Raw genomic sequence first — 72,089 nt, 5'->3', positions numbered from 1 at the left:
TTTGGAGCGCAAAAGCGTGGCTATTGCGGGGACTTTACGGTGATCTTCATTCCATGTTACGATTCGCAGCATACAGAGTCTTCATCGGAGTTATTTACATTCTCCTGTCTAATTTGTATTCCAGACAGGTGTTATATTTTATTATATTTCCTAGTAGATACCCATGCACTTGTGACACTAGATTTTAGGGGTTCCTACTGGATATTCATTATTGTAGTTCACGTAATCATTATCATTTTACCTTGTAATTTATATTTAATACGGAAATTACAAATAAAATCGTGGGTGTTTTATGAGTACTAGATTTCACTCTATTTATGTAATGAGATTTATGATTTTAAAAATAATGAAATGAGTAACTAAGTTGATTAATCACCGTTGACTTGCCTGACGGTGGCGTTAGGCGCCATCACGACCTATAGTGGATTTTGGGTCGTGACAACAACACCTTTGGAGGCAAAAATAAACTAGGAGCAATGAGGAAGATTCAACCACGAGTTTTTCCTTTTTTTTTTCCTATTTTCTATTATTGGTTATGAATTTTAGTGTAGTTTTTTCACAAATTACTATGAGTAGCTAAAATATTATTTAAGGTTTTGATGAACCTTTTACAAGATGAATTCTTGTTAAGTTTGAATATGATTTAGCCTTTGAATTTCATTGCTTGTTCAGCTACGTGCTTATTTTGTTGATTGAATGGCCATCAATTGATTGTGCCTATTTATTATGTATTGCTTGGAAAAGTGTACATATTTAGGTAGTTGTTGAACAACGTCACTCCTAGCGTATATGAGGAATCAATACGGCAGGTTTAAAGGTGAGTTTAGGAATAACAACGCCTTGACTGGTCATAGTAAGCGGTAAGATAGTGCCAACTAGCGTAGTTCGGGAGAATATGTCTAGTAAATTATTGTAGTTGCTCGGGAGAGAATTACGACACAGTGCTCACGATCAATAGAGAATAACTAGGCGAAATTATAGAAGACGTAGCGGGAAGGATTCCGACAATTGAGAAAACCATAACTCTAGACCTCCTTAATCTTGTCTCCAACCCTTAGTATCTTTAGTTGTTAATTCACTCCTTTAATTTGTTAGTTAATTAGTTAGACATAAGAATCTTTATATTTATAACTTAGAAATTGTTTGAACTTGTCTTTTTGGTGATAGTGAACAGTTGTAGCTAAATCTCAGTTCTCTGTGGGATTCGACTCTGGCCTTTTAGATCGAATTATATTTGCAGCGATCGCTTATCCTTTTTAGGACTAGAGTTGGCCGTGACCAACCATGCTCTTTCTTTATTCGCCATTTCAAACTTTATCGGAATCAATTCAAAACCCCACGTCTTAATTAACAGTAGCATATAAATTCTTGAAAAGCTTTCAACTTCGGATTATGGGGTGATGGAACTCAGTCATCCTATTCGCATGCAAATAAGGGTAGTATTTTTGTTCTATCCTAGATGAGCTTGTTTTATTGTTAGGTACGCCATAACTTTGAGTTAGTTACTAGAGTATTAAGTTTCTATTAGTATATGTTTTTCTCTATTTTATTATCACTAAAGTGTCCCGCTTTAAATAGATTATTTATGGTCAATAACGTATATCAAGGACCAAAATACATCTAACCTTATAAATAAGGGCCTATTTGGTTATTTTTTTCTCGCGAAACAACTTCCAACTATATTATTCCTTCAAAAACAACATAGATTTTCTACTATACTATGAACAAAACCAAAAAGAAAAATTCTTCAAAAAATAAAAGAGAAAAAAAAAGACACACAATCGGTTCTAACAAGAAAATTGAAAATGTTATATTCCCTTGCTAAAATTGAAATGGTGGAAATCCTTGTTTGATTTTTTTGAATATTCTCCTTGATATTCAGGTGCTCGTTTGGAAGGCAAAAAAATTGCTACAAAATAGGAGTGGAGTAACATCTACTACCTTAGAGTTGGAGGCGGAGGAGAGGAAAGGAGAACAGGAGGGATGGAAATGTATGTGGAGAAGAAAAGGCGAAAGCGAAGAATGGTAGTGATATTACACATTGATGTTATATTAATATGATGGAGAAGAAATTCCAACGACTCCACCAACATGTTCAACCTCCGAAGTGATGGTACATAGATCATAAGCGGCGATGCTAAGTATGCCGCTGTAATTAATTGCAGCATTTTTTCTCGAGAAAGTAGAAACGATATGACTTATGATAATGGATCCGGACAAAATGGGAATATACACTTCTAGATAACTGTACTAACATTACATGGAGGTGTGAAAGATTGTGAAAGTTTGGCTCTCTGCTTGGTTTTTATACAGAAAATGAACTGTGAAAGGTCATGGGGAAAAGGCTATTGCCTAAGGGGCGAAGATGGGGTCATCAGATTAGTTCATGTATATTTTAGAAAATGTTGGACGGCTTTTTCAGAATATTCACCTAAACAGTTTAGGTATTAAAGATAAACCTAAAGAAAATCATACAAGGACAGCCTATCGAACTAGAAAATTTAAAGGGGCAAAAAATGAAATAATAAAACCATAAGATTTTCGTAATCATAAACAAATTAGTGAAATAAACAAAATGATAAAATTCGTACTCATAAACAAAATAGTACTACATAAAATTCTAAATGATCGGGAAAAAAAATCGATCTTCTTTATTGATTTTAAAATATAATCCAGAATAATATTCACCAATCACATACATATATTTAGCGGTTTATATAGGTCATTTGGTTCGAATTTTTCAATTACCAAACCAAACCACTTGTGTCGGGTTGTTAGATCTATCAACCAAACCGACAAACATTGGATTTTTCAGTTTCGGTTCGGTTTTTCTCGAATTTTTTGCCCGGTAAAATCTTCATAGCACGAGATATATAACTTGTACTTCAAATATTTCTTTGGTCCTAATAGGATACAATTATACAAGGTGTTACTCAAGAAAAAAACACACAAAAAAAATGTGAGATGAGATGAGCCATGACATTGTACTAAAATATTTAACAATAAAGATAATAAAATTGCATAAAATAAATTTTGTCAATTAATAAGCCATAATGAAAATAAAGATAATCTAAAAGCATTAAGTTATGCTAAAATAAGTACGACTAATAAGTACTATATATTAATTATATGATTAAAAAAAAAGTAAGTTATGCATTTTCACTGTCTAATTAAACCAATGCAAAACTAAAAAAATAGATGTCCAATACTATTATTATTCCTTGTATTGAATGAAATTTCTTTTGTTATTATTAGTATTGATTCCATTTTGCTTGAAGATCTATTTGAGTTACTATTGTTTGGATGGTTATTATCCATTGTATCGTATTGTTACTTTAAATACAATGTTTGTTTTGATTGTTACTTAAATTTTATTGTATCGTATCGTTAAATCCGTCGTTACATAACGACGAAATGTGCCACTTTATGTAACGACCGATTTGGTGTGGTCGCGTCATTACCTTGTCTTTTTCTCTCAATCTCACCTTTTATTATTATTAAATTATTTTATTTTATCATTTACCCTACTTTTTTATATAGTAATTTTACCTTATATCATATTTTTTCTTTATAATATTGCAAGTTTATTTTTCATATTGCTGGTGCGTGATATCATGAAATGATGGCAAACAACACAATCTATCCAAACATTGTATTTATCAAACGATACAGTACAATACAATACAGTACGATACGATACATTATGAAACGATGCATAACAACCATCCAAACAAGCTGTAATGGGTTATAAGACAAATTAGACCATTCAAAAATTCGAATTCCAAACTTGAAATAATACGTTAAAAGAGAGAACTATATAAAAGTTTAAAAAATATTTATAAATTACATTAAAATAGATATTTTTATGTATAAAATATTTTAAAATTTATATACATATAATGTCGGGTTGGTTTAGTTTTGGTTTGACTTTTTTTTAGTTAAAACCAAACCAAGCCAATTATGGTCGGATTTTATTTTTCAATACCAAACCAAATCAAACCAAATCATAATCGGGGTTTTTTTTCCCGTTTGACTCGGACTATCGATTTGGTACGATTTATCGGTTTCTTCTGTACACCCCTGCGTATATTTGTACATTTGAGCTCGTAAAATGTTCGTAACTCCAATCTTCTAATTCCAATAAGCACGAAACTAATTGTAATTTGTTGTCATTATATTAAGTAAAACACAAAATAAAAACTTGATCATATTTCATGTTTTCTGTCCATAATGGAACAAAAGAAGAAAAGAAAAAATATTTTTTTTTTCTGTGAGTTTGGAATTGAGACGAAGCAATTATATCTTCTTCATTTTATCATCATAAGGTCATAATTCCTCTAATTAAAATTTCAAAATTCGCGTATCTATTGATAACTTTTAGCTCTTATTATATCATCCGTCATGTAAACAATCCGAGAAAAACCTCATATTGTCTTTGTACAATTCCAGAAAGATCATGTCGAGTGAAATACTAGTACAATGGAACTTTAAGTAAAATTTTCAAGGTATATATGCTATTAGATGGATGCATATCCGATATAAGAAAGTATATCCATTATTAGAAAGTAGAATAATTGGCACATAATCGAGTGACTTTCTCTCACGTTTAGCTTTCCATTTTCTAATATCACAGAGGAAATGTCGAGGAAATTATACAAACTAGAGAAATAGCCAAGTCAAATAAGTCATTACTTCGAATATAGGGATACTTCTTGGAAAATGCTTCTATACCTGAAAATAATTTTTGCAGTGGTCTTTTTTTTGGGTATATAGCTTGAGATGGTCATAGATGACTTTAAGATTTAGCAAAAGCTGTAGTACTCAATTCCATGAAATTTCTGACAAATATTTAACTATAAGAAACTCAAAAGAGAGCTATATTTTGAGTTGAAAGAGTTTATAATAATATCCAAACAACAGCCTAACATTTCCTTATGAAATTAAACAAATGCCAACAGAGAAGGCATAAAACAAGCATTCGGGCATCCAAAAGGAGGATCTATAGACCATATATTCTGAAGCAAGTATAAAATACCACTACAACAATTACGTTTTCGTGACAGTATATAGGTGTAGAGTTAGTTTAAACATATATTTCTTTAAGAGAATCAACTCTATATATAATTCAGATCAAGAAAATTGATACTAGCAGCTAGGGGTGTACAAAGGAAACCGACAAACTGCATCAACTCGATAATCCGAGTCAAATCGAGAAAAAAAAACTCGACTGTAGTTTGGTTTGATTTGGATTGGTGTTGAAAAAAAAACAACCATAATTGGTTTGGTTTGGTTTTAACTAAAGAAATTCAAACCGAAACCAAACCAACCTGACATTACATATATAGAAATTTTAGATATATTTAATATATAAATATACTAATTGTGATGTAATTTATAGATATTTCTTAAACTTTTTCATAATTTTATCTTTTAAGGTATTATTTCAAGGTTGGACTTAGAACTTTTGAATATTCCAATAAGTTTTATAGCCATTAATATTAGTAACTTAAATAATGCTAACAAAAGCTCAAACCAAAATCAAATTAATACTAATGCTAACAAAAGACATTCAATTCAATACTACGAACGACATGTAATGAATATCTATTTTTTGTTTTGCAATAATTTATATAGAAATGTATAACCTATTTTTATTTTTTCTTTAGCGTTTAGTCATGTAATTAATACTCTATTATTAGTCTATTTATTTTAGCATGACTTAGTACTTTTAGATTGTGTTTATTTTTATTCTGACTTTTTAATTAGCTATATTTATATTACATAATTTTATTGTCTTTATTGTTGAATATTTTATGATAATGACATCACACATCTCATATTTTGTATTATTTTCTTGAAAAATACCTTATATAGTTGTATCTTACTAGGATTAAAGAAATATTTTGAGCACAAGTTTTATGTTTTGTGCTACGAAGATTTTAACAGGAAAACACCCCGGAAAAAACCCGAATAACCCGAGAAAAATCGAGATTGAAAAATCGAGTTTTATTGGTTTGGTTTGGTCTTTAGATTTAATAACCCGACATAATTGGTTTGGTTTGGTAATTGCAAAATTCGAACCAACCCGACCTATGTACACCCCTACTAGCAGCATATTCCTTATGAGGATTTCATCACTCGTTTGACAAGAAAATAAACTTTGTGCTTAATAGCCTGTTTGGCCAAGTTTCTAAAATCAACTTATTTTGATAAGTACTTTTTTCTCAAAAGTGCTTTTGGTGAGAAGCAGTTTGTATTTGTTAATTAATTTGAAAAATACTTTTGAACAATAATTTTTGACCAAGCTTTTAGAAACTGCTTCGTGTATTTTTCTCAAAAGTGTTTTTGGGGAGAAGCCACTTTTCCTGCTTCTCCAAAATTGCTTCTACACTTCTACTCAAAAGTGGGCTTTTAACCTAGGAGAAATTTGGCCAGATGATCATGCCCAACTATGTCTCCTAAGAGGTCTAGCGGTCATTGCAAATATAATTAATTTACAAGTCCGGAGTTGAATCCCACAGAGAACTAAGGTTTAACTACAACTGTTTATTATCACTAAGAAGACAAGCTCGAACAATTTCTATGTTATAAATATTAACATTCTTATGTCTAACTAATTAACTAAGAAATTAAAGTAGTAGATTAATAACTAGAGATATTAAGGATTGGAGAAAAGATTAAGGAGGTCTAGAGTTTGATTTCCCTAATTGTCGGAATCCTTCCCGCTATGTATTTTATTATTTTGTGATGACCCAAAAGGTCATCTCGTATTTTAGAACCCAATTCAGGGTTTTGAGGCCTTCAAAACCTCATCTTACTTCTCCTCAATTTGCGTGCATAGTCCGGGCGCATTTTCAGAAAGCCTTTATGTGAAAATTTGAGAAAAATAATATTTTTTGACTTTAAAATTAATTTTAGTTGACTTCGGTCAATATTTTTTAGTGAACGGACCCGGACCCGTAGTTTCACGGTCTCAAAAGGTCCGTAGTAAAATATGGGACTTGGGCATATGCTCGGAATCGAATTCCGAGGTCCCTAGCTCGAGAAATAAATTTTTGATAAAAATTGTTAAACTGAAATTATAATGGTTTTGTGAAAATGGTTAATAGTTGATCTTGTTGGTATCGGACCCGTATTTTAGTTCCAGAGCCCGGTACAGGTTTAATATGGTATTTATGCCTTATCTGTGAAATTTGGTGAGAAACGGGACTGGTTTGACGTAATTCGGACCTTTGGTTGAGAAAATAGAACTTTTGAACTTTCTTAAAAATTTCATGTAATTTGATGCTAAATTCGTAGTTCTAGGTGTTATTTTGATAATTTGATCACACAAGCAAATCCGTATGATATTTTAATACATGTGTGCATGTTTGGTTTGGAGTCCCGAGGGCTCGGGTGAGTTTCGGATTGGATACAGGATGTTTTGGACATACAAAATCTGTTGTGTTTGCTGCTTCTGGTATGCTGATACTTTGTGCTTCGCATTCGCGTAGCAGCTCTCGCAAAGGCGAAGTGCAACCTGGGCTTGGGAGGGGAATGTTCATCGCGAACACGAAGTTGTGGTCACGAACGCAGAGCACTGGGGGCTACTCTTCGCGAACACGACCGGCATCACGCGAACGCGTAGAGTAAAATAGAGGTGGGCTGGGAATCTTCGAGTTGTTCTTCGCAAACGTGGTCCAAGGTCCGCGAACGCGATGGTAGGGGGAAGACCATCGCGAATGCGAACAACTCTTTGCGAACGTGAAGCCATTCTGGTCGCAGTGCATCGCGAACGAGACACGTCTCTCGCTAACGCAAAGAAGACCTGTCTAGTCTTTTAAAAAGAGAACCAGAATCGGGATTTTATAAAAAACTCACAACTCTTCCATAAAATCTCGACCTATGAATGATTTTGAAGAGGGATTTCAACACCAATTCATAGGTTTGTGTTCTTCAACTCTTTTCCTTCAATTTTCATCAACACTCATTAGATTTTTAGCCTTAAATCTTGTTCTTTCACGGTAGAATTAGGGATTTTAGGAAGAATTGGAGATTTTGCAAATTTGGGAATTTAGACCTCGATTTGGGGTCGAATTTCGAAACTAATTACATATTTGGGCTCATGGGTGAACGTGTTTTGGTCCGAACCTCGAGTTTTGACCATGCGGGCACGGGGTCAATTTTTGATTTTTTGGAAAAAATGTTAGGAAACCTATAATTGTGTATTGGAATTGATTTATTTAGCAAAAATTGATATTATTAAGTTAAGTATGATTAGATACGGGTGGCTCGGAGGTGGAAACTAAGGAAAAAACGGTGTTTGAGACTTGAGTTCGTATGTGGAATCGAGGTAAGTGTTGTGACTAACCTTAGCTTGAAGGAATAGGTGTTGTTGCCTTATTTTCTGTGTTTGGTTGTTGAGTACGACGTATAGGTGAGGTAACGAGTACCTATACTTTGTCGTCGAGTCATAACATGCGAGTGATTCTTATACTTGTGACTGTTATATTCTTTATTCGTACTGTTCATGCTTAAACTGGTTATTCTTTATGTTAAACAAATCTTATCATGTTTTCCTGGAATTAGATAATGGTTGAGTATTGACTCAAAGTTGAGATTATATTGTGAAATTTAATATTGAAACAAGGTTGGTTATTGATGATTTCCCTTGCTGGGGTGTTATTGTTCAGTTGTTTGGGTGAGGAAGAGTGTAAAGCACAAAGGGTGATGCCGTGTAATGTTTTGCAAGTGAATGATAATGCACGAAGGGTGATGTCGTGCCATATTCTGTGAGTGTTAATGCACGAAGGGTGATGCCATGCCATATTCTGTGAAAGTTAATGCACGAAGCATGATGTCATGCCGTTTCTATTATTTCTTATGGTAAGGACGAGAGTAAAAGCATGAAGGGTGATGGCGTGCACATGTTTTACTATGTTATTACTTCTGTTGGTTCAAAGCATGATATTTACTGCATTTCTTTATTATACTATTTTCAGGATTTGATATTTCCCCCTCAGCATGCTTTCCCCCTTCCAGTTACTATATGCTAAATTTCCATTGTTGTTATTTTCTCGTATATGATTTAACTGCACAGGTTCATGTTATTATCGTGTCCTAGCTTCGTCACTACTTCATCGAGGTTAGGCTCGACACTTACCAGTACATGGGGTCGGTTGTACTAATACTGCACTGTGCACTTTCTGTGCAAATTTTGGTATCGGACCTCATTGATCAGAGTTGGGTTGCTGCCTTCAGTCCATCAGGAGACGCGAGGTAGATATGTCAGCGTTCGCATACCCTAGAGTCTCCTTCCCTTCATCTTAGTTTACTTGTTTTCTTCATTTCGGGAACATATGTATTTTCTTTAAACCGGTATTTGTAGAAACTCTTAGACGTTTGTGGATATTGATATGAGATTTTGGGTAGTCGTGTAATAGTGCTTAGTCTATTATAAATTTCCGCACTTCTTATTTCGTTTGGTTTAAAGTATGTCTATTTACTAAGTTGAATAGTGATTAGCATGTTAGATCTTTTATCCGTTGGCTTTCCTAGCATTTTAAGAGTTAGGCGCCATCACGATCTCGATGGTGGGAAATCTGGGTAGTGACAAGTTGGTATCAAAGCACTAGGTTGCCTAGGTCTCATAATTCATGAACATGTTAGGTAGAGTTCGAGGGATCGGTATGGAGACGTCTGTGCTTATCCCCCAGAGGTTACAGAGTTTAGGAATAAAATTCACTTTTATTCTTCTTTGTCGTGCGATTTGACCTCTCAATACTAATTGAACACTCTACTCTTGTTCTTTCGCAGATGGCGAAAACACGTACCGCTTCATTAGTTGATCAGCAGCTTGAGCCCCTAGTGGCAGCTCTTACGAAGGGTAGAGGCCAAGGCAGGGGCAGGGCTCAGCCTAGAGCTCGAGCAGCAACACTAGTGGTGGAGCCTCAGGTAGAGTTTGATGAGGAGGCTCCAGCCCAGACAGTTCCAGTAGGACCAGCTCAGGTCCCGGAGGGGTTCATAGCCCCCCAGTGCTTCAGGATTCTTTGGTCCGTGTAGTGGACCTGATGGAGAGTGTAGCTCAGAACGTCACATTCCCTATAGCACCAATCATCTCTCAAGCTGGGGGAGGAGCACAGACTCCCGCTACTCACACGTCGGAGCAGATGGCTCCTCAGTTTCAGACTCCAGCAGCTCAGCCAGTGGGAGTAGTTTAGCCAGCTATTGCGGCACAGGCCGCTGGTGGATCAGTCATGTCTTCTAAGGCGTTGTTAAGGTTGGACAAGTTCACCAAGCTTTTCCTGATTCATTACAGTGGGGCAGCTTCTGAGGACCCACAAGATTATCCTGACCACTGCCATGAGGTGTTGCGAAACATGGGGATAGTAGAGACTAATGAGGTCGACTTTGTTGTATTCCAAATGATAGGGTCCACCAAGAGATGGTGGAATGATTTTGTGTTGACAAGACCAGCTGGGTCGCCTGCCTTGACTTGGGACCAGTTCTCTAAGCTATTTCTTGAGAAGTTCCTTCCTATTACTCAGAAAGAGGACTACTGTAGGCGGTTCGAGCATCTTCAGCAGGGTTCTATGACTGGTACTCAGTACAAGACTAGGTTTGTTGATTTAGCCCATCATGTTTTTCTTATACTCCCTACCTAGAGAGAGAGAGAGAGAGGCTGAGGAGGAGGTTTATTGGGGAACTCGCTCAGCCTATCAGATTGCAGATGGCTAAGGAGATAGGGAACGAGATTTCTTTTCAAGATGCGGTCAATGTGGCCAGGCGCGTTGAGATGGTTTTGGTTCAGGGGAGTGGTTAGGGGTCTGACAAGAAGCCTCGTCATTTTGGTAGGTTCAGTGGTGCCTCATCTGGAGGTAGGGATTCTTTTGGTAGAGGTCATCCTCCTAGGCCATTTCATTTAGCACTTCAGGCTTCTCACGGTGCTTCAGGTTGTTGTGTCTCTCATATGCAGTATTCTGATCAGCTACCCTACAGTGCACCACCAGCTCCTATCAGTGCACCTCCACTCTAGAGTTTTCAGAGTGGTTAACCAGGCTGTCAGTGTCAGTTTCAAGGTCAGCAGTCTCAACAGCTGAGGTCTTATTATACTTGTGGTGATCCGAGGCACATTACCAGGTATTGCCCTCGAGCATCAAGAAGTTCTCAACATCAAGGTTCTCGTGCCATGGTTCCGGCACCGGGTGTTCCACCTCCCACTCAGCCAGGTAGAGGTTCATAAAGCTAGAGGTGGAGGTCAGGCCGCTAGAGGTGGAGGCCAGCCAGCAGGAGGCCGTCCTAAGGATGTAGTTCAGAGTGGTGGGGCGCAGCCCTGATGTTATGCTTTTCCAGCCAGGCCTGAGGTTGAGGCATCCGATGCCGTTATCACAGGTACAGTTTCAGTTTGTGGTAGGGATGCCTCAGTATTGTTTTACCCGGGATCTACTTATTCGTATGTATCATCTTACTTTGCTTCATATTTAGTTGTTCCTCGTGATTCTTTGAATGCTCCCATGTATGTTTCCATACCGGTAGGTGATTCTATTATTTTAGATCATGTCTATTGCTCATGTGTGATTATTATTGGGGGTCTTGAGACTATCCCGGATCTCCTACCTCTCGATATGGTTTATTTTGATATCATTTTGGGGATGGATTGGTTGTCACCTTATCATGCTATATTGAACTATCACGCTAAGACCGTGACCTTAGCCTTGCCGGGGTTGCTTCGACTGGAGTAGAGAATGACTCCTGGTCATTCTACCGGTAGTGTTATTTCTTATATGAAGGCTTGGCGTATGGTCGAGAAGGGGTGTTTGGATTATTTGGCCTATGTTCGTGATTCCAGTGCGGAGGTTCCTTCCATGGATTCTGTACTAGTTGTTCATGAGTTTCAGAGGTATTTCCTCCAGACCACCCAATAGGGATATTGACTTTTGCATTAATTTGGCCCCAGGCACTCAGCCCATTTCTGTTCCGTCATACCGAATGGCCCCGCCAGAGTTGAAAGAATTGAAGGAGCAGTTGCAAGACTTGCTTGATAAGGGCTTCATTAGGCCCAGTGTCTCACCTTGGGGTGTGCCAGTGTTGTTTGTAAAGAAAAATGATGGATCGATGAGGATGTGCATAGATTATCGGTATTTGAACAAAGTCACCATTAAGAACAAGTATCCATTGTCGAGGATTGATGACATTTGATCATCTTCAGGGTGCCAAGGTGTTTTTGAAGTTTGATTTGAGGTCTGGCTACCATCAGTTGAGGATTAGGGCATCCGGTGTCCCTAAGACGGCCTTTCGCACTCGGTATGGGCATTATGAGTTTCTAGTGATGTTATTTGGGTTAACAAATGCCCCAACAGCATTTATGGATTTGATGAACCGAGTGTTCAAGCCCTATTTGAATTCCTTCGTGATTGTTCTTATTGATGATATCTTGATCTACTCCCGCAACCGAGAGGGGCATGAGCAACATCTTCGGATCGTTCTTCAGACTTTGAGAGACAGCCAATATGCTAAGTTTTTTAAATGTGAGTTTTGGTTGAGTTCAGTTGCATTTTTGGGTCACCTTGTATCAACAGAGGGTATTCAGGTGGATCCTAAGAAGATTGAGGCAGTCAAGGACTGGCCTAGACCCACACCAGCTACAGAGATCTGGAGTTTCTTAGGTTTGGCAGGTTATTATCGTCGGTTTATGGAGGGGTTTTCATCTATAGCAGCCCCAATGACCATGTTGACCTAGAAGGGTGCCCAATTCAGGTGGTCAGACGAGTATGAGGAGAGCTTTCAGAAGCTCAAGACAGCTTTAACTACGGTACCGGTGTTGGTGTTGCCCACAGGTTCAGGACCATATACTGTATATTGTGATGCATCTTGTATTGGACTTGGTACGGTATTGATGCAAGGTGGCAAGGTTATTGCATATGCCTCGCGACAGTTGAATATTCACGAGAAGAATTATTCAGTTCATGACTTGGAGCTAGCAGCCATTGTTCACGCGCTGAAGATTTGGAGGCATTATCTATATGGCGTGTCATGTAGGTGTTCACGGATAATAAGAGTTTTCAGTACTTGTTCAAGCAAAAGGAGCTCAATTTGAGGTAGAGAAGGTGGTTGGAGCTATTGAAAGACTATGATATCATCATCTTGTATCATCCCGGAAAGGCCAATGTGGTGGCCGATGCTTTGAGTAGGACGTCAGCTAGTATGGGCAGTCTTGCATATATTCCAGTCGGTGAGAGGCCGCTTTCTTGGGATGTTCAGGCTTTGGCAAATCAGTTTGTGAGGTTGAATGTTTCTGATCCCAGCCGTGTTCTAGCATGTATAGTCGCTCGGTCTTCCTTATTTGAGCATATCAGGGAGCAGTAGTATGATGATCCTTATTTACTAGTCCTCACGGACATAGTGCGGCATGGTGATGCCAAGCAAGTTACAGTTGGAGATGATGGAGTTTTGAGTATGCAGGGTTGTATTTGTGTGCATAATGTGGATGTGCTTCGTGAGTTGATTCTGGAGAAGGCTCACATTTCCCAGTATTCTATTCATCCGGGTACCGCAAAGATGTACCAGGACTTACGGCAGCATTATTAGTGGAGAATGATAAAGAGGATATTGTTGCATATGTAGCTCGGTGTTTGAATTGTCAGCAGGTAAAGTATGAGCATCAGAGACCTGGTGGTTTACTTCAGAAGATAGAGATTCCTGAGTGGAAGTGGGAGCGTATCACTATAGACTTTGTTGTTGGACTTCCATGGCTCAAAGGAAGTTCAATACGGTATGGGTTATTGTGGATAGGCTAACCAAGTCAGCGCATTTCATTCCTATGGCAGTTTCTTATTCTTTAGAGCGGTGGGCAAAGATTTACATCCGTGAGATCATTCGTCTCCATGGTGTGATCGTGTCTATAATTTATGATCGAGGTACACAGTTTACCTTGCATTTCTGGAGGGCAGTACAACATGAGTTAGGTATGCGGGTCGAGTTGAGCACAGCATTTTATCCTCAGATGGGCGGATAGTCCGAGCGTACTATTCAGATTTTGGAGGATATGCTTCGCACCTGTGTTATTGACTTTGGATGTTCTTGGGATCAGTTCTTGTCATTAGCGAAGTTTGCCTACAACAATAGTTATCGGTCGAGCATCTAGATGGCTCCCTATGAGGCATTGTATGGTAGACAGTGTCGATCGTCGGTTGGATGGTTTGAGCCGGGGGAGGCTCGGTTATTGGGTAAAAATTTAGTGCATGATGCCTTGGATAAGGATAAGATCATTCAGGATAGACTTCGTACAGCTCAGTCCAGGCAAAAGAGTTATGCTGACCGTAAGGTTCGTGATGTGGCATTCATGGTCGGAGAGAGGGTGTTGCTTCGGGTGTCACCCATGAAGGGTGTGATGCGGTTTGGAAAGAAGGGCAAGTTAATCCCTAGGTTTATTGGGCCTTTTGAGATTCCTCGGAAAGTGGGTGAGGTGGCTTACGAGCTTACGTTGCCAGCCGGTTTATCAACAGTGCATCCGGTATCTCATGTGTTCATGCTTTGGAAGTATCATGGCGATCCATCCCACGTGTTAGACTTCAGCACTGTCCAGTTGGACAAGGATTTGACCTACGAGGAGGAACTGATAGACATTTAAGACAGGCAGGTTCGTCACTTGAGATCGAAGAGTTATCCTTCGGTTTGTGTGTAGTGGAGAGGTCATCCTATTGAGGCAGCTATCTGGGAGTCCGAGTCCGATATGCAGAGCAGATATCCCCATCTTTTCTCTAGCTCAAGTACTTTTCTATGTCCGTTCGAGGACGAATGATTATTTTAAAGGTTGAGAATATGATAACCCAAAAGATCATATCATGTTTTAGATCACAATTCAAGGTTCCGAGGCCTTCAAAACCTCATCTTACTTCTCCTTGACTTGCATGCGCAGTTCGGGCGCGTTTCCGGAAAGCCTTTATGTGAAAATTTGAGAAAAATAATAAGTTTTACCTTTAAAAGTGATTTTAGTTGACTTCGGTCAATATGTTTTAGTGAACGGACCCAGATCCATATTTTGACGGTCCCTGAGGGTCCGTAGTAAAATATGGGACTTGGGTGTATGCCCGAAATCGAATTCCGAGGTCCCTAGCCCGAGAAATAAATTTTTGATGAAAATTGGTAAACTGAAATTATAATGGTTTTGTGAAAATAGTTAATAGTTGATCTTATTGGTATCGGTCTCGTATTTTGGTTCTGGAGCCCGGTACAGGTTTAATATGGTACTTATGCCTTATCTGTGAAATTTGGTGAGAAACGGGACTGGTTTGACGTAATTCGGACCTTTGGTTGAGAAAATAGAACTTTTGAACTTTCTTAAAAATTTCATGCAATTTGATGCTAAATTCGTAGTTCTAGGTGTTATTTTGGCAATTTGATCACGTGATCAAGTCCGTATGATGTTTTAAGACTTGTCTGCATGTTTGGTTTGGAGCCCCGAGGTCTCGGGTGAGTTTCGGATAGGCTACGGGATGTTTTGGACTTGGAAAATCTATTGTGTTTGTTGCTTCTGTGTGCTGATACTTTGTGCTTCGCGCTCGCAAAAGGGAAGTGCAACCTGGGCTGGGGAGGGTATTGTTCATCGCGAACGTGAAACCATGGTAGCGAACGCATAGCACTGGGGGGATGCTCTTCGTGAACGCGACCGGCATCACGTGAATGCGTCGAGTAAAATGGAGGTGGGGTGGGGAATCTTCGAGTTGTTCTTCGCGAACGCGGTCCAAGGCCCGCGAACATGATGGTTAGCGGGGAAAGACCATTGCAAACGCGAACAACTCTTCGCGAACGCGTAGGCCATTCTAGCCGCAGTGCTTCACAAATGCGACAGGTCTCTCCCGAACGCGAAAAAGACCTGTCTAGTCTTTTAAAAACAGAACCAGAATCGGGATTTTATCAAAAACTCACAACTCTTATATAAAAACTCGACCTAGGAGCGATTTGAAGAGGAATTTCAACACCAATTCATAGGTTTGTTTTCTTCAACTCTTTTCCTTCAATTTCCATCAACACCCATTAGATTTTTAGCCCTAAATCTTGTTCTCTTCATAGTAGAATTAGGGATTTTAGGAAGAATTGGGGATTTTGCAAATTTGGGAATTTAGACCTCGATTTGGGGTCGGATTCCGAAACTAATTATATATTTGGGCTCGTAGGTGAATTTGTGAATAGGTTTTGGTCCGAACCTCGAGTTTTGATCACGCGGGCCCGGGGTCGATTTTTGACTTTTTGGGGAAAATGTTAGGAAACCTATAATTGTGTATTGGAATTGATTTATAGAGCAAAAATTGATATTATTAAGTTAATTATGTTTAGATACGGGTGGTTCGGAGGTGGAAACTAAGGGGAAAAAAGTGTTTGAGGCTTGAGTTCGACCGTGGAATCGAGGTAAGTGTTGTGGCTAACCTTAGCTTGAGGGATTAAGTGTTGTTGCCTTATTTGCTATGTGTTTGGTTGTTGAGTACGACGTATAGGTAAGGTGACGAGTACCTATACGTTGTCGTCGAGTCATAGCACGCGAGTAAGTCTTATACTTGTGATTGTTGTATTCTTTATTCGTACTGTTCATGCTTAAACTGGTTATTGTTCATGTTAAGCAAATCTTATCATGTTTTACTGGAATTAGATATTGGTTGAGTATTGACTCAAAGTTGAGATTATATTGTGAAATTTAACACTGAAACAAGGTTGGTTATTGATGATTTCCCTTGTCGGGTTATTATTGTTCTGTTGTTTGGGTGAGGAAGAATGTAAAGCACGAAGGGTGATGCCGTGCAATATTTTGTGAGTGAGTGATAATACACGAAGGGTGATGTCGTGCAATATTCTATGAGTGTTAATGCACGAAGGGTGATGTCGTTCCATATTCTGTGAGAGTTAGTGCACGAAGGGTGATGCCGTGTCGTTTCTATTGTTTCATATAGTAAGGACATGAGTAAAAGCACGAAAGGTGATGCCGTGCACATGTTTTATTATGTTATTACTTCTATTAGTGGAAAGCATGATATTTATTGCATTTCTTTACTGTACTATTTTCAGGATTTGATATTCCTCCCTAAGCATGTTTTCCCCCCCTTCCAGTTATTATCTGCTAAATTTCCGTTGTTGTTATTTTCTCATATGTGATTTAACTACACAGGTTCATGTTATTGTCATGTCCTAGCCTCATCACTACTTTGCCGAGGTTAGGCTCAGCACTTACCAGTACATGGGATCGATTGTACTGATACTGCACTCTGCATTTTTTGTGCAGATTTTGGTACCGGACCTTGCTGATCAGAGTTGGGTTGCTGCCTTCAGTCCATCAGGAGACCCGGGGTAGATCTGCCAGCATTCACAGACCCTAGAGTCCCCTTCCCTTCATCTTAGTTTCCTTGTTTTCTTTCATTTCGAGAAGAGATGTATTTTCTTTAAACTAGTATTTGTAGAAACTCTTAGACGTTTGTGGATTGTGATATCAGATTTTAGGTAGTCGTGTAATAGTGCTTAGTTTATTATAAATTTCCGCACTTCTTATTTCGTTTGGTTTAAAGTATGGTTATTTACTGTGTTGAATAGTGATTAGCATGTTAGATCTTTTATCCGTTGGCTTGCCTAGCATTTTAAGAGTTAGGCACCATCACGATCCCGATGGTGAAAAATCCGAGTCGTGACAAATTTTGCCTAATTACTCTCTACCGATCGTGAGTACTTCGACTGTCGTAGTTCTCTCTTGAGCAACTACCACAATTTACTAGAAATATTCTCTCAAATTGTGGTAGCTGGCACTAATTCACCGCTTACTACGATCGCACCAAGATTTCGTTATCTCTAATCCCGCCTTTAAACTCTCCTTATTGATCTCTCACATACGTTAGGAGTGATGTTGCTCAACAACTACCTAGATGTGTATCCTCTCTCAAGTAATACACACTAAATAGGCACAGTCAATTGATGGCCGTTCAATCAACAGCAACAAACACGTAGTTGAACAAGTCGAGAAATCTAACAGCTCAAATATATAAAAACATAATAAGAATTTATCCTAACAAAAGGTCCCATCAAAACTCTAGTTAACAAATTATCTATCCATAGTCATGCTAACAATCATGTTAATAATCGAAAGCAATAAAATACATATTAAGGAAGAACGGAGAGAAAACTCTTGCGATTCCTTGCTTCAAGTGTTCTCGTAGTCTTTTTGCCTCTCCAATAATCTGCCCCCCTTAAGAAATAAGTTTAAAACCCCTTGTATAAATGTTGGGGGCGTGTAGGGCCGAAACTACCAAGTCCTAGCCGAATTGGGATGAAATCCGTCCTTGGGCGTCTCACTTGGCGCTTGGTACCTGGCGCCAACTTGGACACCAAACTTTTTCCACTTTTGTGCTCTGCTACCCTTGGCGTTTTGGTTGGTGCCTGGCGCGAACATGGGCACCAAAGTCATACTCCCTCCAAATTCTTCCTTTTTTATTTCAATTTACATCCAAGCTTGCCAATATCACTTCCAATTAAATCTTACACATATAAATACTATTATTAAGCTCGAGTCACAAATATTCACACCAAAGTTAACTATATCGAGACATAATGCAAGGCAATTACTTGCAAAAATATAGATTGTTAGCCTAACATCACCAAACATGCTATAATTCAATTACAAGAGCTAGCTTATGGGACTTCAAACATGATATTCTTAAAGATTTCATGATGGACATTAAAAGCTTGAAGTGCTTCAACAGGACGTGAAAACCAAGTTTCAAGCCTTTTTTTTACCTAATTATATTTTAAATTTCCTATTAGGGGTATTTTAGGTAATATTAGGCACCCTTTAGCCTAGTATAAGTATTCTTCTTTCTTATTTGGTAGATTAGCTAAACTTTGGATGATAGAAGAACTATACTCCCTGTGTGAGTGTTTTAGGGAATGTTCCCTTGTATCTTTCTTTGATCCTCTCTTTGATTAATTCATGTGTGGATATCCAATGTATGAGTTTATGTCTCTTTGATACGTATTTTAATTCGTATCAAAACCGGTAGCATACTTTCTTCTTTCATAAAGGAGAAGTGTGGTATGTAGCATAGAGCATTCAAAGTGAAACATGTGCCAATTAAAAGACGTCCATATTTATTATTTTAATTATGAAGGGCCAATAATGGGGATTTATAAATGCTTTTACGAAGAGTTACAGATAAAATAACCTTTTTCCCCAATAAGGTCATAGAAAGATAAGACTAAACAACTAAAATCTTATCCTAAATAATTATACTAAATCGTGAATGTGTGACTTGGATAAAGAGGGAAGATACTTATCGAGTCAATTTTGTCTATCTTCACGGGTTTGGGCTGGTTTCAGTGGCCCAAATTCACCTTCTTTCGAGGACGGATTAATTCGGGTTATGCTCAAAGTAGCTCATCACACTTTCAAATCGTTAAACAGCGACAATAACAATATATTCGGCAAAATCTCACAAGTGAGGTCTAGGGAAGGTACTGTATACACAGATCTTATCCCTAACTTGTGAATGTAAAAAGGTTGTTTCCGATAAATTATTAGCTCAAGAAATACATAATCCCAGTAGACATGGAAAAGAAATATGGTTGTGGAACTTTCAAGTCGTTAAAGTTTGGACGAATTGAACGGATTATATTTTTATTAATTAAAATTAACACCCCCTAAAATTTTAGACCATTGAAGACCATAATAATATGTTTCCTATTTTGCTTCCTTATACTGAATGTGGCAGAAAGCAAAAATCAGTGTCTCATAATTATCCCAAAGTATTTTTGGAGATTTAATGATTTAGGTACATAATAAAACTATTAATCTTGATGTTATACTTGCTTTTGTATTTACAAATATGTAATATTTATGATGTTTAAACAATTCCATTAAAGTTAGTGTAGAAAATATTAGCAGCTATTACATTTGTACTTGATGGATATAGAGTAGTACTTAATTAGTAGCATAATTAGTTAACAAAGGACTATGTTAGAAGACAGTTAAGTTAGCTAGTTAGGAAGTTGTATAAATAGGCATGTACATACACATTATAATTAAGATTGAAGAAATGCAACTGAGACTCTCTCTCTGTAACCGACACAAGCTCTTACTCTCTAACCCAACTCCATTTTTCCTTTTAACATGGTATCAAATCCATCGATCGGTGGAATTTTGAGCTGAAGAATGAGCAATTGAGAACAATCGATGAGCGGAGAATGATATTCGAAGCATAGCAAGCCCTAATTTCTGCCATTGTTGTGTTGTCCGAAACTTCTTCTTTCTTCACAAGTTTTTTGTGTTTTCCTTTTTTGATCCAAGAGTTAGTTCAATTTCTAGAACCATAAGCTCCTTGTAGCTGCAATTGCAAATCACTCCAAGTCATTTCTGGTAATTTTGTGCAAATGTCGATTGACACTGAAAATTCGGCACCTACAACTGGAGATCCGGTCGAACGATTCACCGACATTCACCCAAGGAGTCCTCTGTATCTACATCCATCTAATATTCCAGTTTGTATCCTAATTCCTCAACAGTTAACTGGCATAGAAAATTATACTGCATGGAGTAATTCTATGAAGGTTGCATTGTTAGCAAAAAATTAATTAGGGTTTATTGATGGTAGTTGTCTAAAGGAACATTACAGAGGAGACCTGGTACATGAATGAGATAGGTACAATGCCTTTGTTCTGTCATGGATCACCAATTCAGTATCAAGGGAACTAGGAAATGGATTGGTGTATTCATCTAATGCTCATAAGGTTTGGATGGACTTGAAAGAGCGTTTTGATAAAAGAAATCTTACACAAGTTTATCAGTTACATACGGAAATCTACACAATGACACAGGGGACTTCTACTATATTTGACTACTTCTCTAAGTTGCGTAATGTTTGGGATGAATACCTTTCATTAGTTCCACTGCCTGGGAGTGACAAGGCTTATGCAGATCATATGGAACAACAGAAGTTGATGCAATTTTTAATGGGCTTAAATGAGACATATGCACAGTCATGCAATCAGATTTTGATGACAGTTCCAAGTCCATCACTGAACCAAGCCTACAATATGCTCATGCAAGATGAAATCCAACGAATGTAGACCAATATGATAACACAGTGTGTTCAGACATTATAAAATTTGGACTTGAATGACCCTCTTGCTGCTATGCAGAACAACAGGTTTAAGAAACCAAATAGATTATACTGTGATTATTGTAATATGAAAGGACACAAAAGGGAGAATTGCTAAAAGTTGGTTGGGTATCCACCCAATTTTAAGGCTAACAGGAAGAAAGATTTCGAGAGGCCACAACAGTTTGGAACCAATAACAAAGGACCTTCAGTCAACGGTGTCAATTACATGAGGCACTCAGATGCATCAAGCTCCAATATCTCTGCTCAGCCACCTACTTAAGATATGCCAATGCCTACTTTCACTCCTGAACAGTATCAACAGATTCTACAGCTGATTAACAAGCCAGTACCCTCACATGAAGCAGTTGCAAATATGGCAAGTATATTTAATTACTCTAATGTTAGTTTATTTGGAGGCACTGAATCCATTCCATGGGTGGTTGACACATGGGCAACAAATCATATGATTTCTAGCTTGAATATGTTGCTAAATCCTGAACTAATTACACCTAATGCCAGCAAAGTTCACTTATCAAATGGTCATGTGACCTCTATTACACATGTCAGTTCAGTTTCACTATTTAATGATGAACTAACAAATATCCACTATGTTCCCCTTTTCAAATATAATCTTTTGTCTATCTCAAAACTAACCAAACACTGCAGTGTTGTATGGGTTTTTATCCTGATTTTTGCATCTTCTAGGACCTTTACACTGGCAAGGTAAAGGGGATTAGTAAGGAGAAGGATGGTCTATACTTACTTCAACCTACCAAGAAGCTATCACCTGTCAAAGCATTTGTTTCCAATACTTCAGTTTCCCTGTGGCTTCTCAACATTGTTTCTCTTCTGCCCAATCTAATCAATTCTCAGTGTGGCACCAGAGATTTGGTCATGCACCAGCTGCTGTTCTTCAGAAACTTTTTTTTTTACAAAGTCACTTGTCCAAAAAAGAGTCTTTGTCTTGTACAATTTTTCCTTTGGCAAGACAAACTAGGTTTTCATTTCTTACTAGTAAGTCTAAAATTATCTCTCTTTTTGAGCTTGTATATATGGATGTGTGGGGTCCATATAGACAATGTACTTACAATGGTTATAGATATTTCCTTACTATTGTTGATGACTATTCTAGAATGACTTGGGTTCAGTTGATGAGAATGAAAAGTGATGTCATTGTTTTACTCAGAAATATCTTTACCTTGATTAAAACTCAATTTTTTGCTTCTATCAAGACCATAAGATCAGACAATGGACTTGAATTTTTTAATTCTCAATATACCGCACTTTTTACATCTTTTGGAGTGGTACATCAAAGTTCATGTGTTCATACCCCTCAACAGAATGGGGTAGATGAGAGAAAACACAAGCACTTGCTTGAGATGGCAAGGGCACTCATGTTTCAAGCTTATGCACCTTTAAAATTTTGGGGTGAATGTATTCTCATTGTTGTATTCCTAATAAACAAACTGCTTTCTTAGTTCTTTCTGGCAAGTCTCCTTATGAGGCTTTTCATGGTACACCTCCTTCAGTTCAACATCTCAAAGTGTTTGGTTGTTTATGTTATGCAACCAAATCCAACTTTACTGACAAATTCTCTTCTAAAGTGATCCCAGATGTGTTTATGGGATATTCAGACACTCAAAAAGGATACAAATTGTACAATATTGTCATTGGCTCCTTCTTTATTAGTAGAGATGTATCTTTTAGAGAGTCAGTCTTCCCTTTAGATTTCCCAGGTCCACCTTCCTTGAACCATCTACCTCCATTTTCACTTCTCCACCATTCACAGATGATTCTTTTTCAAACTTCCCAGTTCCTCAACCTCCTGAGGAAAGCATCACTGATTTCTTACCATCTCTTGACTCACCTGTTCTTCATTCACCTATCTCTCAACCTGCATCTCCTGACCTATCATCTACCTCTAGTTCTCACTCATCTCCTGTACCACTACCACCTTTGAGAAAGTCCACTAGGACAACCAAACCTCTCATATGACTCACAGATTATGTCCACTCTTCTGTTACCCCTTATCCAATCTTTGCCTCTTTATCTTATTCTTCCCTTTCTTCTTACTATCAAGCGTATCTGACAACTATTTTCTCTATTACTGAACCTACTTCGTTTGAGCAAGCTTCCAAGGATAGCAACTGGATTTAGGCTGTGAAGCTAGAAATTGAGGCCCTCACTAACAATCATACATGGGAAGTGGTGGATTTGAATGTAGGTAAAATACCCACTGGATGTAAGTGGGTGTACAAGATGAAGTATAAGGCAGATGGTAGTGCGGAGAGGTATAAGACCTGATTGGTGGCCAAAGGTATTACCCAACAGGAGGGTCTGGATTACCATGATACCTTCTCTCCTGTAGTGAAGATGGTAATTGTCAGATGTGTTGTGTCTTTAGTTGCTTAGCATAGTTGGCCACTCTACCGGATGGATGTCTACAATGCCTTCCTTCAGGGAGACTTGTTTGAGGAAGTTTACATGTCCTTGCCACATGCATTTGGTAGCCATGGGGAGAATAAGGTTTGCAGGCTCCTCTAATCACTATGGCCTCAAACAAGCAAGTAGGCATTGGAACTTGAAGCTTACCACTGCTCTTATCAACTCAAGTTTTACTCAAAGCAAGGTGGATTATTCCCTGTTTACTAAAAGGCAAGATACACACATTGTTATAATATTAGTGTATGTTGATGATTTGCTTATTACTGGTAGTGACATCAAGCTGATACAAGAGGCCAAGCACATCCTTAATAACAACTTCAAAGTGAAAGACTTGGATGAGTTAAAGTATTTCTTAGGGATAGAATTTTTCACATCATCCAAAGGCATACACATGAACTAGAGAAGATATATTCTAAAGTTGATCAGAATGTATCTTTGGGGGGGGGGGGGAGGGGGAAGCCAGCTATAACCCCTTTGGAGCAGAATCAGAAGCTCACTAGTTTAGAGTATGACAAGTTATTTGAACTTGACAATGATAAAGAGCTAGAAGACAGAAGACCCTATTAGAGATTGATGGGAAGAGTGCTTTACCTTGCAATCACACGACCAGATATAACCTTTGTAGTCCAAATATTGAGCCAGTTTATGCATGCTCCAAAAGAGTCACACTATGAAGCTGCATTAAGGGACGTTAAATATGTGAAAAGTCAGCCAGGCCTATGACTTCTGACGAGCAGCAACAAGTCTAGGAAGATCACTGCCTTTTGTGATGTTGATTGGGCATCTTGTATGGTGTCTAGAAAGTCTGTTACTGATTTTTGTATAAAGCTGGGAGACTAACTAATCTCCTGGAGGTCCAAGAAGCAGAGTACAGTATCAAGATGCTCAGCTGAGGCTGAGTATAGGAGTATGGAAACCACAGTAGCAAAGCTGGTTTGGTTGCATGAGTTGTTAGAGGAAATGGAATGGAGGTTGATCTACCAATGGAGTTATTTTGTGATAACAAAGTAGCTCTTCAAATAGCATTGGATCCCATGTACCATGAGCGTACCAAACACATAGAGATAAACTGTCATTTCATCCGGAAAAAAACTACAACAGGGGTTAATCAAGACTGAACATGTTGCCAGCAAAGAGCAAGTTGCAGACATTCTAACTAAGGCTCTAGGGAAACAACTGCATAGTGAAATGTTATGCAAGTTGGGGATGATTACTGTATTTTATCACCCAACTTGAGGGGGAGTGTAGAAAATATTAGCAGCTGTTACAGTTGTACTTGATGGATATAGAGTAGTACTTAGTTAGTTGCATAATTAGTTAGCTAAGGACTATGTTAGAATATAGTTAAGTTAGCTAGTTAGGAGTTGTATGAATAGGCATGTACATACACATTGTAATTAAGATTGAAGAAATGCAACTGAGAGTTCTCTCTGTGTAACCGACTCAAGCTCTCACTCTCTAACTCAGTTGCATTTCCCCTTTTAACAGTTAGTGGGGAACTTGGGTACACTGAAACTTATATAAAAAGAGGAAAGAGTTTGACTGGATATATATTTAACTTATATATTTCACTAATAATAATCGAGAGAGATTACTAACTAATATAATGGTTGAAGAGTTGCTTTGACAGAGTATCACAAGAATAAGTAGATTAGTTTAGAGAATTTAGCATCATATAAAATATTTTTGGATATCCTGATTCGAAAGCATAGCATATAAATTGAGATAGAATAAGTATTTGTTTTTCTTTTCGCCCATTGTTGAGGCACATAAAGTTGCAGATGTTGGGCAATGGAGATGGTGGGGTGGCTAAAGATAATTCCATTAATACAATTCTGACTCGGTGATATAAGATTGCACCCACAAAATGTTTCAACATAAGGTAAGACTATTTGCACTTTTGCTACACAAAGAATACCTAACTTATAATTTAAATACTTTGTCTTCACATTTGAAAGGGAAATTTGATCATATGATCATATCCTTTTTCTAAAATTGGGCACCATCTCAAGTTGATGCTAGCCAAAAAATTGCACTCTCCCCCTTTCTCTCTCTTTTATCCATTCTGGTTACTTATACTAATGTATTTGGTGCCTAAGCCTAATGCCTATTACTTTTGCTGTGGCTGAAAATGTGAAAGTGTTCAAAGAAAAAGTGCAGACAAAGGGTCCTGAAATAGGGTAAAAACTTATTACTAATATTTAGTATTTACGTCAAATCAACTTACACAAGACATGTATCATTCACTAACTATAATCAAGTAATATATATTCTCACTTTAATTTGTAGAACTTAAAAAGTAAATTATTTAGTTGATATAAGTATCGAGTACGAGCGAGTGGGTGTTTTTCGTGAAATAATAGGAATTACAAGGAATTCTTCTCTCCGACTCTTTTTTTTTTTTTTTGGAAAAGAGAAGTAACTCTAGCTCTTATGCATTATCGATGTTTTGCAATTTTGCCTATACATCTTTCATGAAAAAAGACGAAAACTTTGTGTACTTTTATATGGTTGTGGATAAGTTTTATCTATGTAAATCTGAAAGTGCGACTTCGATTGTTTTATTATTGTCCTTTAACAACTATTTAGTTTATATGGTAAAAGATGGCAATTATAATCCTTTGCTTTTGAGGAATAGTTTTATGGACAAATTATACCAAAAGGCAAGAAGGAAAACGGATAGGATAGAAGACTATAATTAAGTTCTCTCTTAAAATTAGAATGATGTGCCCTTATTTTAAAAAGAGCTTAAGTTATAGACATTGACATTTGACACACACACATATACATATAATTTAAACTCTTTTTAAAATGCAGAGAAAATAAAATTTTATCGCATGCCATATTTATTTACTTCAGGAATATAGTTGAATAAGATGGTTATACTCTCCATAAGAATCTAATTATTTAATTCATGATCGGTTATGGTAAAGCATTTTTAATTAAATATGTCTAAGTTATAAACACATGGAAAGGACTAACTAAAATTAGAAGAAAATAAAAGGGAAAAAACAAATAGAATACATTTAACATCTCTTCATTTGGCTGTATTATGCATTTTTAGCCGCGTCAAAAACTCACAATAAATTTTGCCCTGTCTGGTCTTGTTTTTTCTTTCTTTAATTTCTCCATTTACTAAGTTGTCTTTTGTGTTCGCTAAATACGAAAAAGTTAGAAATGGGGAAAGGAAAGGTCACTATTATTGAGATACCCAAAACAATGGTAAAAATAATGCGAATGCTTTCTCGACTTTCACAAAAGCTCTTTATCTATACATATTTTTTTTAATAATACAACGTGATCTAGCTAATTTATGTGTATCTTAATTAATTTTACGAAATACCAGTTATTTTTACCAATTTAAAATGCACATATTCTATGAATAAAAATTTAATTTTCATTTTTTCTGCTTAGTGAGTGATATGTTATTAGTATAATCTTAACGAATTATGACCCTACTTATCCCGAAAATATCTAATAAACATGTCTGCTTCTTTTTAGAAGGTGATAATTTAGAATAATGGGATTCAAGCTTAAGGTTGTCTATTGAAAAATAGTTTTCTTCTGAAATACTGAAAGATAAAAGTTTTTTTAATGAGCTTTATCTCACCATACTTTTATTTTATTTCTCAATAACCGATGTTGTATCCGCTTTGGGCCTAGGCTAATCTCGATTTGCGCTAGCTCATTAAAAGGAAACATGCTTCCTACCGGGATTTTTCGATTCCATATTCGAACTTAAGTCCTCTAATTATAGGTGGATAGATCTTATCTATCTCACCACAATCCTTGATGGTTTATCTCGCCATATTTTAAATTATCGATACGATGTCATTTGGGTTTTAATAAAATAAAGAAAGGATGGTTCCATGTGGTTATATTGTTTTTCAACCATCTCGTTAATGCAAGATCAATGGCATAGTTTTTTTCATAAAATTGAATTACAAGGAATAAAATGAGCTTTTCCCAGAGAATAAGCACCTTCAATCTTTCTCCTTCTACTTTTTCGAATTTCTTTTCATGGGCATATCTTTCTGTTGAACATGAGACAAAGACAGACTCCAATAGCGAAGTTAGGAAGTGCTGAATATTGCAATATCATCAATACTACTTTATGGTACTAACTACAAGCTTAATAAAATAATAACCATGCCTCAATCGTCGTTAAAACGCTCGTAGCTAGCAAAATTTCTTAATAATCCGTTGCTAATCCGACACTAAATGAGATTAGAGACAGATTTTTCTGTTTAGCTACAGAATTTGTCCGTCGCTAAAACTTTATTTTTAGTAGTTATAGAATTGGCATTGTCTAAGTTGTTCAATTTATATTTCTCTCAGTCTAATAGCTACTAAATTTTCCAAAAACCTTGAGATAGATATTCCTGTAAAAATAGCACGGTATAGCCAGTTTTCGGACTGCTCATTCAAAAATAGCCAGCGTTTACGAAGTCAATGAAAAATAGCCACTATTTTGCTGCAACAGAGACCGGTCCAGCATAATATACTGGAGTTTGGTGCACCTGTGTATGAATTCCAGCATATTATGCTGGACCGGTATACTTTGCTGACTCCAGTATATTATATTGGACAATTATGCTTGCTGGAACTCCAGTATATTATGCTGGAGTTCTAGTGTACTTATGTTGGAACTCCATCATATTATGCTGGAGTTCCGGCATACTTATCCTGGAATTCCAGTATAATATGCTGGAGTTCAATCATACTTATGCTGGAACTCCAGCATAATATACAGGCGTATTTTCCGGGTTTTGAACAGTGTTTTCGCTCAGATTTATCTTTACATAAAAAGTGACTAAATTTCGATTACTTTTGAAACTGGACTATTTTTGAACGACCAGTTGTAAATCTGGTTATTTTTTAATTTTTTCCGATATTCCTTCTAATAGATATCACCTATAAAGCGAAGACTAAGAAGACTTTGTCTTGCCCACACCCAAAAAAAGACATGATCAGATTAGCAACGACTTTTGAGTAGAGAATTTTTTTGCTTTTCAGTATTCCTTCGGATTTGAGTTACAGTTAACAGATGGAATCTAATTCATTAGAGGAACAGATGGAGATTAACTGATAGAACCACTTCTGGGACTTGACAACATAACCTAGGTGTTCCCACAGTAGACAAGAATCCACCACTATCCTCTATCCAAGATACATATATCAACTTCATGTTGTTGGAACTTGGAAACACAAAGAAAGATAAGGCTATTTAAGGATAGAATATGAAGGGGAATCATGGAGCAACGATTAAGTTGTTTCCGTATAATATATAGGTCACTGGTTCGAGCCGTGTAATTAGTCGTTGATGCTTGCATCAGGGTAGGCTGCATACATCACACACCCTTGGGATGCGGCCCTTTCCAGGACCCTGCGTGAACACGGATGCTTTGTGCACCAGGCTGCCCTTTTTAAAAATTTATTTAAGGATAGAATACATGAATATGGAATTCCAATTCCCATAACTTTGAATATCATGTTACATCAGAATACTCAGTCTCTCATACTTATATCTTTCCTTTTGACCACTGGTTACCACTAAAATTATTACAAGCCAGTGAGCCACAACATCAAAAGGGCCATCTTCTTGTCTTTCTACTTGCACCCAACATAAAGGTGGATCCAAAAAATCAAAAGATATATAATCTCAAATGAAATAACTTCATGTGAATGGTGAATTGTCACAAAGATCAACCATTGATATCAGTACAATGAAATAAGGCAAAACTTCTCTGAATAATTAGACTACATTAAACAATAATACAGGAGAAAAATCACCTATGCTAGGTATCATTTCTCAATGGTCCATTCTCCTATTACCTGCTTTAAATAATAAATTCAAATAAAAATGAAAAGTCAATGTTCTTAAGAAATTTGGACCTCCTTTCTCTGCTTGTTGTTTTTCTGTTCACAGTTGCCTTGCTTCCAAGAAAACACGACGAGAACATTAGAATCAAATGCAGTTACTATCTACCAGAACCTTACTTTTTGAAGATATCAAGACTAGGTAAAATAAAGAATTAGGATGTTATACAGAGCCATTCACTGATCAAGCTTCATTTGCTCCATCCATGCACTCAGTTGATCAGATTGATCGATCTGGGAGCTTGACGTAGGGCCTTCACCAAGATCTGCAACAGCACCTGTCGGTCCAGAGACATGAGGAACACATTTATCCTTCATCATCTCTGGTGGTGATTCCTTGACAAGAGATTGAACCCATGAAATATCCGGGTCTTCTCCATTGTTAGCAAGCTCAAATGATGATGATCGCCTTAGCCTACCGAACTCTCCAGTATTGACAGCCCAGTCTGGCTTTCCCATAGCTGTACCCCATGTATCTGCCGGCGACCCAACAATAGCAGAAACATTGGAGCCAAGATCACGAGAGCTGAAACTTCTAAATTGGTGCTGCTTGTCATGTTGAGCAAGTATTGAGACACGGGGACTTCTTGGTGAGATTGGCTCCATTGCTCGGGGAGACATTCTCCCCGATGAGGGAACTCCAAATGAGGCCTGCAATAGAGGATTATCAACATTTCTTGGTGAGAAATTCGTATTAATCGGAGATAACAGGCTCTGCTGCTGCTGCAATTGACTGCAAACTGCTGACTTGTGAGTAGGGGAAAAACCAGCTTGAGCTAATGCTTGATCAGAGTATCTAGGAGATGAGCTCTCTGCAGAAAATAAGTCCTCAAGATTTGCTCGGGCATGGCTCATCTGACGAGGTGAACAGTTAAAAGAATTAGAACTCATGTTGCGCTGGGATAGGCAAGAAAACTCATTTAGGAGCTGCCGTTGCACATCAAAATCTGGATAAGCATTCAGGTCTGCAGCAGGTATATCTCTAGCATTGAGCGATGACCGCAAGCGACTGGAATGGAGAAAGCTTCCAGGAAGGTGCAAGGCAGGGACATTTTGCTGGGGCCAACCCATGCTTGAAATGCCATTAGCAGAGGGAGACATTGGAGGTGAGAAAGGTGATGGTGACATGACAGAGACCGAGGAAGGAGAACCAGGTATGAGGCCCATGGCTGCAGCAAAATCCATAGCATTGGCAGCAGTACTCCCTCGAGGTGAGGGAACAGCAGAACCAGTAGAGACATAAAGCGGTCGTAGTTCCTCTTGCGTGTGAGCAAAGAAGCAAACTCTTCTGTTACAATCTGTACCGTCTTTGCAAAGGCGAGTTCGATATTGAGCAGGGTGCAGCCAACACTCAAAAACTCCATGAGCGTATTCACACATGTCCCCACGTTGGCAAGCTCCCTTGCGAAACTCAGGGCAAGGTACACAGCTGTAGTGGTACTTTCTAGGATCCCTTCTTCGAGCATTTTCGCCTGGATGGACAAATGGACATTCAGTCCAATCATGCGAGTAAGCACGAGAACAAGGTCTGATCTTAAATGAGAACATCCTGAATTCATCTGTAGAGTAGATGTTGTTTTTTATGTCAGGCAAGGAGGGGTCAATAGGGTATTCTTTCTTTTCTGGTATAGAATACACAGGGGTGTCATTGGACTTTGCACTCTTTGGGGAAGAATTTGAGTCTGAAGCAGAAGATGGTGATCTATTTCCACGAGAAGGCGAATGCGGAGGGGAATTTGAGTTTGAAGTGGCTATTGGCACCCTAAGCTCGCAGTCCCTGATACCATCAGTCTTCAGAAGGTTTTCTAGGCTTGATTTAACCGAAAGAAAGTTAGGAGATACAACTATTACATCAATAGGGCAACGGCCATTGACATCTTTAGACTTTGGGTCAGCACCGGCTCCCAAGAGAAGTTTGACGGCTTCTGCAGCATTCAGAGATCCACCAGACGCGGCACAGTGAAGGGCAGTGCTCTTATCATGTCCACAAGAACGATTAACATCAACATCAGGCACAGACAGAATCAGCTTTAGAACATCAATACTACCATACGTAGCAGCAATCATCAATGCAGTTCTATGCTCAAGAACCATTTGCTTCGAACCCTTTTGGCGCCCATACCACTGTCCAACCTCATGAATACTGGATAAGTCACGCTCAATCCATCTCGTGAAAGCCTCAATGTCATTATTGGCAGCAAGTTCAAGCAAGCTAGCAAATGTATCTACAGTTTCAACAGTCAGATTATTCATGGTCATCTTGGCGGTCCAACAAATACCAAAGCTGATGGTGTAGCTGGATACAATCTTTTATCAGCTCCAATAGAAAACACATACTTTCATCTCAGGACCCAACTGAAAGAAGAAAAAAAAAACCAAAGCATTAGAATCAGACAAAGAACAAAACATAATCCGGTACTGAGAGGAAGAGGGCCTTCTTTGGGAGAATCATTCAGGAAACACAATAACTCTACAGGCAGGTAAGCTTATTTACTATTTTTTGGACATATGAATTGGATCATATGTGTTGAGTGTACAGCCAAGTAGTATCATCAAAACATATACACAACTTATGAGAGCTCTAACAACAAAATGAAATGCTAGAGATTCATAAAAAGTAATATTATTCCGACGAATTCTAATAGGAGAAAAAAGAGCTATGCCCCTTGCTGTTAGTGAGAAGACAATAAAAGGATTGAGCTAATTGGACAACCATTTTCTGACTCTAAAGACAACACAAAAGCCACATATCACGAAAAAAAGAAAACAGAAGAATCTGTCCTAGGTAACCAAGTGAGAAATTCACAGAGTTCTGAATAGATAATATCATTATTTTTTTAAAAAAGAAAAGAAAAGTTACACTATTTCAGACTCAGACTTTTCAGCTTTCTTTAACCTTAATTTACTTGACGAACAATGAATTCTCAAATAAGAAGTAAAGAGAAACGGCCAAGAACAGAATCAGAGGGAGGAAACAAAAAGAAGAAAAACTTTCCCAATTACAGATATAAGAAAAAGGCCAAAAGGGTAGCATATCGACCAAAATCATTGCCAAAAGAACCATAATTGAATTCAATCTTCAAGAATTTACAAGCTTATAACCCATTAATTAATTCATCTATGTTTTCTAAGTTAAGAATTATCCACATAAGTATAGATACAAAATCAAAAAGTAACAAACAAGATTGAAGAGCAGCAGCAGCAGAACAAACAAACATAAAGTCCAAAGGGAAAACATTTACAATGAAATTTAAACACATGGGAATTAAGTTAAAAGTGGAATCACTTCTCACCAAATTATCAGCAAGAGCAAAGTGTGCAGCAGTTCCTCACATACATGAATATAGCTGTGTGTGTATATATAGAGAGAGAAAGTGGGCAAGAGTTGTTTAGAGAGAGAAAGAGAGAGGAACGAGAAAGTTGTGATAACCCAACAAGAGCTCCTCTTCTCCTTTTTTAGTACTTCGCCATTTCCTATGCGCTTTCTCTAGCATAACAAAGTAGGAGTTAAAATACTTTCCTCCCTCCCAATTATGTGCCATATTTGAAAAGGAGATTTAAAATAAATATATTTGTTTAGTTAGAGTATAAATTATTTTATTAAATAAAATAAAATATTTTTTAATATAAAAAATACTACATTATTCTTTAGATAAACTAAAAAAGAAGCATGGATATGACAGAATTAGTACAAACTAGTTCAAAGTAGTGGCTCTCTTTCCCTTTATCCTTTTAGTACTAGTAATTTTTTAGGTGGTTGAAATGTACGCCTGTCGAATAACCTCAACCACTATACTAGCATAAACTCAACAAATATAAATTAAGCTATATACACATTAATATAAATAATTTTACTATTTTTTTTGGTCTATTTTAGTTGATTTTTTGACCATTTTCACACATATTAAAGAATCTATCTTTTAGCATTAATTAACAATAAAATTGACCATATTAATCTTATTCTGTTCATTGAAAAATATAACAAATACTCATAAGCTCCTTACTCCAAAGGCAACTTTAAAAAAAAAGTTAATTCCTTTTTTATATCTGAAAATATCAAATATTATGGACCACAAAATAAAAAAATAAAAAAATTAATTAAAGTGGATCAGGGGAACATTATTAATGCAATTTATATGTAATAATCTTATATAAGTTAGTTATAATTTTTTTTCTTTTATAAGTTACTTATAATGATTATTAGACCGTGTTACGTGTAGTTAAAATTTGAATGATGTGATTGTGCGAATAATTTTTTCTATAGAACTTCAGCTCCTAATTTTATTATCAAGTTGTCTTTTTAAAATTTTCGAAAAAATCTTAAGATATTGATGTTTACCACAAAGGTTTCGATCTGGTGTGTTTTGTCCTTTGTTTAGCATTATCAACGTTATTGATTAGTATTTGTTAAATTTGTCCATTCTCCTCATTCTTAAACAATTAGTGCTTGTCGAGTTCATACTTTCACTTCCTCTAACCTTAAAATATTCTATTATTGCTAAACTGGCTATATCATGTCTCATATGCTTTTTCAACGACCCATATTATGGTTTCGAATTTCGATCTGTATTTCAAAAAGAAAAAAAAAAAAAAAATTGCATGTTTTCGCCAAAAAGAATGCTAACTGCCTTTGCTGGTCATATAATTTCTTTCTTTTTTAGTTTGAAAAAGATATTTATAATAACAAAAAAGTTATGTATTTATTTAGTTAGTTCGAATAGAAACATTGACGCAACAATAAGAGTTATTATCGTGTAATAAAAATAAAAGTTTTAAGGGCCCATTTGGACATAAGAATTTTTGCTCTTTGTTCCGAAAAATATCCCCTTTTTTTCGAAATTGGTGTTTGGGCGATAAAATTTTCAATTTTCATTTGAAGATAAATTTTAAAATTTTTCGAAAATTTAAAAAACTCCAAAAAGACTATTTTTCAAAATTTTCACTCAGTTCACTCACAAAATTCAAAAACAATTATTTTCGCTTGAATTATTAATTTTCAAATATCATTTTCGCTTGAAATTTTTTTTATTTTTTTTTGTAAAAATTTACAATTCTTATGTCCAAACGCCCACTAAGTCGTCTAAACAATCTATTATGGCCCATTCCTTATTGGATATAGTGAGTTTTGTATACAGGGCAATGTTTTATTTGGATTTTGGTGACTAAATAAAAAATGTTTTGAATGCGAAGACGTATGGGAGCAAAGCGTTATGAACTTATAATCATGTGGTTGTAGAATATCATTTCTCCTAATAATATATTATAGAAATTATTAAAGCATATCTGCTAAATAGCATGTTATCAAACTGGTATTAAAGATTATCATGCTAAGGTGGTTTCGTCACCTCAATCATGTACAATTATGTCCTACACTCAGCAAACTAATTACGATTATGATTATTAATGAACGAACATAATTAGACCAGTAACTACTACATCTTGCTTTATAAATGAAGCTATCAAATATTGTGTTCTTTCAAAAGATGCACAATACTTCCAAAAATACTTAAATATACCCTATTCTACATTAATGATAGTTGAAAATTCAACAATTTGGACTTTGTGTCAAAATTGTAAATTACTACGACGTGCTAAATTGACTGAATTAAATTTTGGAAGAATTGAAAATGAAATTAATGCGGAGTACGAACTCCAATAAAACAATGAAGACATTATATTTTGTTGGTTGCTTTATTTAAGTATTTATTTGGGTGTCTGCCCAAAGACACTTGTAACGTCCCTATCATTAAATGGCATGTACTTCCACTGGGTAAAAGAGTGTTTTTTAGGGTAAAAAACGTTACAGTTAATCTTCTAACGTTTAGTTCTAGTCAAACAGCTTAGATTTTTTTTACTAAATAAATTTACTCCCACTTAGAAAAGAACACTTCAGAATTGAGAGTTCAGACGAGTACAGTTTGCCGCTTGGCAAAAATTGAATCAATTTTTAGACGTTGGTATTATTCCCCAGCAGCTTTGTAACCCTAGTTTGGAGTGAGAGGCAAGGGGAAGGACTTCTGACTAGGCCTGTTCATCGGTCGGATCGGATTTGGCAGCTTCGGATTATAATTTTGGATTTTTTAAATTGCAATTCGAATCTGAACCAAATTAAATTCGGATCGGATGAATTTTGATATTTGGTTTGGATAAATATTTTTAATTTCGGTTCAATTTATACACCTTGTTAAAATGCTAAAATAAATGCTATCTCCGTAAAACTCATTGATTTCTGTATCTTTCACATTTAATATTGAAAAGAAAGAAAGGGCAAAAACAGTGAGAGAGATAACAAAGAAATCTTAAAATTTCTGAGAGGGCACCCTTATCTGTTATATGTAAAATATGAATTTCAGGTTTCCGGTCGGTTCGGATGTAAATTAAGCCAAATCGTATTTGATCCGATATTCAAAATAATTAAATTAAATATCTGAAATCCGATCAAAAAAGCTAAAATTCTATCCAAATAACACGGATTAGTCCGTATATTTAGGTTAACCCAAATAATGCACAGCACCACTTCTGACCAAGTTCAGTGTAATTGCTAATTGGGCCATATTGGCCAATAAATGAGTAATGTTGTAATCTTAACAAGAAACATATGCGTGTTTGAAAATTATTGTATAATTACTAGGCTAGTATATGGAGTACAATATAATAATTAAAAAATAAAATAATTATAATTACCTGTTTGTTTCCTAATTTATTTATAATATAATTTTTAGTGTCATATTTGATTGCGCAAGTATAATTACATATTTTAAAATTTTTTATTTATTAAAATATATAGATTGATCTTATTATGTAAGTAGTTTATCACCTCTGCCGCCACTTCCATTACCACACTTTATAATTGATCTGACTGTGCAAGTAATTTTTACACTATCAAACATAGAAGCTAAATTCATTATCAATGTAAAACTAAGACTAATAATTGAGATTAAGATGATCTGCATTCTGCATGAGTTAGAAAAAAATAAGAAATAATGAACATTTGAGAGGAGTAATTACAAGATAACGAGCCAAAGAAGTGGGACCAAACAATCAACAAATGCTTTGTTGATGGACTTTGAATTGAGAGCACGTGGATCTTTCTCTATTGAACATACGAACCTTATTTTTTTACAAATAGTCGACTGGATTTATGCCTTACTTTTCTAGCCAATTTATATAGATTATATACTAATTATATAAAATTAAACATATATTATATATAAATTATACATATATTATAATGGTTGGATGAAGACAATTTGTGTTAATTTTTCTTACACACTAAGGGTGTGTCTGGTATGAATGAAATATTTTCCGGAAAATATTTTTCAATTTTTCCATGTTTGGCTGGTTTAAATGTTTTGGAAAATATTTTCCTCGTGAACTCATTTTCCTACAATTGGAGGGAAATATTCCCTATTAAGAGAAGGGAAAATATTTTCCAAAAAAAATTTTCAACCTTCCTCACCCTATTCCTTATCCCTACCAACCCTCACTCCCACTACCGACCTCACCCCACCCCCGCTTCCAGCCTAAATAAGAATATTATTAATAGTACTTTCTTTTTTATATTATAGATAGATTTTTTTTTCATTTTAACAAATGAGTATTTTCTTTTCATTTGGGAAGGGTGGGGGTTGGGGGGAGGGAGGGACAAGGAAACATGTGGACTTGGGGGAAGAGGAGGGGGTAAGGAGAGTACCATAAAAAAAAAATTAACTCTCTAACCAAATACTAGAAAGTATTTTTCGAAAAAAGTTTTTCACTCACCAACCAAACAATGAAAAATAAGTGATAAAACTATTCATTCTCAATGAAAACATTTTCTAGGAAAATATTTTCCTTCATAGCAAGCACACCCTAAATCCAAAATATTTTACTATTAGTACAATAGAAGCTGTCTTTCTGATAATGTCATAAAAACTTTCTAAACAACCAAGTCTTTGCGTACGATAGTAGTAGAAACATGGATGAGTTTGTCACGCCCCAAACTTGAAGAGGCGTGGCCGACACCTGGTGCCATATTCGGCTCGAGCATACCACTCTGTAACTATAAACTCTGGAGAGGTAACCCTCAACTTAGGTCGATGAGGCCATATTTTGATTCATCTTAAAATAATGTCTACAACCAACAATACCAAACTAAACATATACATAGGGTTGGTAAAGTTACAATACTGATATAAAAAATATACAGGACTCGCCTGCAAGCCTCTAGAGATAACTGAATTGTATTATGGTCGGGACAGGGCCTCGACCTACCCATCAAACATGTATATATAAAATGGACTCCATGGTATAGACTTGGTAACTCCGAGGAAATGGAGCTTACCAACCAAACTGATGTTTGACTTTGTCTATTGGGAAGGTCTATCCAGCTATTTATCAGGACCTGCAGGCATGAAATGCAATGTCCCCAGCAAAAGGGACGTCAGTACGAAATAATGTACCGAGTATGTAAGGCAACAAAATAACTGAAAGCTAAAACTGAATTGATAATATAATAACTGAAAGTACCTGGGAGTCAAATATAATTTGAAGATATGCTTACCTGCTGATACTGACTTATTTCTCTCAATATAGTAAGTAAAAATAGTTGTACGGCCCTATAAGGCTCGGTATGTGCAACTGCTCTGCCGTAGTAGGCCCGCTCATAGGCGCTCGGCCATACTAGGCTCTGTATCTCGGCTATTTTGGGCTCGCTCATAGGCGTTCGGCCACAGTAGGCTCGGTATATAACTTACCATCTGATTAGAGGTGCCCAATAGGGGCCTGCGAATCGATTATAGCTCGATGGTAGTGAAAATACTGTAATACTGTATATATGTAGACTCTCTGCTCTCTTGGCTAAAACAAGACAATACTAAACTGAATATGAAGTCCCGATAAGGGAGAATACTGTAACTTATGAGACTAGGACAATGTACATAAATTCAGGAATATGAACTTCTCTTTATGTCTCATTATCAAACACATGTAGTTACGAGATCATGCCAAAATGAAGAAAATATCTAGCATTAACATACCTTTTCACAATCTATCCAATAACCACGTTAAACTCGTCTCGTTGCACCTTAATCTACAAGAATTATAACAATACTATGATCAAGTTATGGAAGGTACAACTATCGCACAACGAACGACAAGCTTATTTTATAATAAAACGAGCAGCATTTCCCCTATAATCTTTACTTCCTCCCAATTCGACATAACACCAACAACAACAAGAACATAAGAATAATAACATGTATACATCATTTCTCAACCTTATATCCATCATAAAATACCATCAAATAGCCCACACACCCCAATTAGTTCATACACAAAACGACAACCCTAGTAGTGTCAAACAACCTGAAAATGCAATGACAAACAACCAGCCAACTACCGTAATATTATGTGGTGTTTTTCCACACCCTTTATCCTCCCAAATTCCATAAAAATAGTAGCAAAATAGACAACCTAACAGCAACATGAAACAGCCCACAAAATAGTCTCACAAGTTTAGCAACTCAAAATTGATTTTTCAGTTTACTAAAACATGCTTCGACTTGTCTTTTCTTTCAAATTGAGTAACACAACCAACAATACATAATTAAGCCTCTTATCCTATAAACCAGCCATGAATTCAACTCGAAAATAAGTTTACAACCAACCAACAGCGACGCAACAACAAACAACATACCACTATTTCGAAATTCGCTAGATCTAGTCTTTACGATCGAGTTACAACTCATACAAGCCTAGATAATTAAAAGAGAAGCATAAATTTACCTTGGACTGAGTAGAACTCTCAAAACATAGCCCTTCTTTATCCAAAATCAGTCCCCCAACGCATCTACAAGAAGGAGAAAGAGAAACTAGCAAGCTGTCCGGACTTTTCGGCACTAGAATCACATTGTAACACCCGAAATACCCTAGGGTTTGTGTGGGATTTTTGGGAAGGATTTGCAGGGATTAAATTTGGTTTTCTTGGTATGAAAGATGGGTGAAAGAAATGAGTTGATAAGCCCTTAAAAGTCCCCTCTTGGCCAACTTTAGAGCTTTTAATTGAGGTCTCTCCTTTTGGCAAGTCGGTGATGTACCTACTTGTCACCTACCAATCTGTGTAGTCTTACAAAAATGCGAATATCTCTCTACTCCAATGTTGTATCTGTGAGCGGTTTAATCCGTTAGAACTAGACTCGTAGATCTTCAATTTGGAAGGTAGATCATCCCGTAATTCCAAGTACATTGGGAGAAAATCTCAACTACATTTGACCTAAATTTCAACACATTTATGAATATAACTTGTGATGATCTTTTCCAACTTTTGTTCTACAACTCGATTGACTTCAAAACATAACACACGAATATCATACGACTAAAATAACTCATAACATAATTTCCTTATAATGTTAAGCACCCTAGTCTCACCCTAAAATACATGTTATAACATCCCAGTTTATCGACTTTCGACGAAACTTATTTTTTTCGATTTGTTTAGCTTCTAAGTCTTCCAACACTCTTGGTACTTGGTATTAGTAATCTTAAATATTTGTACCCTCCATGGTAACATGATTAACTTACTTTATGTACTTTAAAAGATGATCTCATTTCTGAGCTTACATTAGTTGACTTAGGGGTGGGTATCGGTCGGTTCGGTTCGGTTATGAATATTATCGGTTTAGCATATCGGTTATCGGTTTACAAATATGATAAACCAATAACCAAACCGATAAGATATTAGTTATTGTTTATCGGTTAATCGGTTCTCGATCATTATCGGTTCGGTTATCGGTTTACCCGATAAGATAACTCAATCTAGAGTTAAGCAATAAAGAGAAGACAATTCACTCGAGTTAAGCAAAAAAGAGAAGAATTCACATATAGTATACTACTCAATCCTGCGTTCTAGCCACAACTAATATTTGAAGAATGTTTCATTTTGACAAATTCATGACCTGTGCAATCTCAAAAATTGATACTACAACTCCACAAGCATTTCGTCTCCATTTCACTAGAAATATTAGTTAACAGGAACATAAATTACAATTTTGTGGGTTCCTACCAAACTATAATCAAGAGATCAATCATTTTTCAGAGTCCAATGGTAGCAAAAGCAATAAGAGTACTAGTAATTCAAAAGTTGTCCAAACACAACTGAAATAGTGTTAATTCTTCAACAATCCAAATACATTAATAATAGTACAAAGTAGTAGCAATTTCACCTTAAAATTAAAAGTACAAACATAGTACTAAAACATGAGCACAAAATAAAGAATCAAAAACAATCAAAAACCTATATTTTTATTATCGAACTCTACTGTAAAACTCAAAAGAAAGGAACAAAATTTGTTCTTAACAAAGAAGTAATTTTGGAATACAAATTTACGCTAAGATTCTAAGAATGTAGTTGTACATTGAAATTTGAAGAAGAACTGTTCAAAAATTGAATCAGAGTCTGAAGAGTGAACATTGAAACTTCAATCTTGAATGCGGCTGAGAAAATTAGGAGAAAAAGAGAGAATGAAGCCCTAGAAATTGGGTAAAATCCTAATTTTATTAAATCTTATTGGGTTATTGGTTAACCCGTTAAAAATTGGGCAACCCGTGGCCCGGACCGATAACCCAATAGTGAAAAATACAAAACCGTTACCAAACCATTATCCCGATTACCCGATATCGATATCCCAATAAGTTTTTATCGGTTATACATGATATATGTCCTGTCCTAAGTTGACTTACGACATACTCTCACGTACGAAAACATGAGGTGTAACAGATTTAAGGGTCCAGTTCTTACTATGAAATGAAACTATTGGTCATATTCATTATTTCGTGTCAGAAACTATTTATATTCGATATTCGAAAAAGTTTATAAAATTTGTATAATTTTTGTATATACATACAGAAATATGCATATATATATATATATATATATATATATATATATATATAAATTTTCGGCTATTATTTTGAGAGTGGCTATATAGTGTCATATCTCTTCATTATTCATATAAAATTTCCTTCCCAACAGAAGAGTTTTGGTTTGCTTGAACACTTCTTCTATTTTTGTTTACCAAATGGGTAGAGTTTAAAACCTTAATTCGGGAAAGAATGAGAGTTTCATAATATAAATCTGCCCAGACTATTATTATCCTTACACAAGGTACCAAATTAAATACTTAAAGTTCATATATTGTTCGAAGTTGTAATAAATGTCTGGTTCTAGGCATTTAAATGGAGGATTACACGTTTTGTTAATTTTATATAGCTTCACATGATTGAAAAAAATTGACACAAACATTGAGGATGTTTCATCTAATGACAGTGGAAATGTCCCAAATAAACATATATTTATAATTCATCGGTTTACACGATTATTCTGTAGTTTTATCTATAAACTACACACATGTTGTAACGGCCTCAATTTCCCTCCGTAAAATGTGTGATACCATTTAGTCTCTATGACTAGGTAAGCCTAATATTTGATAACAATTGAACAGATGTAATTAACAAAATACTAAACCAGTCTTATAAACTCATATAACTTCTGAAAAACAGATTCTCAGCAATACAATCCCCAAGAATTATGGAACAGAGTCATAAGCTCTATAGAATAAAACTAAGAAATCTAATACATCATTGTTTGAAAGAAATACATCAGGAAGTAAAATAGGGAAGGTGACTCCGAGGCCTGCAAACGTGAAATAGGTATACCTTGAAGTCTCCAAAGCAGCAACTCAATCAACTCTAGTGTCCAACACGGACGGACATACCTGGATCTGCACAAAAAGTATGCAAAAGCATAGTATGAGTACACCACAACGGTACCCAGTAAGTATCAAGCCTAACTTCAGTAGAATAGTGACGAGGCCAGGTCAAGACATCTACTAGGATACAAATAAGCAGTTTGGAAATGTAATAAAAATAAATAATGGAAAGCCAAGAAATAACCGATACAAAACAAGATAACAACATGAATTAATATCAAAAATTAGATATGAAAGTAACATAAAAGAAGCCACTAAAGAGAGCCAAAATGATCATATACGGGCAATAATTGCAAAATAAGGAAGAACAAAACAACAAAAACATTCCCTGTCCGGCAAAGGTATCCTTTACAAATAGAGAATATGGAAATAGAGGTTCATTCCATTTTAGTAACATTTGGGTATACTATCCTCAGTTTAATACAACAGTCAAAAAATGTATGGGATATGAATATTGAAGGATATACAATGTCCAGAGTGGTGCAGAAACTAAAGTTTTTGAAGAAGAAGTTGAAGAGACTTGAAGCTCCTCCAATTCACAGTATTATGGCAGAAGCAGAAGATGACAGGAGTACACTGAAGCAAGTTCAGGAGCAGTTGCAACAAAGTCCTATGAATGTAGCTTTGCAAAGTAGAGAATCTGAGGTCTATCAAAAATTCAGGAGATCCTCCTTCTTAGCAGAAGTATATCTGCAACAGAAGAGTAAAGCCAACTGGGTTAGATTAGGTGATGATAACACCAGTTACTTCTATTCAGTAATAAAACACAGGAAGCTGAAGCAAGCTATTACGCAAGTGAAGGATGAAGAAGGCAATTGGCAAACAGACCCTGATATAATTGCAAACATGTTTGTAGATTTCTGTGAGGATCTGTTGGGGAAGTGTTCAAGTACAAGAACTAAAGCAGTGGAAGGGATCCTGATGGTAAAAATATTGTGATCAGAATAACAAATGGACCTAATGAAACCTTTTAGGGACAAGGATGTGAAGGAAGCAATGTTTCACATTAGTAGTAATCAAAGCCCAGGGCCAGATGGTTATGGCAGTGGGTTTTATAAAGCAGCCTGGCAAGTGGTGGGGCAGGAATTAACTGAGGCAGTGCTTGAATATTTTCAGAATGGGAAGTTACTTAAGAAGATTAATACAACTAGTATTACTCTTATACCTAAGGTAGATGTGCCAGAATATACTAGCCAATTCAAACCAATTTCCTATTGTAATGTCCTCTACAAATGTATATCTAAACTGATCTGTGATAGGCTGAAAGTTGCTGTGAACTACCTGATAGCTGATAACCAATCAATTTTTGTGCAAGGGAGATCAATGATGCACAATGTGTTGATTTTTCATGAGCTATTAAGACACTATAACAGGAGGACAAGTCCTAGATGTTTGATGAAAATTGATTTGAGAAAAGCTTATGATATGGTGAGTTAGGATTTTCTTGAGGAAGCCTTAATAGGCTTTGGATTTCCAGACATATTTGTTCAGTGGATCATGGTATGTGTTTCAACAACTAAGTTCTCTATTAAGGTGAATGGCGTGGGATATAGTTTCTTAGCAGGAAAGAGGGGCCTGAGGAAAAGTGATCCTATGTCACCTTTACTATTTGTTATTGTCAAGAAATACCTATCAAGAGCATTGAAGACAATCAGTGTGCTTCCTGACTTTAGATTCCACCCAATGTGCAAAGGCTTGAGGCTTACTCACCTTATATTTTCTGATGATCTCATGCTATTCTGAAAAGGTAATGTAAGTTCAGTTAAGAGAATTATTAAAGCTCTAAACCACTTTGGTAAGGTCTCAGGCTTGACTGCTAATCTAGACAAATCCAGCATCTTTATAGCTGGGGTAGAGGAGAGAATAAAAGAAGAGCTATTAGCCATTACAGGCTTTAAAAGAAGAGCTATTGACCATTTATTGGGGACATTTCCTATCAGATATCTGGGGTTGCCATTATCCCCTAAGAAATGGAGTAAAATAGATTGCCAAATGTTAGTAGGCGAGATCACTCAAAGGATCACTGTTACATATGCTAAGCATCTCTCTTATGCTGGCAGACTGCAGATTATTAATGTAGTATTGTTCTCTATACATAGTTCCTGGAGGTCTATTTTTATTTTGCCTCAAAGTGTCCTAAAGGAGGTAGACAAATTGTGTAGAGGATATATGTGGGGAAAGAATGAAGATAAGAAGAAAGTGGCACTAGTTGCTTAGGAAAAAATGTGCTGCCCAAAGAAACTAGAAGGCCTAAACATTAAAGGAAGCAGGGATTGGAACATAGCTTCAGTTGGAAAATTGATGTGGCAACTGTTAATGTGCAAGGAGTCTCTGTGGGTGAAATGGGTTCATGAGGTATATATGAAGTCTGAACCAAATATTTGGAGTCACAAACCTCCCCTGGACCGTAGTTGATATTGGAAGAAACTGAATTCTCTTAAGGAGGTAATGTAGGATTGGTATATTCAAAGTAGGTATAAGCTCACAAGCAAAGGAGAGTACTCCATCACTTGGAGTTACATTGCCCTCATGGGCCAATACAACAAGCTTGAAGTATTTACACCGGTGTGGATAACATTGGCCCAGCCAAAGCACAGATTCATTATGTGGCTAGCAGTCCAAGGAAGATTACTTACCAAAGAAAGGATGCTTAAACTCCACATTCAAGTGGATGATTCCAGCTGTTGTTTATACAATGCTCAGGTGTTGGAAACCAATGCGCACCTATTCGAGGAGTGTGATATGAGCAAGTCAATATGGCAGGCTGTGCTGCAGTAGATAGGGATAACTATACAGGTTGCTGATGCAAAGATCATGCTGGAATCTATAAAAAAAAGAAACACTGGAAGATGTTTAAGAAGGAACTGGTAGCAGCCATATGTGCAGCAGTGATATATCATACTTGGAGAGCTAGGAATCGGAAGCTATTTCGTGAAGTAAATGTACATAGTAGTGAGGTGATAAGACTAATAAAAATCGAAGTCAACCAATTCGCACAATAAGGAATCAAAGAAGTGAAATTTTCCTAACAGTTCCGTAGCCTCTCGAAGATAAGTACAGACGTCTCCGTACCGATTTACAAGACTCTATTAAACTTGTGTATGACTCGTAATACATATGAATCTAGAGCTCTGATACAACCTTGTCACAACCCTAATTTTCCTCTGTAGGATGTCGTGATGGCACTTAGTCTCTATGACTAGGTAAGTCTAATATTTGACAACAATGTAACAGATACAATTAAAATAATACTAAAAACCAGTCTGATAAACTCATATAACTTCTAAAAAGTAGAATATCAACCATACAATCCCAAGAACTGCGGAACGGAGTCATAAGCTCTATAGAATAAAACCAAAATATCTAGTACATCACTGTTTAAAAGAAATACAACAGGAAGTAAAATAGGGAAGGTAACTCCTAGGCCTGCGAACGTGAAACAAGCATACCTTGAAGTCTCCAAAACAGCAACTCAATTAACTCTAGTATAACGACCCGACCAGTCGTTTTGAGCTCTAGCACGTTATTCGGCAGTTTGAGGCCATGAGAAGCTTCACTTCAGTTATTATGACTTGTACGTGTGGTTGGAGTTGAATTTTGGGAGGTTTGGACTTGAATTGGAAAGAAAAAATCACATTTCGAAAGCTTTAAGTTGGAAGAATCGACTAAGATTGAATTTTTTTGAGTAAACGGCCTCGAAATCGGGATTTGAAGGTTCCAGCAGGTTCGTATGATGATTTCAGACTTGGGCGTATGTTCGGATAGGGTTTTGGATGACATGGGAGCGTTTCGGTACCTATTGTGGAAGTTAGCATTTTAGAAGAATTTCATAAATTTGGGTTAAGTGCATTTCAAAGTTATCGATATCCGTTTGGAATTTAGAGTCTGAGAATAGCTCTGTATGGTAATTTTGGTATTGGAAGTGCGTCCGAAAGTAGATTTGGAGGTCTGTAGATCATTTTGGAGTCGTTTGGCGAAAGTTATAAATTTGAAGGTTTTTGAGAAGTTTGACCGGAAGTGGACTTTTTGATATCGGGGTCGGAATCCGATTCCGGAAATTGAAATAGGTCTGTAATGTCAAATGTGACTTGTGTGAAAAATTTGAGGTCAATCGGGCGTGATTCGATAGGTTTCGGCATCGAATGAGGAAGTTTGAAGTTCTAAAGTTCATAAAGCTTGAATTGGAGTGTGATTCATGGTTTTAACGTTGTTTGATGTGATTTGAGGCTCGAGCAGGTCCGCATTATGTTTTGGAACCGGTTGGTGTGATTGGAGGGGGTTCAAGGGCCTCAGGTGGATTCCAGGGGGTTAACGGATCGAAAATGGAATTTAGAACAATCATAAAGCTTGAATTGAAGTGCGATTCATGGTTTTAGCATTGTTTGAGGTGATTTGAGGCCTCGAGCAGGTCCGCATTATGTTTTGGAGCTGGTTGGTATGATTGGAGGGGGTCCCGGGGCCTCAGGTGGATTCCAGGTGGTTAATGGATCGAAAATGGAATTTGACGAAGGGCTGAGGCAGTTGAGCATCTGGTGTAATCGCACCTGCGTGAAGAGGGCCGCAGGTGCGGGAAAGGACTCATAGAAGCGGATTTTCCTAGGGGAGGCATGGACCACAGATGTAGTCGAGTTCCACATAAGCGGGACCGCACCTGCACGCGTGGAGCTGCAGGTGTGGGCTCGCAGGTGCAAGCCACGAACGCTAGAAACGAAGAAAGGAGGACAGCCCCGGGCACCGCATGTGCGGAGGTTTGGTGCACCTGCGGGACCGCAGGTACGAGGTAAGTGGTCGCAGGTGCGGGCTTGGGCGCAAATGCGGTCCCTTGAGCTCGCATGTGCGGAGCTTGGCCAGTAGGGGAAAATGCGCACCTGCGATGGCTTCTCCACATATGCGGAAAAGCTGGAGGCAGTGAGGTTCATTTAATACGGGACTTAGACCAATTTTTACTCACTCCTTAGGCGATTTTGGAGCTTCTTGAGAGGGATTTCACCTAGCTTGTGGAGGTAAGAAATTTCTACCTAATGTAAGTTAAATACATAGTTTGTGGGTAGATTACAACATGTAAGTTAGTGGAAATCGTGAGTTTAGATAAAAACCTAGAGTTTTGATAAAAATGAGATTCTACCATGAAAATGATTATGAAACTTAGTGAAAATCATATATTATGTTCCTAAGGTTATAGGTAACAACTTTCTTTGAAAATTTTCAGAATCTGGATATGTGGGCCCGGGGGTGAAATTCAGGAATCTTGCATTTAGAGTTGGAAAATTTCCTCAATAGTTAGAATATGAACTCTTGAGCATATATTGATTAGTTTTTACACTATTTGAATAGTTTTGGATTGTTCGGCTCTGATTTGAGGGTTTGAGCGCATTCTTGAGTTTGGAAGTAAGCCTTGGGATGAGTTAAGTCTCCTTTCTAACCTTGTAAGAGGGAATTAACCCCATAGGTGAACTAAGTTATTAGGTTCTTCTATTTGTGGGGCTACGTACGCACGAGGTGACGAGAGTCCGTACGTAGCTACTAGCTATGCCTATGTGTTACATCTCGCGTTTTCGTACGTTAAAGTTTCGTCTTCAATTAATTGAAAGAGACTCGGGGATGAGATTATCTTGAGGTTAACGTATTTACGCTATTTATAACAAGCGATAAATAAGTGTCATGAAGGATAAAGTGTACACGAATTAAAGAAAACGAGTCTTGTTGAAAGTGGCCAATTTGGGATAAAATACGGGTCGAGCGATACTACCCGATATCTATGGACTAGTACGATACAAGGTACCATATGACCGTGATAGTATGATATATAAAGTATATTAAAAATAAGTAAAATTTTAAGTAATTTGAGACAATTATACGGGTAATTGGTTAATTACCAGGTAACGGGACATTACCTAGTTAATTAATAAAATTAGTAAATAAGATTAATCTCCCCCCCCCCTCCAAAACGTGGCACAAAGCCACAAGACTAAGATAATGACTCTTAGTCATTCTATGCCTAGGTTGCTAACTAAAAATAATGAGAATTTAATAAGTAAAGGCGTACTACAATCTTGTTCCGTTTCCTTTTAGACAAAAGAACCAAAGATGTTCTTAATTCAAAAGCAAGAAACATTTCCATTTTCCTAGTTCAAAACACTTCAAAGAACAGAAGCTTAATTTCGTTCAAATACTTCAAAGCACAGAAGCTTAATTCCATCCAAATTTTGCGGTTCCAAATTCAATTCCAACGAGAATTGTTAGAATTGTAGCAACGTAAAATTTTGCGGTTCTAAAAGAGTACGGTGCAATCTTCTCCAAGAGTATTATACGGAATTTTCCCTACTCCAGGTATGTTAAGGCCATCCCTTCTTTATTTTTGGCATGGTCCAAGTTATACAAAAGAAACTAGCAAACGCACAGTTTTCATAAACGACTCTATTCATAGAAATACTAGGGGTCTCTGTGTTCTTGATTCCCCATGTGACATATTATTATATCTTCCGTTCATGGGTCTTAAAACAATATACAATGATAAAGTTTATCCAAAAAGAATATTGAGATTTTTAACATATTTTCATGAATTTTATTCATTTATGAATGTACATTAACCCATGACCTGACGGCGTTATATACGCGTATTTATATGTATATTTATGTATATGGGATATGTGAAAAAAGTTACGGCATTATATACGCACCACTACCTGATCAGTTGATACATGTTGATGATGTTGCCCACAGTGGCCGACACAATATGATGGGATGCCCTCAGAGGCTTGATGATATTATGTACACCCATACATATGCATGACACGACATTTATATGCACGTGCATGACATTATAAATGCTTCAGAATTTACAAAGTTAATTAGATTTACAGATGGATTTCTTTATTCCATGTTTCATCTATGTCTTTTACGTACTGATTTTCATTCCTTACATACTCAGTACATTTTTCGTACTAACGCCCTATTTCACGGGGCCTGCGTTTCATGCCCGTAGGTGCGGGTAGGCAAGCTGACGGTCCCCCTTCTTAGGATCCTTGATCAGCGAGAGTTGGCGTGCTCCACTTGATCTAGAGTTGCTTTTGATTTTGGTACGATATGTTTGTATATATATATGGGTATGACGTGGCTCAGTCCCGTCTTTGTACAGTTATATTTCTATTAGAGGTCTGTAGACAGTATGTCTAGTTGGATAGTATGTGGCCTTGCCGGCTTCCAGTTTTGAGGTATATAGTTCTCTATAGCAACCTTGTCGGCTTGCCCTACGTATGTTGCACGTATATGTACATATGCCTTTTGGGAAGGTTTCATTCATGTATATTATTCTCGTAATTCACCGGATGTTATTCAGGTTTATATCTTAGATGCATGCTTAGGGGTGTTTGACAGGTAGGACTCAGGCACCCGTCGCGGCCCATCGGTTTGGGTCGTGACAAACGTGGTATCAGAGCAGTTCTGTCCTAGGGTTTTCTACAGACCGTGTCTAGTAGAGTCTTGTTTATGGGTGTTTTGTGCACCACACTTATAGACAACAGGCTACAGGACATATAAGATGTTATCCTCTCTTTTTATCTTAAATCGTGCAATATATGGATTCACGTTCCTAACGATAAGCTTTATTTTCAGCGATGCCTCCAAAGAGTACAGCCGCCCATAAGGGAAAGTCCGTGGCTGGTGAGACTACTAGTCGAGCGCCACGAGTTACCAGGGCTCAGGGAGAGTCTCATAGTGAGATTCCATCTCAGACTTCACATACCCCACCCTTTCCAGAAGAGTTCCGAGGGGCACCAGCTCCAGCGCCCGCCCATGTACGTCCAGCTCCTCATCCAGATGCACCGGGTCAGGAGATGAGAGATGTTATTTAGCTATTAACTCGATTAGTAGCCGCACATGCTCGGCGTTAGGAAGTAGGTATTGGTCATGCAGATAGGTCCGTCAGTGCGAGGGTTCGTGACTTTATTAATTTAGACCCTCCGGTATTCACTAGGGTAGATCCAAATGAGGATCATCAGGTATTTATTGATAGAATGCAGAGAATGTTAAGGGTATTGAAGGCCACTACGACTGAGTCAATTGAGCTTGCTTCCTATAGGCTCCGAAATGTTGCAGTTAATTGGTACGAGTCTTGGGAATTGTCCAGAGGTGAGGATACCCCTCCAGTAGTATGGCAGGAGTTTACAGAAGCTTTTCTTCGTCATTATCTGCCACCAGAGCTTAGACGGGCCAGAGTTGATAGGTTTTTGACCCTTCGGCAGGGTAACATGAGTGTTCGGGAGAACAGTCTTCAGTTTGATTCGTTGGCTAGGTATACTCCCACTATTGTATCTAAGATGGAGGATCGGGTGCACCGGTTCGTAATGGGATTAGAGCCTTACTTGCTTAATGATTGTATGTCGGTCTCACTTCAGCCAGACATGGATATTTCTCGTATTCAGGCATATACTCAGGGTGTAGAGGAGCGTAAGCAGAAACAGAGGGTCGATTGTGAGCATGATAGGGCCCAGAATAAGAAAGCGAGGTCTTCTGGTCCTTCTGGTGAGTTTCGAGGTGGTCAGAGGCAATAGTACCCGAGGTATCCAGCCCAGCCATCAGCTAGCGCGCCCCCTCAGTTTGGCGGTAAGAGATTTGATCGTTCCACATATTCAGGGTCTGGTCAGAACTTCAGGGCCTCAGGTTCTCAGTACAGGGGTGAGTCAAGTCAGATGAGGCCGCCCTTGCCACGATGTGCTCAATATGGTAAGCAGCATACCGGGAAGTGACATATGGGATTAGGTGTTTGTTATACTTGTGGTTATCCGGGCCATGTTATGAGGGATTATCCGATAGAGGTGATGCAAGCATAACTCAGCCAACAGGATCTGTAGCTAGTTCGTCATCATTAGTATGCCCCCTGGGCAAGGTCCACAAGCACCAATGAGTCGTGGTAGAGGCAGAGGCGGAGCATCTAGCTCGAGCAGTCCTCAGAACCACATTTATGCATTGGAAGGACGACATGACCAGGAGTCATCGCCTGATGTTGTTATAGATATATTATTAGTCTCATCATATGATGTATATGCACTGATTGACCCAGGTTCCACCTTATCATACGTTACTCCGTTAGTTGCTAGTAAGTTTGGAATAAAACCTAAATTGGTTAAACCTTTTGAGGTGTCTACACCTGTTGGGGACTCAGTGATAGCTAAGCGAGTATATAGGGGTTGCATAATAGTAGTTCATAGTCGATGTATCGTAGCGGACCTAATCGAGTTAGATATGGTAGAATTTGATGTTATAATAGGTATGGATTGGTTGGCTTCTTGTCATGCCAACGTTGATTGTAGATCAAAGATAGTCCTATTTCAATTTTCAGGGGGGCCTGTTTTGGAGTGGAAAGGTAATACAGCGTCGCCGAGAGGTAGATTTATTTCCTATCTCAAGGCAAGGAAGATGATCAGAAAGGGCTGTATTTATCACTTAGTTCAGGTTCAGGATATGGAAGTAGAGTTACCAACCATTCAGTCCATCTCTGTGGTTAATGAGTTTTCCAATGTTTTTCCCGATGAGCTTCCGGGCCTTCCGCCAAAGCGAGAAATTGAGTTTGTTATTGACCTACTACCAGATACTCATCCAATATCTATTCCTCCCTATAGAATGGCCCCCGCAGAGCTGAAAGAATTGAAAGAACAACTAAAGGACTTGCTTGAAAAAGGCTTTATCAGACCTAGTACATCACCGTGGGGAGCACCTGTGTTATTTGTGAGGAAGAAAGATGGTTCCTTACGGATGTGTATTGATTATAGACAGTTGAATAAGGTGACGATCAAGAATAAGTACCTGTTCCCGAGGATTGACGATTTATTTGATCAGTTGCAAGGTGCCAAGTGTTTTTCAAAAATAGACTTGAGGTCCAGGTACCATCAGGTAAGGGTTAAGGAGGAAGATATTCCGAAGACAACATTCAGGACCAGATATGGGCACTTTGAGTTTCGTGTTATGTCATTCGATCTGACCAATGCCCCAGCAATATTCATGGATTTGATGAACCGTGTGTTCAGGCCCTTTTTAGATCTGTTTGTAATTGTGTTTATCGACGATATATTGGTGTATTCTCGTTCAGAGGCTGAGCATGCAGATCATCTGCGTGCTGTGCCCAGAGTTCTACAAAAAGGGAAGTTGTATGCAAAATTCTCTAAATATGAATTCTGGTTGAACTCTATAGCTTTCCTTGGACATATCATTTCGGATAAAGGCATCTGGGTGGATACACAAAAGATTGAAGCAGTAAAGACTTGGCCTAGACCGACAACACCGACGGAGGTTCGTAGCTTTCTCGGTTTGGCAAGTTATTACAGGAGATTTGTTGAGGGATTTTCTTCCCTTTTAGCACCTTTGACAAAATTGACTCAGAAGGGAGCAAAGTTTCAATAGACTGATGCTTACGAATGGAGTTTCTAGGCATTAAAGGACAAATTAACTTCAACACCGGTTCTAACGCTCCCAGAAGGGACCGATGGTTATGTGATCTATTGTGACACTTCAGGTGTTCGATTGGGTTGTGTGCTGATGCAGCATGGTAATGTTGTAGCTTATGCTTCTAGACAACTAAGAAAGCACGAGAAGAACTACCCGACCCACGATTTAGAGTTAGCCGCGGTGATTCGTGCACTAAAGATGTGGAGGCACTACTTGTATGGCATTCATGTTGATATTTATACGGTTACTGAACTCAGGTGATATTGGAATTACTATTCAGGATACAGCAACATCCTCTTTAGTAATTGAAGTAAAGGAACGCCAATACGAGGATCTTGTGTTAGTTCATTATAGGGATACCACCCCTCAAAAGGAGAAGACACCGTTTGAGGTTACAGAAGATGGGGTCCTCAGATATCAAGGACGATTATGTGTCCCTAATGTTGCAGGGTTGCGTCGGCAGGTTATGGGAGAAACTCACTATTCTCGTTATGCTATCCATCCATGAGCGACAAAGATGTATCATGATATCAGGGAAGTATATTGGTGGGATAGAATGAAAAAGGATATAGCAGAGTTTGTTGCTCAGTGTCCTAACTGTCAGCAAGTTAAGATTGAGCATCAGAAACCCGATGGGTTATTGCAGGCTATGGAGATTCCGACTTGGAAATGGGAAGTAATCAATATGGATTTCATCGTAGGCTTACCTCATACCCAGCGTAAGTTCGATTTGATATGGGTGATTATTGATAGGCTTACAAAGTCAGCCTATTTTCTGCCTGCTAGAGCTACATATTCCTCAGAGGATTATGCAAGGCTTTATATTAAGGAGATAGTATGACTGCATGGTATCCCTGTATCTATTATCTCGGATAGAGGAGCTCAATTTATAGCTAACTTCTGGAGGTCCTTCCAAAAGGATTGGGGACTCAAGTAAGTCTTAGTACAACATTTCATCCCCAGAGAGACGGACAGGTTGAGCGTACTATTCAGACATTGGAGGATATGTTACGAGCTTGTGTGATAAACTTCAAAGGTAGCTGGGACGATCATCTGCCGCTTATTGAGTTCGCATATAATAATAGCTACCATTCCAGTATTCAGATGGCTCCATATGAAGCTCTTTACGAACGGAAGTGTAGATCGCCTATAGGGTGGTTCAATGTTGCGGAAGCTACATTAGTAGGACCAGAATTGGTACAATAGGCAATTCAGAAGATTAAGCTTATACAGAAAAGGCTATTAGCAGCTCAAAGCCGTCAGAAGTCTTATGCGGATAATCGATAGTGAGACTTGGAATTTCAGGTTGACGAACGGGTATTCCTAAAGGTATCATCGATGAAAGGCATTATGAGGTTCGGAAAAAGGGGAAAACTTAGCCCTCAGTACATTGGACCATATAGGATCATATGCAAGGAAGGCTAGGTAGCATATGAGTTAGAATTGCCCTCGGAATTGGAGTTTTTCCATCCGATTTTTCACGTATCTATGTTACGGAAGTGCATTGGAGATCCTACCCGAGTAGAGTCCACGGATGATGTACAGATTACAGAGGACTTGTCATACGAGGAAATTTTGGTTGTTGTCCTAGACAGACAAATTCGCAAGCTATGGAATAAGGAGGCAGCCTCCGTGAAATTACTTTGGAGAAACAACAATGTGGAAGAAATGACTTGGGAGGCCGAAAAAGACATGAAGTCTAGATATCCTTACTTATTTCCTCCTCTAGAGAAGGTTCTGACTGGGACATAGCAACCGTAAGGTACGTGTATAAATTCTTGTGTTGGTTATCGTCATTGGTCTTGTGAGGCCATTGTCGTTATTGATGATTATGGTCCTATGTGGCGTTGAGTTATTAAGCTTCTACAGGGAAAATTGGTAGTAGTGTTGTTACTAAGGCGACTCTGCCAAAGTTATATAGATCCCGAAGAATTAAACATTCGAGGACGAATGTTTCTAAAGGGGGAAGGATGTTACATCTCGCATTTTCGTACGTTAAAATTTCGTCTTCAATTAATTGACATAGACTCGGAAATGAGATTATCTTGAGATTAATGTATTTACGCTATTTATAACAAGCGATAAATAAGTGTCATGAAGGATAAAGGGTACACGAATTAAAGAAAATGAGTTTCGTTGAAAGTGGCCAATTTGGGATAAAATACGGGTCGAGCGATGCTATCCGATATTTATGGACTAGTAGTACCATACAAGTTACCATATGACGGTGATAGTATGATGTATAAAGTATATTAAAAATAAATAGAATTTTAAGTAATTTGAGATAATTATACGGGTAATTGATTAATTACCGAGTAACGGAATATTACCTAGTTAATTAATAAAATTAGTGGATAAGATTAAACCCCCCCCCCCCAAAACGTGGCACAAAGCCATAAGATTAAGAGAATGACTCTTAGTCATTCTATGCCTAGGTGGCTAACTAAGAATAATGAGAATTTAATAAGTAAATGCTTACTACAATCTTGTTCCATTTCATTTTAGACAAAAGAACCAAAGATGTTCTTAATTCAAAAGCAAGAAACATTTCCATTTTCCTAGTTCAAAACACTTCAAAGAACAGAATCTTAAATTCGTTCAATTACTTCAAAGAAGAGAAGCTTAAATTCGTTCAAATACTTCAAAGAACATAAGCTTAATTCCATCCAAATTTTGTAGGTCCAAATTCAATTCCAACGAGAATTGTTAGAATCGTAGCAACGTAAAATTTTGCGGTTCTAAAAGAGTACGGTACAATCTTCTCCAATAGTATTATACAGAGTTTTCCCTACTCTAGGTATGTTAAGGTCATTCCTTCTTTCTTTTTGGCATGGTTCAAGTTATACAGAAGAAACGAGCAAACGCACAGTTTTCATAAACGACTCTATTCATAGAAATACTAGGGGTCTCTATGTTCTTGATTCCCCATGTGACATATTATTATATCTTCCGTTCATGGGTCTCAAAATAATACGCAGTTGATAAAGTTCATCTGAAAAGAACATTGAGATTTTTAACATATTTTCATGCATTTTATTCATTTATGCATGTATATTGACTCATGACCAGACGTCGTTATATACGCGAATTTATATGTATGTTTATGTATATGGGACATGAGAAAAAGGTTATGGCGTTATATACGCACCACCACCTGTCACATCTCCTTTTTATCCGAAGGGGGATAGGGGATTTTTTCCAATTTAAGTGACATTATTCGACATAGGATTATTTATTTATTTTTCAGAGTCGCCACTTGGAATAATTATGGTGTTCCAAGTCACCGGTTTATTTTTAAAATCCCAAATTGAGGAAATTTGACTCTATTTATGGTCCGCGAACACAGAAGACCGGGTAAGGAATTATGTTAACTTGAGAGAAAGTGTTAGGCACTCCCGAGTTTCGTGGTTTTAGCACGGTCGCTCAACTATTAATAATTGGCCTAATTATCTGATTAATTACATATTTTAAACCTATTGTGCATTTTTAAACTTTTAACCGCTTTTAGTTATTTATGGAGTTATTTATGGAACAAGTCACGATTGTCGTACACTTGTCGTTTTGGTACACATTGCAAACCGCACCACATGAAATGCACCCGCGATTTACAACATGTTTATTTTAATATTAACATTATTCAAAGCTATGGTCGGGTCACATGAAATGCACATCCGAATTTGGATTTGTATCATGATTATGCCACGAGAATCGTACCCGTGATCACGATGTTTTTATTAATCGCGCCTAAAGCAACTACGATGTTCATGATTTTCCGAAAACTTATTTTGAGATTATTGTGAGGTATGCGAATTATGAAATTGTGGTGAAGGGGATGGAGTAAATTAATTATGGAAAGATGGACTAGCTTATTGACAAGAAAGGGTGCCCAGCTATGTCATTTATGAGTTTGGGTCTAGCATGACTAAATCTTTAGGCCCAAAACCTGCTAAAAGAACTGGTTTAATACTCTACTCTAAAACTAGTTAAACGAATAATCTAATTACTTTTATAATACCAAACCCCAAATCTTTGGCTAAGAGTCCAAATCGTGCATCAGAGATTCATCATAATCCCCTTTATAATGCTAACAAACAGAGAATGATTTAAATCAATTTGTGCAAATTCCAAAAAGAAACTGAAGGAAAAACGAAAAATCAATAAATAAATAAATAACTCAAACATTCAATACATATATCCATAGGGAAAGTCTCGCTCATTTCCTTGTGGCAACAGAAAACCATGAGTTCAAGAAACTTAAACACTTCCCAAAAATTAATCGTTCAATGAACTAAATAGTCAAACTCATATAGAATAATAAGAGAAATTCAATCCACTTTTCACATATTACCCACATCAAAGTCATTTATTCATATGCTTAAGAATTGATTGGAGAATACAGTGGAAAACCAAACCTTAACTGCTGAGAAGAAACTGGATCAAAGCAAAAGAAAACCGACGAACCGAAGCTGTGAGCAAGAACCTCGAATGACTTCGAACTTTTCAGAAAAACTCGAATCTCGACAGTGAGGAAGACCAAACTGCTGTGTTTATGGAGTTTGAAGGCCGATTTCTGGCGATTTCATTGAGAAACAGAGCTGCTCTTGGGGGTCGTTGTTAGACTGTATTGGGGTGATTTCAAGCTGGAATTTGGACTGGTTTTACAGCCGAACTGCTGCTGCGTTTTTGCATAATGTTGCAGCTGATTTTCAATTGATTAAAGGAGCTTTAGGGACTGATTTTCATGGCTTAAAAAATGGGCTCTTTGGAGGGTGGTTTAATGGAGGTATTTTAAGAAGGAGAAGAAGGTAAGCAACTTTTGTTTTAGCTCTTGGATCTAGATCTTAGGAAGAGAAAAGAGATGACTTTTTGGTGGTAAAATACATGGCTTCTAAGGGAAAAAATTGGAACTGATCTTTTTGCGTGGAAGGAGATGACCCAATCCCTTATTCTTTTTCTTTGTTTCTCGTCTATCCCCTCCTATGTTTTTTCATTCCTTTCTTTTTCTTCCTCTCCTCTGTTTTCTGTTTTTTAACCCCTTTTTATCTTTCTTCGTCACACACCCCTTTCCCTCGTGTTTTCTGTGTTTCTTCTAGAGTGGTGATTCATGTGTGTGTGAGAGACTTCCAAAAAAGGGAATATGTGTGTGTTGTGTAAAAGAATCCAATGGGTAGAGTGTGTGAATTAATGAGAAATTGCCAAGAAAGTGAGTGAGTGGGAGTTAGTTACTAGGGATAAAATGGAATCTTTTGGCATTTGGCAATTCTTAATTGGCTCCTTTTCTAAAAAAAAAATCTAAAATTAAAAATACTACAATAATATTAAAAATTAGAAAAATACAAGAAATATTAAGGAAAAAGTTATAAAGTAGTCTTACCAAAATTAAAAAAAAAAAAGACGTATTTTTTGTGAATTTCTTTTTCTTGCAAATAAAACACAACAATTATCTAAAAATGTGATTCTTTTTTTTGTATTTCTTTTTTTATTTTATCAAATAAACCTACTAAAAAGTGAAATAAAGGCTAAAATATCAAGATTAAACTTAACAAATATTTAAACACTAAAAAGGTGATAAAATATAAATATAGTCAAAAATTAGGTGCTCATACCACCTAATCAGTTGGTACATGTTGATGATGTTGTCCACAGTGGCCGAGACGATATGATGGGATACCCTCAGAGGCTTGATGATATTATGTACACCCATACCTATGCATGACACGACATTTATATGCACATGCATGACATTATAAATGTTTCAGAATTTACAAAGTTATTCAGATTTACAGATGGATTTCTTTATTCCATGTTTCATCTATGTCTTTTACGTACTGATTTTTATGCCTTTACATACTCAGTACATTTTTCGTACTGACGCCCTATTTCACGGGGCATGCGTTTCATGCCCGCAGGTGTAGGTAGGCAAGCTGACGGTCCCCCTTCTTAGGATCCTTGATCAGCGCGAGTTGGCGTGCTCCACTTGATCTGGAGCTACTTTCGATTTTGGTACGATATGTTTGTATATATATATATATATGGGTATGACATGGCTCAGTCCCGTCTTTGTACAGTTATATTTCTATTAGAGGTCTGTAGACAGTATATCTAGTTGGATAGTATGTGGCCTTGCCGGCTTCCAGTTTTGAGGTATATAGTTGTCTATAGCAGCCTTGCCGGCTCGCCCTATGTATGTTGCACGTATATGTACATATGCCTTTTGGGCAGGTTTCCTTCATGTATATTATTCTCATAATTCAGCAGATGTTATTCAGGTTTATATCTTAGACGTATGCTTAGGGGTGTTTGACAGGTAGGACTCAAGCACCCATCGCAGCCCATTGGTTTGGGTTGTGATACTATGTCCGGGTAGTTTTAGGCTTACATCATGCCTTGTTGATATTGTTGTTAATTTATGTTCATTGTTTGTCTTGAGATGAAGCGATATTGAGTTAGCTTATTAAATGTTTTGAAAGGAGTTGAAATTGAGAAAATGTTGGGAACTTGAAGGTTTTTCATTCGAAATTCGTAATTTAAAAATAATTGAGGAATACTTTAATAACTTAAGAAATCTGTGTGTAACCGCGTCGCATGTATGTTTCGCAAGCGGGTAAAATTTCCTTAAAAGCTTCACGTCGAAATGTCTTTATTTTGAAAAGAATTAAGAAAAGGATTATGATTTATTAATAAATTTATATTTGACTGCGTCGCATGTATGATTCGCGATCGGGGTAATTTCTTAAATTTATATTTGACCGCGTCGCACGTATGATTCGCGAGCGGAGTATTTCCTTCTACTACTCTAATGGGAGCGGGCCGATCGCCTCGGCAGGTTAATAGATGCATTTATGGTTTGCACTGTTCGACCCTCGGCAGTGCACAATTTACTTTTATGTTGGATCAGACCGTACACCTCGGTATTTCCTATATATATTATCCTCATGGAATCGTGTGTAATATTTGGCAAGAAGCCAGTGTATCTGAGGGATTTTTCCCTGATTTGATTATGACAACTCCTTTGATAAAATCTACTATATCTATATATAGTCCCCGGTTACGGAGGGAACTTGCTAGCTGAGAGTTGGAGTAAAATTATAAGAGGAAAATTGTACCACGTATTTTATACTTATTTGTTTCATATATTTACTCTGTCTCATATTTATTCACTTCTTTACTGTACCTGATATTATTGGACCACTAGTAGGTGCCGAAGTTGACCCCTCGTCACTACTTTTTCGAGGTTAGATTGGATACTTACTGGGTACGCGGTGTTTTCGTACACATACTACACTTGCTATACATTTTGTTGTACAGGCACATGTGTGTTCAATGGCCTTGTGGGCGCAGCGGCGTGGTTAATACGGGGACTTAGGTGAGCTGCATTTTATGAGACGATTCGCAGCGAGCAGAGCCTCCTTCAGAGCACTTGTATTTTTTTTTTCTGTCCAAATTTGTATTCCGTACAGTTATTGTATTGTATTTTTAAATTCCTAGTAAATGCTCATACACTTGTGACACCGTGTTCTGGGATGATTATGGGATATTCAGTATTAAAATTTGATATATTATTAATTATTCTGCAAAGTTCATCTTTTTACTAGTTAAATTGAAGGAATTTATGATTTCAAAACATAAAAATGAGAATTTAATTAACTATTTAGTGTTGGCTTGCCTGATAGAGGTATCCGGCGCCATCACGACCTTTAATGAATTTGGGTCGTGACACTAGCATCTGGCACGGGCGAACGTACTTGGATCTGTACAAAAATTATGCAGAAGCGTAGTATAAGTACACCACAACGGTACCCAATAAGTATCAAGTCTGACCTCGATAGAGTAGTGACGAGGCCAGGTCAAGACACCTACTAGGATATAAATAAGCAGTATGAAAATGTAATAAGGATAAATAATGGAAAGCGAGGAAAAAACCGATACGAAACAAGATAACAACATGAATTAATACCGAAAATTAGACATGAAAGTAACATAAAAGAAGCAGCTAAAGAGAGAGCCAAAATGACCATGTACAGGCAACAACTGCTAAACAAGGAAGAACAAAACAACAGAAACGTTCCCACCAAAACTTCTTGCAAAAAGAGATAAACAACAATAGTCATAACGAGGTACCGCCCTGTGTATAATAAGAATCACTACCGAGGTACCGCCTCGTATAAATCAAGAACCACAACTGAGATATTGCCTCGTACATATATTCCACAATCTTAACCACAATATTTTCTTATACAGTCGCGTGAACCTTACATTTGAAATTGGTTTTGAAAATAGTTTTGCCGAAATAGCTACACGCATTTTAGGCTATCTTATGATGTCACGTGGCTTCACGTAGTTCCCCTACAAGCAACACGCGCATAAGTCCCACCTTATACTGTTGCATGCACATTAACCTCAAGGCTATACCGCCGCATGCGCGTCAATATCACATCACAATAACAACTCGCATAAGTGCTAATATATCACAACTTGCCAACAATCAACAATATCAATATTTTCACAACAATAACCCACGGCTCCACCACAACATGTACAAGAACATCAACAATAACAATGAATGTAAAATGTTCAACAAGAAGATGTTTCATAACAACAGTTTCACCTCAACGTGATAACAGCTTCACAACGTTAACACCAATAACTCAACAATGAGAAACAATCTATAATCAACAATGTTAAATAAGAATAACTCACAATGTAATAGATAACGAGTAACAATGACTTCAAATAATGGTAATCAACAAGGGAAGGGATAACATGAACAATAACTCAAAATAATGGAAATCAAGAATGAGAGAGACAACATGAACAATAACTTCAAATAATATAATCAACAATGAGAGATATAGATGAACAATAGCTTCAAATAATGATAATCAACAATAAAATAGATAACATGAACAATAAAAGAGGCAACAACTTCAACCAAAGCATGAGAACAATTTATCCATTAAGATGTGGAACAAGTGATAACGAAATCGCTTAAGGCATGTAAAGATAGACTAACACAAGTAATTATAGATTGACTATGAGAATTTTGAACACGATATGACGATTAAATTAAGACATGGAAAGAGTACAAGTAGCCTAAACCAGTCAAATATCACGTACAACTCATGTATCTACTAGTCACCTTGCGTACACGGATTTCAGATAACACAAATGAATCAATCAATACCAATCCTAAGGAGTGGCTCTCTCACACAAAGTTAGGCAAGACACTTACCTCAACTAGGCTAATTCAACACTCAAAAATAGCTTTTCCTTTATAATTTGTCTCCACACAGCTCAAATCTAACTAAAATCGACTTAATATCATCAAACAATGCTAGAGAATTCAATTACAATAAATAAGCTAAGATTTTTATACTTTTCTCAAAAAGCCAATAAAAGTCAAGTCAGGGCTTGTTCGGTCAAAACTCGGATCCAATCGTAGATTCCGACTACCCATGAACCCACGAGTTCATATATGTGATTAGTTTCCAAATTCAAGTTCAAATCGACTCTCAAAACTCAATTTCTTATTTTTCAAAAACTTAACAAAGTTTCACAAATTTTTACTTTGATTCACATGATTTTGATGTTAAAATCTAAGATATGTTGATGGAATATGATTAGAAATGGGTTAGAATCACTCACCCAAAGTTTGTAGGTGAAAATCCCCCCTCCAAATCGTCTCCTACGGAGTCCAAGGTTCAAAAATTTGTGAATTTGCAAAACAGGGTTCTCATTTGCGAACCCTCACAATTGTGGACCAGAAGTCGCATTTGCGAACTGTGACAACCTCAACATACATCCCATTTGCGATAAGGCTTCGCAATGCGAACTAGAGGGCATCGCAAATGCGAACTAAGGTGAAATTTGGCAGTCTTCGCAATTGCGAAACGAGAGTCGCAATTACGACCCCATTGTCACCTTCACAATTGCGATGTTGGTGCTTGCAATTGCAATACCCTAGCACCAGCAGCACCAACAGTCTAATTTGAGTCCTAAACCATTCCGAAACATGTTTGGAGCTCATCCGAGCCCTCGGAGCTCCAAACCAAACATCCACACAAGTCTAAAAATACCATACGCACTCACTTGCGCGATCAAAACACAAAAATAACATCTAAAAATAAGAATCGAACACTAAAACGCCTGAATTTCAAAGTAAAATTCAAGAATTTCTAAAATTACAACTAGATATCTGAATCTTAACAAATCAACTCCAAACAATACCAAATTTTTCAGACAAGTTGAATTTTATAACGGACCTATTCCAAGTCCTAAAATCAAATTTTGAGCTCGGTAGCCAAAAGTCAACCTACAGTTGAACTTTTCAACTTCAAGTTGCCAAATTTTGGCAAATCAATATAAATCAACCTACAGACTTCCAAAATCAATTACGGGCATACGCCCAAGTCCGAAATTATGATACAAAACTATCGGGGCCATAAAAATATCGTTTCGAGGTCGTTTCACAAAAGTCAAAGTTTGGTCAATATTTTCTAATTTAAACTTCTAAGTCAAGAATTAAGGGTCCAAATCAATCCGAAAGCTTCGCGGAGCGAAACTAACCAACCCCGCAAGTCTTAAAACCACAAACACACATGTGTGAAGCATTAATAGGGTGCAATTACACAAAACAACCGATCGGGACGTTACACACGTTAATATTTTCCATACTAATCATTTAACCAAAAATGTGTCACATGCTGCAACGGTAAAGAATGACCCTAATTTGTCAAGGTCCTTAGTATTTTTCGGTTTAATAATCTAGTATTCTAGAATTAATTGGTCTGACTAAATTAAATTCACTGCGAGTAAGCCTACTAAGGACTGTAAAATATTCCCTAATAAGAAGTTCTCCATTTCCTGGGCTCGAATCTCTTTATTATATATCTTGCTTTGAATGATTTAGCAATCTACTATGATCTAAGTCTCTCCAACATTCTTATTGCATGCACTAAACTACACTAATTTATAATTAAGTGATAAATAAAATAAGCATTGTGAGCATGTGATTTTGCCCTATATGAGAATTACTCCTAAAAATTCAAAATAGAATAATTTTCCTTTGTGTGCAATGTTTGAATTTTTCGTGGCATTTTTGGATAATTATTTATATTTTGTCTGTGCATGTTTATTTGTTAAATTAATAAAAAATATGTCACATTTGCATTTAATATGTAATTCTACAATTAGAAGTAATTAAGTTTGTTTTACAAAATGAAAAAATTACAAAAAATAGGCATCTTTTGCATTTTTAGCATTTAATGTCCAAATTGTGTGATTTTATTTTATTGATGTTTAATTTTGGGTGATAATTATTATTAGAAGTTAATTAGTATTTTAATATAATTTTGGTTTTTATAATTTAATTTCATACATTTTAGTTTTATCAATAAGTGAAAGAAAAGAGAACAAAAAAATAGACGAAAATCAGATTGGGCCTCTTCTTCAATTTTAAACCACAGGCCCAAGGATACCCAACATTCCCCTACGACCCGGTCCATTTCAAACCGGGTCGACCCAGTTCATAACCTCAAAAACCCAACACCCCTATCTCTCTATCTTTCATTTCACAAAAAACAAAACCCTAAAACAATACCTAACCATCCCCCCTCTCTTCTTCTTCTCCAAGCTTCACCAAGAACCCCTCCCATGGCTGCCCCCCACAGCAACACACACACCCCCACAACAACGCACACACCCCCCACAGCAACACACACACACACAGCAACACACACATACACACACACACAGCCCTCGTCTTCGACCAAACAACCCTACTGTGTCGCCATGGCTGTTGCCTTTTCTTCTTCGTCAAGCTCCAGCAGCCATTGCGCGAGCTGCCAGGCTTTACCTTCTTCTTCGTTGTCACGTCGCCGGAAAACCTTCGTCGAAACCCAGCTCCATCAAGCCAGCCCGTCGCTGCTGATGCTCCACCACTGCTGCTGCCCATCGCTGCTGCTGCTTCGCTCCTGCTACGTCCGTCGCCACTGTGGCTCCTGCTACGTCCAGCCATAGACGAGCTGCAGCTCGCTAATGTTGCCTTCTACTACGTCCAGCCATGGACGACCACGGACTGCCCAGCATGACTGCTTCACCACCTCCTCGAGGCCACTATTTTGTCTTCAAACAACACCAAACGACCATCTTCTTCGATCATCCGTTCGTGGTCGTCTTCGGCGTCAAGTTATTTTGGTGGGATAATTGTTTCCGGGCAGATTTGTTTTCATTCGAGTTCGTCGTCGTTCCGATCCGGTTAGTGGGTTTAAGTTTCATTTCTGTCCGTAGTTTGTTTTGATATTCTCGGATCTTAAATCAGTAGATGTTTGATTCTTGTTTTTGTTCGTGTTTATCGTTTCTTGATTATTTCTTCAGGATTGTTTCATTTTTTCTTGTTTATTTTTATGTAAAAATTGTTAGTTTAATTATAATGTTGTTAGTTTTAAGTTGAAGTTCAATTAATTATTTCTTCAGTTTATTCTTATTAATTTAAAAGAATTTAGTTTTTAATATAGAAATATGTTAGTTTGATGACTGGAATCCTTTGTCTTGACTGTTATTGTTAGATTTAGTTTGAGGTTCAATTGGTTATTTAATTTAGTGATTTGAATCCGTTTATTTGTTCTATTTAAGTTTAATTTGAATTTGAGCTCAATGATTTGAATATACTTGTTTGTTATTGTTGTTGAATCTGAAAGTAGATTTGTTGTTTAAAGATTGTTCAGTCAAAATAATTCCAGTTGTTTCTTTGTTGTTCATCATTTAGTTTGAGTTTGTTCATAAAATTTGATTAGGAATTGGTTATAGCTGCTATATTTTGGTTGGAATTGATTAGGTGAATTGGTTATAGCTGATGGGGGTAGATTGGTAAATTGCAGTATTTTCAGGGGTAAAATGGTAATTTCAGTAAGGTCAGAGGGGTATTTTTGGAATTGAAAATCTGAACAATTATTTATTTTGAGTGCTCTGTCCATTAAGATTAAATAATATTTTAATAATATTAAAATAGTACATGGTGGGGGACAAAACATGAGGTAGTGGAGGTTTGATATATTTGTTTAATATAGTGGGGGACAAGACATAAGTTAGTGGGGAATAATGTAGTTGTTAAATATATTGGGGAACAAAGCATGCAAGTGTGGGGGTGGAAGAATATTTTCGGGTTAGTGGTTCAAGACAAGGGTCTTGCTATAAATAAGAGTCATTTTTGACACAAAGAAAAAAAGAAGAAAAAAGGAAGAAAGGGACTGAATTGGGGAACAAAGCATGCAAGTGTGGGGGTGGAAGAATATGCTTGTTTTCAAAAATTAGTTAGTTTATTTGGCGAACTACGCTGGTTTGATTCTCACCGGATGTGAGATACATAGGCAGCTCTAATCGGGTCCAACCTCCCCTTTTGCTAAAATAGCCAAAAAATATGTCAAATTTTAATTTCATCATAAAGAAGTCGGGTGACGCTGTTTTGTCAAAACATAGCCGAATGTTCCCGAAAGGGACGCCGGAAGGCTGACTTTGCATAAACAACCACCTTTGGGTCATTTTTTAGATTTAGTCCAGTTGACCCACACAGCCTTAAAAATCTTCGTCCCTGAGGCGCTGAAAGGCCGTGTTTGCAATATTGAGTTTTCTATTTTGAAAAACGGAAAAAAGTCATAAATATGTAGGGTGACGTTGTTTTGTTAAAACATAGCCGAATGTTCCTGAAAGGGACGCCAGAAGGCTAATTTTGCATAAACAGCCACCCTTGGGGTCATTTTTTTTAGATTTTGTCCAATTGACCCACACATCCTTAAAATTTATGTCCCCGAGGCGTTGAAAGGCCGTGTTGGCTATATCAGGTTTCCTATTTTGAAAAACATGTCAAAACTTTTGTCGTAAATAAGTCGGGTGATGTCCAACCTCTCCTTTACAAAAATAGCCAAAAAAATGTCGAATCTTTGTCATAAATAAGTCGGGTAATGCCGTTCATATCAAATATAGCCAAATGTTCCCAAACGGGACGCCGGAAGGCTGATTTTGCATAAACAACCACCTTTGGTTATGTTTTGATTTTTGACCCTCACAGCCTAAAAATCTTCGTCCCAGAGGCGCTGAAAGGCCGTGTTTGCAATACCGGGTCTTTTATTCTAATTTGAAATTAAAAAAAAAACAAGAAAAGAGTCATAAATAAGTCGGGTGATGTTGTTTTATCAAAAATAGCCGAATGTTCTCGAAAGGGACGCCAGAAGACTACTTTGTATAAACAGGCCACCTTGGGTCATTTTTTTTAGGATTTTGGCCGGTTAGCTAACGCAGCCTTAAAATCTTTGTCCCCGAGACGCTGAAAGGCCGTGTTTGCAACACCAGGTCTTTTATTTTAATTTAAAAAAAAAACAAAAACAAAGAGTCAGCGGTCAGGTGAATACCGTTTGGATTTTTGGTCAAAATAAGCCAAGCCAGCTTCGGTAGTGTCTTAAACCGTTCTTGCCGAGATAGCCTTAGAGTATCTTTCAGTTGTCGAAAGGCTATTTTTGTAAAAGAACTGACAAGTTGATAAAGCGTCATAAAATTATCCTCCCCGACCTCAAAATTCATATGAAATTTGGAAGGGGCCACATTTGCAAAAAATAACCGTTTGGTTGCATTTGTCAAACGGGGAAAGGAACTGGCCGTTTGTTTTTGAGTTTGTAATTCTTTGATTAGAGTATGCGAGTTATTTGATTTTCGAGACCGTTTGTTGTCTTTTGTCAAAGTCTGTTAGTATGGTCAGTTTTTAAACTTTTGTAATCAAGTTTGTTTTATTATGAAAATTGAAAATTCCAAAAAATATTTTATCTTTTATTGGTCTGAACTACGCAAGGTCTGATTCATGCGGGGACATGATACGTAGGCAATCTACATAAGGTTCGACCACCGCTAAAAAAGAAAAAAAGAAAGAGAATAAAAGAAAAGAGAGAGAGAGAGAGAGAGAGAGAGAGAGAGAGAAAGAAAAAAAGAAGAAAAGAGCGAATGGAGGGTTTCCGAAACACTTGAAAAAGTCACAAATAAAACAAGCCGGGAAGATGCATGCGGTAGAAGCAAAAACATGTTAGAAATGGTTAACTGCCTAAGAACATTGCATCCACCAACATGCAATTGCAATATCTGTTAAAACTCTAACGCTAACAAGTTTGTTGTTTGTCCAATTCCAAACAGTTAGTTGTTAAAGCGTACTGGCACCATACCATTATCAAACAAGATCAAAAGGGCCTATACCAGAAAACATGACTGGCTCAGAAAATAGTGTTGAGTCGGAAAGGACGGCACATCAGATGTTGAAGGAGGCGATGGCCAATATGGAAAAAATGAGATTGGAAATGAATGAAATGCAGCTAGCCATGGCTGAGGTGCAAAAGGGGCCCGAACCACTCGTCACTCCTACTCCCCCACCAGGACACACGCCGGAATACCCTTCCCCCGGCCCTTCAACAAGCTTCCCAAGCTACCACTACTATCAGGGGAGAGATGCCTATGATCCTCAAGCTCCGCCACCCAATCAGAACCCCCCACCACCAAATGTTCCTGTCTTTGTGGCACCTCCCCCAGCCACATTACAAAGATTGTCTAGTGAACCACTGTTCCAAGTTCACGACACCCAATATTTTCCTCCTGAACCCACTTTTAAAGCTCCTGAGCCATACACATATACACCCCAATTTGGGATCCCAGAGAAAGCTGAGAAACCGGTTAAGAATACAGAACACGAGGAGGTGATTCGAAAGGTCAAAAGCCTGGAGCAATCCTTCAGGAACATGCACTGGTTAGGCCACCAGGTCAGCGTGGCCTACAAGGATCTATGCCCTTTCCCTGACGTCCAATTGCCAGCAGGGTTCAAGATGCTCAAGTTCGATTTATACGAAGGGCATGGCGATCCTATGGCATATCTACGGGGTTTTGTAGCAAGATGAGAGGAGTTGGTGGCAAAGAAGAGCTGTTGATAGCTTACTTTGGCCAAAGCCTAAGTGGGTCAGCACTGGAGTGGTATACAAGACAAGATCCGAGAAGGTGGTACACCTGGGATGATCTGGCACAGGCTTTCGCAGGACACTTCCAATATAACCTTGAGATAGTCCCAGACCATCCCACATTGCTAAAGCTTGAGAAGAAGCCCGGGGAGAATTTTCGGGAATTTGGGTTCCGGTGGAGAGAACAGGCAGCCAGAGTTGATCCTCCAATGAGGGAAAACGAAATGGTGGACTATTTTTTGCAAACTCTAGAGCCAACGTACTTTGGTCACTTGGTGACGTCAGTTGGCAAATCCTTCAATGAAGTAGTGAAAATGGGAGTTATGATAGAAGAGAGACTTAAGTCCAATAAGATCCTGAGTTACTCGGCAATCAAGGCAACGACTAAGGCCATTCAGAGCGGCACGGGAGGTGCACTTGGAAAGAAAAAGAGAGAAGAGGTCGCGACAATAGAGGCAGGCAACTGGTCCAGATCGAGAGGTCCTTCCCTTCGCTACCAACCCAGACCCCATCACCCAAACTACTCTCACACTCCAAATTACCCTCCACAGCCCTACTACTCGCCACAAGAACCACACTTCTCCGTACACCAAGCCCAGACATACACTCAGCCTCCGGCTCACTCGCAATGGCGCGCGCCGGCTCCCCAAAACACATACTCACCTCCACAAAACACCTATCCGCCGCCAAGGGCCTACAGGAACCCTCCAGGGGCAGGTTTCCGGGGAAATCAGGCTTTCAGAAATGAAAGAATACAGAGAAAATTCACTGAGTTGGGAGAAACCTATACTGTCGTGTTCCACAAATTAAGGCAGTTAGGCTTGTTGAGTCCTGTTGAGCCCAGATTGCCAAATCCCCTTCCCAAAAATATGGACCACTCGGTAAGCTGTGAGTATTGTTCGGGGGCTCCCGGACATGATACCGAGAAATGTTGGAAGTTGAAACATGCAGTGCAAAATCTTATTGACACCAACAAGATTGAGGTTCAGACACCAGAGGCATCCAACATCAATCAGAACCCATTGCCGGCACACCATGAAACCCACATGATCGAGCTAGTGCACGAAGGAGGGGAGCTAAAGAAACCCTCACAAACAGTGATGATGATCCGTGCCGATTCAAAAGAAAAGTCGACTAGTGGAAAAGCGGTGGTATAGTTGGAAAATGTAGATGACAAGCCAGTTATGGTATTGGGAAAAGGGTCCGGTGGGGCATATGTACAATTTGAGGGGCTGAAAGCAAAAATCAACAATTGAATGGCTACTCCTTTTCCTATACGAAGGGAGTCTTGGTAGTGGGCTCTAATTTTCTTTTTTGTTGTCTGGATTATTCCAGGGTTGTAATCCAGATTTCTTTTTGTGCTCAAAGTGTGAAACCTTGCTATCCCGTATTTTAATAAAGTGAAAGTTTTTTTTTCTTCATTCCTTATTTTGTTTTAATTTTTCTTCTTCTTTTTCTCTTCTGAACAGTTCTCTTTATACTGGTTCTAATGACATGGCATGCACGACGGATCTTCAACCTAGTCTAAAAAATCAATCTGATTTTGAACTTATAGTACAAGATTGTGATGATGAGTCGGAATACGATGAAGATGAAGCCTTCGAAGAAATTAACAGAGAGTTGAGCCAATTTGAAGGAAAAAAAAAAACAAGCCCAACTCAAATGACACGGAAGCCGTCAATCTAGGGGATGCGGATGATATCAGGGAAGCTAAGATAAGCGTCCACATTGAACCAAACATCAGGGAAGAAGTAATCAAAGCACTTATTGAATTCAAAAATGTTTTGCATGGTCATACGACGACATGTCGGGTTTAAGCACCGATCTAGTGGTTCACAAATTGCCCACTGACCCGGCATTTCCTCCCGTCAAGCAAAATTGAGGAAGTTCAAAACCAACATGAGTGTGAAGATTAAGGAAGAATTAACCAAACAGCTGAATGCTAAGGTTATTCGGGTCGCTCGATATCCTGATTGGTTGGCTAATGTGGTGCCAGTGCCAAAAAAGATGGAAAAATTAGGGTGTGTGTTGATTATCGCAATCTGAACAGAGCAAGCCCAATGGCGCTTTATGTTTAACAGATATCGAAGGGAAATGTGTCGACATGGCTATCAATTTTGACGCAGTTAAGAGATATTATGTATGATTTCTTGTAATTGTAATTGTGGTTTGTTTGTACTTAGCATTTATCGGAGAATGAAGTGACGGAGACAATTCTTTCTTCTATTCAAACACTTTATCATTTGCTTCCCCTTTTGAGCCTTATTTATTCTTTCATATCCCTCTTTTTGGAATTAGTAATGAAAATGAAAGAAAAAGAAAAAAAATAATGATAATAAAGACAAAAGAAAAGTCACAAAAAAAACAAAGGAATTGGGAACTACGTTTGACCTGATTCCTCAAAGAAGGATACGTAGGCGCCTCACGGCTCGGTCATAGTGTAACAAAAAATAAGAATCCCCAAGCAAGAAAAACTGGGGCAGAAGTTATGTTTATAATTTTGGGAAAGAAAGCTTGATTCCAAGAGTTGTACTGTTTTACCCATCAAAATTATTTTGAACTTTTGATACCCCTCTTCTTTTTTTTAACCATACGCAAAAACCCATATTAATGTCCAAAAAGACCTCCCGATCAATATCTGAGAAGTGCCAAGTCAATGCAAATGGAAGTCGGGAATAACACTCTAATCCCCAGCAAAGAAGAAGATCATAAGTTGCAAATGAATTGATAGCCGAAATAATCCCCAGCAGAGAGAGTCATATCGGCAACACTCCAATCCCCAGCTGAAAAATAAAATAAAATGAGAGAGTCTTATCGGTGAAAACTTTCACAAGCACCATAAGGCGACGAAAGATGAGAGAAATAAAACGAGAGAGTCTTATCGGTGAAAACCTTCACAGGCACCATAAGACGACGAGAGTTGAGAGAAACGAGAGAGTCTTATTAGTGAAAACCCCTCGAAGGGCACTATGAGGCGACAAGACAAGATTGGCGGAAAGGATTCGCATTTGGCAAAAAGTTGAGTGCTTGTTTATCCCCAGCAACATGAGGCCGTCCGAAAGGTTGATTGATACAAATAGACTGGGTTGATTAATCCGGAATGCGCGACATGATCATTGGGATCGGTTATATCATTCAGATAAGTTTTTTTTTCTTTCCTTTTCCCCAGCATTTGTTTAGAAAGACTTCTTCTTTTTCTATTTTTGAGATCATCATTTTTCATTTCTTGGTTTAAAAACTTTACCTCCCCATCAGTTTGTTTTTGAAAAGGATTTTCAGAGCTTACTACCAGTTGCCAAAATGATGCAAAGCGAAATGCGAATAGGACAGGCCAAAGATAACCCGATAAAGCGAAAAGAAGTTGGTCGCAAGACCAAATGATGAATGGGTCTAGATCCAAGAGGACCAAATTTCCAGGGGAAGTTGGAGAAAAACAGGAAAACAACAGTTGAGAAAATTGTGGACCTAATTCCAAGAGGGCC

The 72,089-nt window shown here is 37.5% G+C and overlaps 1 protein-coding gene and 2 long non-coding RNA genes across 5 annotated transcripts; 1 reads left to right on the top strand and 2 right to left on the bottom strand.

Annotated features, from left to right (window-relative positions):
* Window positions 1–19,986: 19,986 nt before the first annotated feature.
* LOC104249932 (uncharacterized) lies at window positions 19,987–22,291 on the top strand. Its single transcript, XR_716883.2, has 2 exons — window positions 19,987–21,486; window positions 21,816–22,291. It is a non-coding gene; the product is annotated as an uncharacterized lncRNA (long non-coding RNA).
* A 6,917-nt stretch (window positions 22,292–29,208) lies between these two features.
* On the bottom strand, window positions 29,209–32,954 carry LOC104249931 (zinc finger CCCH domain-containing protein 30-like). Its single transcript, XM_009806460.2, has 2 exons — window positions 32,729–32,954; window positions 29,209–31,790 (listed from the first exon to the last, which is right to left on the bottom strand). The coding sequence occupies exon 2, from the start codon at window positions 31,692–31,694 to the stop codon at window positions 29,613–29,615; it is 2,082 nt and encodes a 693-aa protein (XP_009804762.1). The 5' UTR covers window positions 31,695–31,790; window positions 32,729–32,954; the 3' UTR covers window positions 29,209–29,612.
* Window positions 32,955–41,920: 8,966 nt separating this feature from the next.
* LOC104249930 (uncharacterized) lies at window positions 41,921–57,790 on the bottom strand. Of its 3 annotated transcripts, none has more exons than XR_011404174.1 (3): window positions 57,037–57,759; window positions 42,649–42,871; window positions 41,921–42,193 (listed from the first exon to the last, which is right to left on the bottom strand). It is a non-coding gene; the product is annotated as an uncharacterized lncRNA (long non-coding RNA). The 3 variants fall into 3 exon arrangements; XR_011404173.1 differs by lacking the exon at window positions 41,921–42,193 and adding an exon at window positions 44,818–45,005 and having other exon boundaries at window positions 42,492–42,871; window positions 57,037–57,760; XR_716882.2 differs by lacking the exon at window positions 41,921–42,193 and having other exon boundaries at window positions 42,492–42,871; window positions 57,037–57,790.
* Between the last annotated feature and the right edge of the window lie 14,299 nt (window positions 57,791–72,089).

Source organism: Nicotiana sylvestris, chromosome 12, assembly GCF_000393655.2.
Source record: "Nicotiana sylvestris chromosome 12, ASM39365v2, whole genome shotgun sequence".
NCBI classification, from domain to species: Eukaryota; Viridiplantae; Streptophyta; class Magnoliopsida; order Solanales; family Solanaceae; genus Nicotiana; species Nicotiana sylvestris.
This window is presented reverse-complemented; position numbering and strand designations above follow the sequence as displayed.

Bases quoted from the DNA above. Each gene is read 5' to 3' on its own strand.
- LOC104249931 (XM_009806460.2), bottom strand. From the start codon at position 31,694: ATGACCATGAATAATCTGACTGTTGAAACTGTAGATACATTTGCTAGC.